Source organism: Clarias gariepinus, chromosome 4, assembly GCF_024256425.1.
Source record: "Clarias gariepinus isolate MV-2021 ecotype Netherlands chromosome 4, CGAR_prim_01v2, whole genome shotgun sequence".
NCBI lineage: Eukaryota > Metazoa > Chordata > Actinopteri > Siluriformes > Clariidae > Clarias > Clarias gariepinus.
Window position 1 is genome coordinate 43,351,916 of NC_071103.1, and position 72,089 is coordinate 43,424,004.

Sequence of the window (72,089 nt, forward strand, 5' to 3'; positions counted from 1 at the left end):
CAGGTCCGGAGGGCAGAGGAAGTCTGGATCACTGGCAGCTCAGGAACGACATGTGTAGCTCGACAGAGAGAGAGAGAAAGAGTAAAAGGGGGGGACAGGAGGAGAGAGGAAAAAGAAAGGGGGGGGGAAAGAAGAAGAGGAGAGATGGCAGTTAGGAATGGTCACAGTCACACAATGTATAATGTGAATGTATATTAACTGTAGAGTGCAAGCAGAGACTCCGGCAGGACTAACTATGACAGCATAACTAAAAGGGAGAGCCAGAAGGAAACACAAACAGGAGGGCTTCCTGACATGTAAAGCAAACAATCACCTCACCGTCAGCAAACCTGAGTGATCAATTCACTTCCTGTTGCTGACGTAGCTTCCTGTTTTCGTATCGCTGCCGCGAAAGTTTGCGTTTGTGTTAGCGTTTAAATTACATACTTTTTTTCATTTATACAATAATAATATTAATAGCAACTAGTTTTTACATCTCACACTATTTGGCTTCGCCTTTTTCTGCGCTTTTTGGAGAACGCGCGAGTTTCTTTTTCTAAAAACAACAAACGGAATTCAGCTCCAAACAACTACAACTCCGACTCAGGTACGTTATCATGTCCAATATTCAGCTTGTTCAGTGTGTAGAGTGCAGGATGTTTAGACATTCTTCCTCCGTCGTTAGCGGTAATTTTATTTGTGATAGGTGTGTGTTAGTGAGCACTCTGACGGAGAAGATATCAGCGTTAGAGGAGCGCATCCAGACTTTAGAGAGGGTTAGAGAGTGTAAGAGCAGTGTTATTCCTGTAGCGGACAGTCTGGGTGCCACAGGCGGAGATAACCAGCCCCCGACTCCGGCATTAGAGCCCTCACAGCGGGGCGAGTGGGTGACGACTCGGCGGCATACTCGTTTAGCGAAAGCTAACGCTAAGGCTAGCCCACTGGAGCACACCTCTTCTGCGCTTCACGTGTCCAACAGGTTTGCTCTCCTCAGTGATGCACCCACTGAGAAACCTGAAAGAGCTCTGGTTATAGGAGACTCTATACTGAGGCACGTGAAATTAGCTAGACCTTTAGGGGCGCCAGCGGCAGTGGTTAGGTGTATCCCGGGAGCCAGAGCACCGGACATAGCAGGTAATCTTAGGGCTCTAGGACAGCACAGGTTCTCCAAGATAGTAGTACATGCTGGAGCTAATGATATACGCCTTCGTCAGTCAGAGGTTAGCAAGAATAACTTTATAGAGGTGTTTAAATTAGCGAAGGCGATGTCCTCTGGAGTAGTATGCTCTGGTCCCATCCCAATGAGACGTGGTGACATAACTTACAGCAGGTTATGGTCGCTGAACCGCTGGATGTCCAGGTGGTGCTCCGAAAACAACGTGGGCTTTATTGATAATTGGAAGACCTTTGAGGGCAAAGCTGGCCTGTTAGGGCGGGACGGTGTCCATCCCACTCGGGAAGGTGCTGCTCTCATTTCTTGTAGTATAGCTCATAGTCTTAGAAAAGGCCTAGTTAATCGGTGACAATCCAGAGCCCAGGCCAGGGAGCAGACAGACAGGCTAAACCAACCGTCTGCTAGCTGCATAGAGTCGTCACTCAGGGTTCACTCTATTGAGACTGTGTCTGTTCCCCGAGCTAAAATCAAATTTAGAAAGACTCAGAAAGTCTGTTTTAGTAATTTAATTAGCATAAAGACCACAAACTTGGATCAGACTGAATGCGCAGCCGACACCTCTGATCTGAAGCTAGGACTGTTAAATATTAGATCTCTCGCATCTAAAGCAGTTATAGTTAATGAAATTATCACAGATCAGGAGTTTGATATACTCTGTTTAACAAAAACCTGGATTAAACAGGACGAGTATGTAGCTCTAAATGAAGCTAGTCCTCCTGGATACAGCTACATACACCAGCCTCGGTTAACTGGTAGAGGAGGAGGCGTCGCAGTTATTCACAATGATAATTTGACTATTGTACAAAAACACGGACACAAATTTAATTCATTTGAAATTCTTTATAGTAACATAAGTGTATTTAACTATATTAAGTCAGCTCAGTCGATCCCGCTAATTGTCATTTACAGACCTCCAGGGCCGTACTCGGAATTTCTTAGTGAATTTGCAGATTTCCTCTCAAACCTAGTCGTTTCTGTAGACAAAGTGTTAATTGCTGGAGATTTTAATATTCATTTTGAAAACCCAGAAGACCCTCTGAGAACTGCATTTATGTCTATACTGGACTTGGTAGGAGTAAATCAGTGTGTAGTAGGACCCACTCATAAAGCAGGTCACACTTTAGATTTAATAATATTATTTGGATTAAGTATAAGAAATTTATTCACAATACCACTATCTGAAGTTATCTCAGACCACTATCTTGTCTCAATTCAAGTGTGTCACAATAATAATGTACACACAGCGCCGCGCTACCGTATGAAACGTACATTCACATCAACTACCAAACAGAGTTTTATCAGTAATCTCCCAGAGTTCCCAACTTCGATTAGATCACCGTCTGACCCCACAGAACTCGATCAGGCGACTGAATATTTAGAGTCGACATTTCGCTATACCCTAGATAATGTAGCTCCAGTCAAAAGAAAAATTATTAGAGATAAAAAACTTGCTCCCTGGTATAACGATCACACGCGCACTTTAAAACAGACTGCTCGGAAATTAGAACGTAAATGGCGTCAAACTAAATTACTAGTATTTCAAATAGCATGGAAGGAGAGCATCCTGAACTATAGAAAAGCTCTTAGTGTAGCTAGATCAACATATCTCTCCACTCTTATAGAAAATAACAAAAATAATCCTAGATTCTTATTTAATGCTGTAGCCAAATTAACCAGAAATAAGACCACTGCAGAAATCTCCACAACAACATCATGCAATAGTGAGGACTTCATGAACTTTTTTAATAATAAAATTGTAAATATTAGGCATAAAATTGAGGTTTTGAAACCGAACAATGTAATTGATGCAGATGTTAATCTAGCCATGTCAGACCAGAACCTAGAATACTTATAATACTTTTATTAATAATTTACTCCCCTTGAAGAGAATGAACTAATTTCACTCATCTCTTCTGCAAATTCATCAACCTGTATATTAGATCCTGTACCGACACATTTTCTTAAACAGATAGTACCAGCAATAATAGAACCCCTGTTGAGAATAATTAATTCTTCACTCAGCATTGGATATGTTCCAAAATCTTTTAAATTAGCAGTTATCAAACCAATAATTAAGAAACCTGACCTCGACCCCTGTCAGCTGTCCAGTTACAGACCAATATCAAACCTCCCCTTTATCTCTAAGATCCTGAAAAAGATAGTAGCGGAGCAGCTATGCTCATATATACATAGAAATGGCATACATGAACTGTATCAGTCAGGATTTAGGCCTCATCACAGTACAGAGACAGCGCTCGTTAAAGTAGTAAATGACATTCTATTGGCCTCTGATCAGGGTTGTGTAACTATGCTTGTATTACTTGACCTCAGTGCAGCTTTTGACACTGTTGATCACGCTATTCTTCTTCACAGATTAGAAAATGTAGTGGGAATTAAGGGTACAGCCCTCTCCTGGCTCAGATCCTATCTGACCCATCGTTATCAGTATGTAGACTTAAATGGTGATTATTCTGCATGTTCTCTAGTGGAGTTTGGCGTTCCGCAGGGTTCAGTTTTAGGTCCACTGCTTTTTTCCCTTTACATGCTTCCTCTGGGCAACATAATCCGTAAGCATGGTATTAGTTTTCATTGTTATGCTGACGATACACAGTTATATGTCTCAGCAAAACCTGATGAGAAAAAACAGCTTACTAAAATTGAGCAATGTGTGCAGGACATAAGAAATTGGATGCTAATTAACTTCCTTCTGCTAAATCCGGATAAGACAGAAGTTCTAGTCATAGGACGGCATACAGCTAGGAGTAAAATTTTAGATCACACCGTAACTTTAGATGGCCTTTCTGTTCCATCAAATGCAACAGTGAAAGACCTTGGTGTGATTATTGATCCCAGCCTTTCATTTGAAGCACATGTAGATAATATTACCAGGATAGCATTCTTTCACCTCAGAAATATTGCCAGAATAAGAAATTTATTGTCGCTAAACGACGCAGAAAAACTAGTTCATGCCAATCCCTCTCGGCTCTTGACGAAGCTTGTCATTGCTTCTCTTGTCTGTCTTGTGAATACTATTCAGAGACTCTCCTCGTCTTGCTCTTGAAAATTAAAAAGGAATATGGATTTGATCAACTGGTCTCTGAATGCAATTGACACGATCTTCTCGACGAGAAGTGTGGGTTCTGGGGAACCTACTTGTCCTGCTGGGACGTTTGCTGCTGGATACACGATGGACGGTTGGGAGAAGTGGCGCATTGTGTGCCTGGCCGCACTGTCTCTGGAGGATGTTGAAGATATCTACCTATTCGGAACTCTGATAACTGGGATTCTGCTGATTGGATTAGGTGGGATACTTGGATATCGAAAAATCTTAAAAGCAGTCAGTCTCAACCCCAAGAGACTGGCTGGCTGGGAAATAGTGGTGACGAGAGCTGTCAGTAATCAGACTGTGGTTCTGGACCGCAAATTGGATAACATCTTGGAGAGACTAGCAGCTATGCAACGTGATTTGGACAGACCTACAGACCAGTGATGGACATTAAATATCTGTGAAATTGGCAGATATTGTTCGAAACCTGGAAAATATGATTTTCTTTTCGGCTGCCACTTTTTTCTTTCCAGCTACTGCATTCAAGGCCGTGGCTGGAGTCATAACAAACTCCCCAAAGACCAAGATAACGAGACGCTCTGGAATCCTACTCCCTCCCCCTTCAAGGACACCTGGCGCAGACTATTACGGGATGTTACAGGCTTACAAACTGATACGCACGCACTCACGCACACACGTAACAGCTACAGATAGACACTCTACCTTCCCCATATCCAACGCCTTCGTGTGCTTATTCCCTTCAGTGTGGGCAGGCGGAATCGGGACCAGCGCTCTCTAGCTGCAGGGACTGGAGCTGTTTGCCTACATTGGACATTTCCTATCCCCTGTACCCTAATCGTTGCAATGTTTATGTCTTGTGTTTACATGTTTTTATGTGCTTGTTGCTGAGGTATTTTTGTACCCCTGATCGCACACTGCCCTTTTCGAAGGACAGTCTGGGAGGGGATTTTTTACCCTCGTATCCTAATGTATCTATTTCTTATCTTCTATGATGGCGCTGTTTAGGCGGCTGCCGTCGCGACTCTGTGGTCGCACAAAATCATTTCACTGCATATTGTACTCTGTATGATTGTGTATGTGAGAAATAAAATTTGAATTTGAATTTGAATTTTATCACCTCTAGGTTGGACTATTGTAATGCCTTACTGTCTGGTTGTTCAGCTAGATGCATAAATAAGCTTCAGCTAGTCCAGAATGCAGCAGCGAGAGTCCTCACCAGAACCAGAAGATATGAGCACATCACCCCTATCTTATCTTCACTCCACTGGCTCCCTGTGAAATTTCGCATTGATTTTAAAATACTACTCTTGACATATAAAGCATTAAATGGTCTCGCGCCGCAGTACCTGAGCGAACTGCTAGTGTCTTACGATCCGCCACGCCTACTTCGATCAAGGGATGCAGGCTGCTTGTCAGTACCGCGTATTATGAAAAATACAGCTGGGGGCAGAGCTTTTTCTTACAAAGCCCCAAAGTTATGGAATAGTCTTCCAAATAGTGTTCGGGACTCAGACACAGTCTCAGTGTTTAAGTCCAGGCTAAAAACCTATTTATTTAGCCAAGCATTTTTATAAATAGATTAGCCTTAGGTAAAGGAGCAGATCTGGGGGACTCATGGACGTAGAGTATTATGGTGAACTGGTATGTTTGGATGCTGTCTTCCTCACTCTCATTGATCACTCAGGTTTGCTGACGGTAAGGTGATTGTTTGCTTTACATGTCAGGAAGCCCTCATGTTTGTGTTTCCTTCTGGCTCTCCCTTTTAGTTATGCTGTCATAGTTAGTCCTGCCGGAGTCTCTGCTTGCACTCTACAGTTAATATACATTCACATTATACATTGTGTGACTGTGACCATACCTAACTGCCATCTCTCCTCTTCTTCTCTTTCCCCCCCTCTTTCTTTTTCCTCTCTCCTCCTGTCCCCCCTTTTACTCTTTCTTTTTCTCTCTGTCGAGCTACACATGTCGTTCCTGAGCTGCCAGTGATCCAGACTCCCTCTGCCCTCCGAACCTGTCTGACCCATCCTGGTGCCCCGCTTCTGGCTGAAGATCTCGTCACATGGATGCCCCGTGTGTCTCTCTGGGATGCGTCTGGTGTCTGGGAATGATTCTCTCTACCTAGAAAATGGTTCTGGCCTTGACTGGTGTTGGCAACTGTTTCTCTGGGGACTTGACAGTTCGATAGTTCATGACTGGAACTTCTTACAAGTCTACCTGGGTCTTCAATAACTACCTGGACCCCATATTAACAATTAACATCAATTAACATCAGCTATTATAGCTGAACTGCCTCCCACCCTACACACTGTATAAATGCAGATCATTTGCTGCTTTCTGTTTCACCCAAATGAGGATGGGTTCCCTGTTGAGTCTGGTTCCTCTCAAGGTTTCTTCCTATTACCATCTCAGGGAGTTTTTCCTTGCCACTGTCGCCCTCGGCTTGCTCACCAGGGACAAACTGACCATTTTGATTCATACAAATTCACATTTCATACAAACCTAAATAATTCTTTTGACTATGTAAAGCTGCTTTGCGGCAATGAAAATTGCTAAAAGCGCTATACAAATAAAATTGAATTGAATTGAATCAATGAGAGTGAGGAAGACAGCATCCAAACATACCAGTTCACCATAATACTCTACATCCATGAGTCCCCCAGATCTGCTCCTTTACCTATGGCAAATCTATTTATAAAAATGCTTGGCTAAATAAATAGGTTTTTAGCCTGGACTTAAACACTGAGACTGTGTCTGAGTCCCGAACACTATTTGGAAGACTATTCCATAACTTTGGGGCTTTGTAAGAAAAAGCTCTGCCCCCAGCTGTATTTTTCATAATACGCAGTACTGACAAGCAGCCTGCATCCTTTGATCGAAGTAGGCGTGGCGGATCAGAAGACACTAGCAGTTCGCTCAGGTACTGCGGCGCGAGACCATTTAATGCTTTATATGTCAAGAGTAGTATTTTAAAATCAATGCGAAATTTCACAGGGAGCCAATGGAGTGAAGATAAGATAGGGGTGATGTGCTCATATCTTCTGGTTCTGGTGAGGACTCTTGCTGCTGCATTCTGGACTAGCTAAAGCTTATTTATGCATCCAGCTGAACAACCAGACAGTAAGGCATTACAATAGTCCAACCTAGAGGTGATAAAAGCATGAACTAGTTTTTCTGCGTCGTTTACCGACAATAAATTTCTTATTCTGGCAATATTTCTGAGGTGAAAGAATGCTATCCTGGTAATATTATCTACATGTGCTTCAAATGAAAGGCTGGAATCAATAATCACACCAAGGTCTTTCACTGTTGCATTTGATGGAACAGAAAGGCCATCTAAAGTTACGGTGTGATCTAAAATTTTACTTCTAGCTGTATGCGGTCCTATGACTAGAACTTCTGTCTTATCCGGATTTAGCAGAAGGAAGTTAATTAGCATCCAATTTCTTATGTCCTGCACACATTGCTCAATTTTAGTAAGCTGTTTTTTCTCATCAGGTTTTGCTGAGACATATAACTGTGTATCGTCAGCATAACAATGAAAACTAATACCATGCTTACGGATTATGTTGCCCAGAGGAAGCATGTAAAGGGAAAAAAGCAGTGGACCTAAAACTGAACCCTGCGGAACGCCAAACTCCACTAGAGAACATGCAGAATAATCACCATTTAAGTCTACATACTGATAACGATGGGTCAGATAGGATCTGAGCCAGGAGAGGGCTGTACCCTTAATTTCCACTACATTTTCTAATCTGTGAAGAAGAATAGCGTGATCAACAGTGTCAAAAGCTGCACTGAGGTCAAGTAATACAAGCATAGTTACACAACCCTGATCAGAGGCCAATAGAATGTCATTTACTACTTTAACGAGCGCTGTCTCTGTACTGTGATGAGGCCTAAATCCTGACTGATACAGTTCATGTATGCCATTTCTATGTATATATGAGCATAGCTGCTCCGCTACTATCTTTTCCAGGATCTTAGAGATAAAGGGGAGGTTTGATATTGGTCTGTAACTGGACAGCTGACAGGGGTCGAGGTCAGGTTTCTTAATTATTGGTTTGATAACTGCTAATTTAAAAGATTTTGGAACATATCCAATGCTGAGTGAAGAATTAATTATTCTCAACAGGGGTTCTATTATTGCTGGTACTCTCTGTTTAAGAAAATGTGTCGGTACAGGATCTAATATACAGGTTGATGAATTTGAAGAAGAGATGAGTGAAATTAGTTCATTCTCTTCAAGGGGAGTAAAGTATTCTAGGTTCTGGTCTGACATGGCTAGATTAACATCTGCATCAATTACATTGTTCGGTTTCAAAACCTCAATTTTATGCCTAATATTTACAATTTTATTATTAAAAAAGTTCATGAAGTCCTCACTATTGCATGATGTTGTTGTGGAGATTTCTGCAGTGGTCTTATTTCTGGTTAGTTTGGCTACAGCATTAAATAAGAATCTAGGATTATTTTTGTTATTTTCTATAAGAGTGGAGAGATATGTTGATCTAGCTACACTAAGAGCTTTTCTATAGTTCAGGATGCTCTCCTTCCATGCTATTTGAAATACTAGCAATTTAGTTTGACGCCATTTACGTTCTAATTTCCGAGCGGTCTGTTTTAAAGTGCGCGTGTGATCGTTATACCAGGGAGCAAGTTTTTTATCTCTAATAATTTTTCTTTTGACTGGAGCTACATTATCTAGGGTATAGCGAAATGTCGACTCTAAATATTCAGTCGCCTGATCGAGTTCTGTGGGGTCAGATGGTGATCTAATCGAAGTTGGGAACTCTGGGAGATTACTGATAAAACTCTGTTTGGTAGTTGATGTGAATGTACGTTTTATACGGTAGCGCGGCGCTGTGTGTACATTATTATTGTGACACACTTGAATTGAGACAAGATAGTGGTCTGAGATAACTTCAGATAGTGGTATTGTGAATAAATTTCTTATACTTAATCCAAATAATATTATTAAATCTAAAGTGTGACCTGCTTTATGAGTGGGTCCTACTACACACTGATTTACTCCTACCGAGTCCAGTATAGACATAAATGCAGTTCTCAGAGGGTCTTCTGGGTTTTCAAAATGAATATTAAAATCTCCAGCAATTAACACTTTGTCTACAGAAACGACTAGGTTTGAGAGGAAATCTGCAAATTCACTAAGAAATTCCGAGTACGGCCCTGGAGGTCTGTAAATGACAATTAGCAGGATCGACTGAGCTGACTTAATATAGTTAAATACACTTATGTTACTATAAAGAATTTCAAATGAATTAAATTTGTGTCCGTGTTTTTGTACAATAGTCAAATTATCATTGTGCATAACTGCGACGCCTCCTCCTCTACCAGTTAACCGAGGCTGGTGTATGTAGCTGTATCCAGGAGGACTAGCTTCATTTAGAGCTACATACTCGTCCTGTTTAATCCAGGTTTCTGTTAAACAGAGTATATCAAACTCCTGATCTGTGATAATTTCATTAACTATAACTGCTTTAGATGCGAGAGATCTAATATTTAACAGTCCTAGCTTCAGATCAGAGGTGCCGGCTGCGCATTCAGTCTGATCCAAGTTTGTGGTCTTTATGCTAATTAAATTACTAAAACAGACTTTCTGAGTCTTTCTAAATTTGATTTTAGCTCGGGGAACAGACACAGTCTCAATAGAGTGAACCCTGAGTGACGACTCCATGCAGCTAGCAGACGGTTGGGTTAGCCTGTCTGTCTGCTCCCTGGCCTGGGCTCTGGATTGTCACCGATTAACTAGGCCTTTTCTAAGACTATGAGCTATACTACAAGAAATGAGAGCAGCACCTTCCCGAGTGGGATGGACACCGTCCCGCCCTAACAGGCCAGCTTTGCCCTCAAAGGTCTTCCAATTATCAATAAAGCCCACGTTGTTTTCGGAGCACCACCTGGACATCCAGCGGTTCAGCGACCATAACCTGCTGTAAGTTATGTCACCACGTCTCATTGGGATGGGACCAGAGCATACTACTCCATCGGACATCGCCTTCGCTAATTTAAACACCTCTATAAAGTTATTCTTACTAACCTCTGACTGACGAAGGCGTATATCGTTAGCTCCAGCATGTACCACTATCTTAGAGAACCTGTGCTGTCCTAGAGCCCTAAGATTACCTGCTATGTCCGGTGCTCTGGCTCCCGGGATACACCTAACCACTGCCGCTGGAGCCCCTAAAGGTCTAGCTAATTTCACGTGCCTCAGTATAGAGTCTCCTATAACCAGAGCTCTTTCAGGTTTCTCAGTGGGTGCATCACTGAGGAGAGCAAACCTGTTGGACACGTGAAGCGCAGAAGAGGTGTGCTCCGGTGGGCTAGCCTTAGCGTTAGCTTTGGCTGAACGAGTATGTCCGCCGAGTTTTCAAGATGGCGCCGGTGAGGTCGGCTGCCGCCACGACTGCTCCGACCACATTTTCTTTGTTTTTGTTCTTTAAGTTAGTTTACAGCGTTTTAAAACCGGCAAAATTACCACCATGGGGTACATTAGGTATGATAGAGACACTCTTGTTTCTATTGGTATACAATGTACTCACAATTCGACGTTTTTAACTCCGGATCCGAGCTGGCCGAGTGAGATCCTGAGGGACAACAAAGGACGCGACGTGGCGGCCCCGAGGGAAACGAGCCGGCGTCAGGAACAGGCTGAGAGCACGTGCACACCGCACACCTCTGCCTAGCATCCTGCTCGCCAACGTCCAGTCACTGGAAAACAAGCTCGATGACCTCAGGGCCAGGTTAAAGTTCCAGAGAGACATTCGGGACTGCAATCTCCTCTGCTTCACCGAGACATGGCTGAACCCAGCGGTGCCGGACCACGCCATCCAGCCGACCGAGTTCTTCTCGGTTCACCGCATGGACAGGACGAGGGACTCGGGGAAGTCAAGGGGAGGCGGCGTGTGTTTAATGGTGAACAGCAGCTGGTGCAACAGCGCGAGCGTTGTTCCTCTCACACACTCCTGCACACCAAACCTGGAACTACTGTCCATCATGTGTCGTCCTTTTTACCTTCCTCGGGAGTTTACATCGGTCATAATCAGCGCCGTTTATATTCCACCACAAGCGGACACGGACACTGCCTTATGCGAGCTGCATGAGGCACTCACACAGCACCAGACACAACACCGGGACGCTGCGCTTATTGTGGCGGGGGACTTTAATAGTGCCAACCTCAAACGTGCAGCGCCAAACTTTTATCAGCACATCACCTGCCCCACCAGGGGCGAAAGGACACTGGATCATTGCTACACCACAGTCAAGGACGGCTACAAGGCACAATCTTGTCCACCGTTTGGTAAATCCGACCATGCCGCCATCTTCCTCATGCCAAAATACAAACAAAGGCTGAAACAGGAAGTTCCGGTTCAGAGGGAGGTCGCGCGCTGGACGGACCAATCGGTGGCCGCGTTACAGGACGCACTCGATGACGCAGACTGGGACATGTTCAGATACAGCTCCGATGGTGACGTCAGCGTGTTTACGGAAGCGGTTGTGGGATTCATCGGGAAATTAGCGGACGATACCGTAGAAAAAAAGACTATCAAAACGTTTCCCAACCAGAAGCCGTGGGTGGATAAAACCATCCGCGACGCTCTGAGATCTCGCACCGCTGCCTACAACACGGGACTCGCGTCGGGGGACATGGAACCGTACAAGGCTGCGTCATACAGCGTCCGGAAGGCGGTGAAAGAGGCGAAGCAGCGCTACGGGAGGAAACTAGAGTCACAGCTCCAACAGAGTGACTCTAGGAGCCTGTGGCAGGGATTAAGGACAATAACGGATTATAAAGCACCAACATCCGGTATGATAAACGCAGACGTGTCTCTGGCAGACGAGCTGAACACTTTCTATGCTCGCTTCGAGGCTGCAGCTAAGGACGCTAGCGATGCTAATGCTAGCGGCGCTAACGGCTGCAGACAGGAAGTCACTGCCAGCACCGGAAGCGCGTTCATCATCTCAGAGCATGACGTGAGGAGAGCCTTCAAGAGAGTGAACACCAGGAAAGCAGCAGGACCAGACGGCATCTCAGGCCGTATTCTCAGAGCCTGCGCAGACCAGCTAGCACCTGTGTTCACTGAGATATTTAACATCTCTTTATCTCAGTCGGTGATCCCCACATGCTTCAAAGAGTCCATTATTGTTCCTGTCCCAAAGAAACCTCATCCTGCTTCCCTCAATGATTATCGCCCTGTAGCCCTCACTTCAGTAGTGATGAAGTGCTTTGAACGCCTGGTCAGAGACTTCATCATCTCTTCACTACCAGACACACTCGACCCACTACAGTTTGCTTATCGTCCAAACCGTTCCACGGACGATGCAATCTCTCATCTCCTCCATACATCTCTCACTCACCTGGACACTCGGAGGGGGAATTATGTGAAAATGCTCTTCATCGACTACAGTTCTGCATTTAATACCATAATTCCCTCCACACTTACCACCAAGCTGGAGCACCTGGGACTCAGCTCATCTATGTGTCAGTGGATCTCCAACTTCCTAACTGGCAGACCACAGGCAGTAAGGATGGGCGGACATGTCTCAGCCTCCCTCACTCTCAGCACTGGAGCCCCCCAGGGTTGTGTTCTGAGCCCCCTGCTGTACTCTCTGTACACCCACGACTGCGTGGCCACTACCAGCTCCACCACCATCATCAAGTTTGCTGACGACACTGTTGTGGTGGGCCTGATCACGAACAACGATGAGACGGCCTACCTGGAGGAGGTTGGAAATCTGGAGAACTGGTGCCAGAGAAACAATCTCCTCCTGAACGTCAGTAAGACAAAGGAGCTGATAGTGGACTTTAGTACAAAGCAGGTGAGGAACTACCAGACCCCCATCATCAACAGGAGCCCAGTGGAGAGAGTGGACAGCTTCAGATACCTCGGTGTTCACATCACGCAGGACCTGGCATGGTCCTGTCACATCAACACCGTGGTAAAAAAAGGCCCGACAGCGTCTCTACCACCTCAGACGCTTGAGAGACTTTAGACTGCCCTCCAAGGTGCTCAGGAACTTCTACTCCTGCACCATCGAGAGCATCCTGACGGGAAATATCACGACCTGGTTCGGGAACAGCACCATGCAGGACAGACGAGCTCTACAGAGGGTGGTGCGATCAGCTGAGCGCATCATACGCATCGAGCTCCCTGACCTGCAATCGATTTACAGCAAGCGGTGCTTGACCAAGGCCAGGAAGATCGTGAAGGACCTCAGCCACCCCAATAACGGACTGTTTACTCTGTTGCGGTCTGGGAAGCGATTCCGCTCCTTGAAGGCCAACACAGAGAGACTGAGGAGGAGCTTCTTCCCGCAGGCGATAAGGTCTCTCAACCACAACCACACCACTATGCAGAACTACACAATATTTTCATAATTGGTCAAATCTATCAATTCTCTTACATCCATGAACACTATGGACAATTACACGCTCACCTTCCTTCATATATACACTACATGTCGTACGTTACATCCTGGACCATTGCACAAAGACACTTTAATAACCTTGCACACCTACCTTCACAACTACACTACATTTTACAGTTTTACGTTTACATCCTGGACCAGTGCACAAAGACACTTTAATAACCTCTGCACTAAGACACTTTGCTCTATGCATATTTGCACACACCGTACAGTATATTTCAATTTGCACAGTATATTTCTATTTTGTACATCATATTTCTATTTTTATTTCTAGTTCTATTTTTTTCCTAGCACATTTCTATTTTAATTTTTAGTTCTATTTTTCCTAGTTTAATTTAATTTTTTAATTTAATTTCTATCGTATTTCTTTTATTCATATTTATTTCTTATTTGTAAAATGTAACTCTCTTTTAGGGTCAATGGCAGTCGTATAATGCATTTCACTACATTTCGTACTGTGTATGTTTGTGTATGTGACAAATAAAATTTGAATTTGAATTTGAGTCGTCACCCACTCGCCCCGCTGTGAGGGCTCTAATGCCGGAGTCGGGGGCTGGTTATCTCCGCCTGCGGCACCCAGACTGTCCGCTACAGGAATAACACTGCTCTCACACTCTCTAACCCTCTCTAAAGTCTGGATGCGCTCCTCTAACGCTGATATCTTCTCCGTCAGAGTGCTCACTAACACACACCTATCACAAATAAAATTACCGCTAACGACGGAGGAAGAATGTCTAAACATCCTGCACTCTACACACTGAACGAGCTGAATATTGGACATGATAACGTACCTGAGTCGGAGTTGTAGTTGTTTGGAGCTGAATTCCGTTTGTTGTTTTTAGAAAAAGAAACTCGCGCGTTCTCCAAAAAGCGCAGAAAAAGGCGAAGCCAAATAGTGCGAGATTTAAAAACTTGTTGCTATTAATATTATTATTGTATAAATGAAACAAAGTATGTAATTTAAACGCTAACACAAACGCAAACTTTCGCGGCAACGATACGAAAACAGGAACCTACCACTTTAAAACAGACCGCTCGGAAATTACAACGTAAATGGTGTCAAACTAAATTGTTAGTATTTCAAATAGCATGGAAGGAGAGCATCCAGAACTACAGAAAAGCTTAGTGTAGCTAAATCAACGTATCCCTCCACTCTTATAGAAAATAAATAAAAATCTAGGATTATTTTTGTTAATACCATAGCCAAATTAACCAGAAATAAGACCACCGCAGAAATCTCCCCAACAACATTGTGTAATAGTAAAGACTTGAACTTTTTTAATAATAAAATTGTAAATATTAGACATAAAATTGAGGCTTTAAAACCAGACAATTTAGTTGATGCAGATGTTAATCTAGCCATGTCAGATCGGAACCTACTATACTTGAAGAGAATGAAGTAATTTTACTTATCTCTCCCACAAATTTATTAACTTGTATATTAGATCCTACACCGACAGATTTTTTTTTACAGATACAGAACAGTACCAGCAATAACAGAACCCCTGTTGAGAATTATTAATTCCTCACTCATCATTGGGTATGTTCCAAAATCTTAAAAATTAGCAGTTTTAATAATTTTAATAATTAAGAAACCTGACCTCAACCCCTTTAAGCTGTCCAATTACAGGCCAATATCAAACCTCCCCTTCATCTCTAAGATTTTGGAAAAGATGGTAGTGGAGCAGCTATGCTCATATCTACATAGCAATAGCATACATGAACTGTATCAGTTAGGATTTAGGCCTCATCACAGCACAGAGACAGCGCTTGTTAAAGTAGTAAATTACCTCCTATTGGCCTTTGATCAGGGTTGTGCTTGTATTACTCGACGTCAGTGCAGCTTTTAACACCATTGATCATGGGATTCTTCTTCACAGATTAAAAAAATGTAGTAGGAATTAAGGGAACAGCCCTCTCCTGGCTCAGATCCTACTTAACCGATCATTATCAGTATGTAGGCTTAAATGGTAATTATTCTGCATGTTCTCTAGTGGAGTTTGGTGTTCCACAGGGTTTAGTTTTAGTCCCACTGCTTTTTTCTCCTTACATGCTTCCTCTGGGCAACATAATCTGTAAGAATGCTATCAGTTTTCATTGTTATGCTAATGACACACAGTTATATGTCTTAGCAAAATCAGATGAGAAAAACCAGCTTACTTAAGTTGAGCAATGTGTGCAGGACATAAAAGATTGGATGCTAATTAACTTCCTTCTGCTTAACCCAGAAGTTTTAGTCATAGGACTGCATACAGCTAGAAGTAAGATTTTAGATCACACTGTAACTTTAGATGGCCTTTCTGTTCCATCAAGTGTAACAGTAAAAGACCTCTGTTTGATTATAGATTCCACCCTTTCATTTGAAGCCCATGTAGAAAATATTACCAGGATAGCATTCTTTTACCTCAGAAATATTGCCAAGTTAAAAAATATATTGTTCTAGTTTATGCTTTTATCACCTCTAGGTTGGACTATTGTAATGCCTTACTGTCTGGTTGTTCAACTAGGTTCAACTTTAGCCAGTCCAGAATGCAGCAGCGAGAGTCCTCACTAGAACCAGAAGATACAAGCACATCACACCTGTATTATCTTCACTCCATTGGCTTCTTGTGAAATTTTGAATTGATTTTAAAATACTACTCTTGACATATAATGCAGTATCTGATTGAACTGCTAGTGTCTTACAATCCACCAGGCCTATATCGATCAAAGGATGCAGGCTACTTGTCAGTACTGCGTATTATGAAAACTACAGCTGGGGGCAGAGCAGTGTTTAAGTCTAGCCAAAACACCTGTTTATTTAATCAAGCATTTTAATAAATAGATTTGTCTTGGGTAAAGGAGCAGATCTGGGAGACTCATGGACATAGAGTATTTGGTGAACTAGTTTGTTAAGATCCTGTCTTCCGCACTCTCATTGATCACTCAGGTTTGTTGACGGTGAGGTGATTGTTTGCTTTACATCTCAGGGAGCCCTCACGTCTGTGTTTCACGTCGTGCTGCACATGTCGTTCCTGAGCTGCCAATGATCCAGACCCCATCTGCCCTCCAGACCTGTTTGACTCATCTCGGTGGCCCGCTTCTGGTTGAAGTTCTCATCACATGGATGCCCCTTGTGTCTCCTTGGGATAAGTCTGGTGTCTGGGGACAGGTTCACTCTACCATGAAGACGGTTCTGGCTACGACTGGTGTTGACAGCTGTTTCTTTGAGGACTTGACTTGGCTGTAGTTGCTCGATAGTTCACGACTGGAATTTCCTAAAGTGTACCCAGGTCTCCAATAACTACCTGGACTTCATATTAACATCAATTAACATCAACTGTTATAGCTAAACTGACTAACATACCTAACACAGTATGAATGCAGATGAATTCCTGCTTTCTGTTTTACCCAAATGAGGATGGGTTCCCTGTTGAGTCTGGTTCCTCTCAAGGTTTCTTCCTATTACCATCTCAGGGAGTTTTTCCTTGCCACTTTCGCCTGCAGTTTGCTCACCAGGGACGATCTGCTCATCTTGATTCATGCACCCTTACATTTCATACAGACTTAAATTATTTTGACTGTGTAAAGCTGCTTTGCGACAATGACAATTGTTAAAAGCGCTATACAAATAAAATTGAATTGAATTGAACTGTCTCTGTGCTGTGATGAGGCCTAAATCCTGACTGATACAGTTTGTTTATGCCATTCCTATTTACAGTGGTGTGAAAAACTATTTGCCCCTTCCTGATTTCTTATTCTTTTGTATGTTTGTCACACAAAATGTTTCTGATCATCAAACACATTTAACTATTAGTCAAAGATAACATAATTGAACACAAAATGCAGTTTTTAAATGATGGTTTTTATTATTTAGGGAGAAAAAAAATCCAAACCTACATGGCCCTGTGTGAAAAAGTGATTGCCCCCCTTGTTAAAAAATAACTTACCTGTGGTTTATCACACCTGAGTTCAATTTCTGTAGTCACCCCCAGGCCTGATTACTGCCACACCTGTTTCAATCAAGAAATCACTTAAATAGGAGCTACCTGACACAGAGAAGTAGACCAAAAGCACCTCAAAAGCTAGACATCTTGCCAAGATCCAAAGAAATTCAGGAACAAATGAGAACAGAAGTAATTGAGATCTATCAGTCAGGTAAAGGTTATAAAGCCATTTCTAAAGCTTTGGGACTCCAGCAAACCCCAGTGAGAGCCATTATCCACAAATGGCAAAAACATGGAACAGTGGTGAACCTTCCCAGAAGTGGCCGGCCGACCAAAATTACCCCAAGAGCGCAGAGACAACTCATCCGAGAGGCCACAAAAGACCCCAGGACAACATCTAAAGAACTGCAGGCCTCACTTGCCTCAATTAAGGTCAGTGTTCACTGAGTTTGACACCATAGATTGACACCATTTATGTTGTAATCAATTCAAGTATGTCACAGTAATGATGTCTGCACAGCGCCGCGCTACCGTATGAAACGTACATTTACATCAAATACCAAACAGAGTTTTATCAGTAATCTCCCAGAGTTCCCAACTTCGATTAGATCACCGTCTGACCCTACAGAACTCGATCAGGTGACTGAATATTTAGAGTCGACATTTCGCTATACCTTAGATAATGTAGCTCCAGTTAAAAGAAAAATTATTAGAGATAAGAAACTTGCTCCCTGGTATAATGATCACATGCACACTTTAAAACAGACTCGGAAATTAGAACGTAAATGGCGTCACACTAAATTGCTAGTATTTCAAATAGCATGGAAGGAGAGCATCCTGAACTATAGAAAAGCTCTTAGTGTAGCTAGATCAACATAACTTTCCACTCTTATAGAAAATAACAAAAATAATCCTAGATTCTTATTTAATGCTGTAGCCAAATTAACCAGAAATAAGACCACTGCAGAAATCTCCACAACAAAATCATGCAATAGTAAAGACTTCATGAACTTTTTTAATAATAAAATTGTAAATATTAGGCATAAAATTGAGGTTTTGAAACCGAACAATGTAATTGATGCAGATGTTAATCTAGCCATGTCAGATCAGAACCTAGCATACTTTACTCCCCTTGAAGAGAATGAACTAATTTCACTCATCTCTTCTGCAAATTCATCAACCTGTATATTAGATCCTGTACCGACACATTTTCTTAAACAGATAGTACCAGCAATAACAGAACCCCTGTTGAGAATAATTAATTCTTCACTCAGCATTGGTTATGTTCCAAAATCTTTTAAATTAGCAGTTATCAAACCAATAATTAAGAAACCTGACCTCGACCCCTGTCAGCTGTCCAGTTACAGGCCAATATCAAACCTCACCTTTATCTCTAAGATTCTGGAAAAGCTAGGAGTAAAATTTTAGATCACACGGTAACTTTAGATGGCCTTTCTGTTCCATCAAATGCAACAGTGAAAGACCTTGGTGTGATTATTGATTCCAGCCTTTCATTTGAAGCTCATGTAGATAATATTACCAGGATAGCATTCTTTCACCTCAGAAATATTGCCAGAATAAGAAATTTATTGTAGCTAAACGATGCAGAAAAACTAGTTCATGCTTTTATCACCTCTAGGTTGGACTATTGTAATGCCTTACTGTCTGGTTGTTCAGCTAGATGCATAAATAAGCTTCAGCTAGTCCAGAATGCAGCAGCGAGAGTCCTCACTAGAACCAGAAGATATGAGCACATCACCCCTATCTTATCTTCACTCCATTGGCTCCCTGTGAAATTTCGCATTGATTTTAAAATACTACTCTTGACATATAAAGCATTAAATGGTCTCGCGCCGCAGTACCTGATCGAACTGCTAGTGTCTTACGATCCCCCGCGCCTACTTCGATCAAAGGATGCAGGCTCTTGTCAGTACCGCATATTATGAAAAATACAGCTGGGGGCAGAGCTTTTTCTTACAAAGCCCCAAAATTATGGAATAGTCTTCCAAATAGTATTCGGGACTCAGACACAGTCTCAGTGTTTAAGTCCAGGCTAAAAACCTATTTATTTAGCCAAGCATTTTTATAAATAGATTTGCCATAGGTAAAGGAGCAGATCTGGGGGACTCATGGACGTAGAGTATTATGGTGAACTGGTATGTTTGGATGCTGTCTTCCTCACTCTCATTGATCACTCAGGTTTGCAGACGGTGAGGTGATTGTTTGCTTTACATCTCAGGAAGCCCTCATGTTTGTGTTTCCTTCTGGCTCTCCCTTTTAGTTATGCTGTCATAGTTAGTCCTGCCGGAGTCTCTGCTTGCACTCCACAGTTAATATACATTCACATTATACATTGTGTGACTGTAACCATACCTAACTGCCATCTCTCCTCTTCTTCTCTCCCCCCCTCTTTCTCTTTCCTCTCTCCTCCTGTCTCCCCCTTTCACTCTTTCTCTCTCTCTGTCGAGCTACACATGTCGTTCCTGAGCTGCCAGTGATCCAGACTCCCTCTGCCCTCCGGACCTGTCTGACCCATCCTGGTGCCCCGCTTCTGGCTGAAGATCTCGTCACATGGATGCCCTGTGTGTCTCTCTGGGATGCGTCTGGTGTCTGGGGATGATTCTCTCTACCTAGAAAATAGTTCTGGCCTTGACTGGTGTTGGCAACTGTTTCTCTGGGGACTTGACAGTTCGATAGTTCAGTACTGGAACTTCTTACAAGTCTACCTGGGTCATCAATAACTACCTGGACTCCATATTAACATCAATTAACATCAGCTATTATAGCTGAACTGCCTTTCACCCTACACACTGTATAAATGCAGATCATTTACTGCTTTCTGTTTCACCCAGATGAGGATGGGTTCCCTGTTGAGTCTGGTTCCTCTCAAGGTTTCTTCCTATTACTATCTCAGGGAGTTTTTCCTTGCCACTGTCGCCCTCGGCTTGCTCACCAGGGACAAACTGACCATTTTGATTCATACAAATTCACATTTCATACAAACTTAAATAATTCTTTTGACTGTGTAAAGCTGCTTTGCGGCAATGAAAATTGCTAAAAGCGCTATGCAAATAAAATTGAATTGAATTTCTATTTTCTTTTTTATTCTCTTTTTTTCAGAGCTTTTATATAAAAATTCCATTGTACCTAGTGGAAAGACAGTTTTTGTTTGTTTGTTGATTTTAATATCTTATTTATTTAAACTTGTGTGGATTCCACAGTAAACATGTATATAAAAGAAGTAAAAATAAACAATATTTTAAATAAACATATAATTGAAGGTGCTATAAATTGCCATTAAAAGTAGATGAAATGCAAGGAAATAAAGTACATATTGAATTAATAACTTTTACAAAGATGTCTGTACATAAAAAAATATTACCCTATTTAATTATTAAGGTCATTATCAATCCAAATCACCCATTTTAGTAAATCGTGATTTAAATAACCATATAGCCATAGGTCATTTAAATTAAATAAATATTGGTTACACTTTGATATAAAAAAACATTAAACTTAATTGCATTAATCAATTAAAATGTGCAGGCTATGATCTGCATTGTTATTGGTCATTGTGGAACAATGGGCTTCTAACATTCTGGTGTGTGTTTCTCAGTCTCAGTGGATCATCTGAATCAAGATTCTCAATTGTTTGAAAACTTGATAGTTCTGCATATTCATGTTTCTCCATAAACAGTTCACTTGTAAGTAGTAGAAACTGAGAAAAGGTGTGTGTGTGTTTTCCAGGCAGGCCTCTTAAACTGATGGACACAGGAAGTCTGTTGTGAGCAGACAGGAAGTAAGTGTAACCATTAGGCTGTAACATTTCACTAAAGGAGCAGTCAGTGTCCAGAAACACACTCTGTGAAAAGACACACACACACACACACACACACAAATTAACAGCATGGAGAGCAAAAAATAAACAGTAAGCAGTCCCATATTTAGAGTAGAGTTAGGACTCAATGCAAAATTACACACATCAGTATTCAGACCTCAGACATAACTACAGACTTGCAATTTACAATTTACTCAATATCCTGCTTGATCCTGTATACAGTATCGTGGAGGGGCCTGGAGCCTATCCCCAAAGGGCACAACTCGGGGTACATTTACAATTTACCTAAGAATTAATCTCAAAATATAATGTTTGTATAAAATTGCAGTGTGTATGAGTTACACTTTATCCTGGCTTAGAACTAGAGCACACTTCTCTTGAGTGGTAGTGAAATGTGTGACAGCCTAATTTAACTACAATAGGTCATGCTGACATTTATTTCAGTTATGTTTAAAGATGGTACTCTCAGTAAGATCAGGGATCTTCTACATGTACTTCAGTTCTAGAGGCCAAGTTATTAAATAAGCTCACTGACTACTTTTCTAGGATAGCATGCACACAATAATACAGTTATCTAATTTATGTGCCATTAACACACTACAAAGAATCACACAAAAATACAGATCAAGAACTTCAATTTATGTTAAAAAAAACCCCATAAGAATTAGGAAAAGGTTGGCTTTCTGATCCGGTATTAATATTGTTATTAAATGGCCTGGTCTGTGTATGGTTTAATCTGTGTTTCTGATAATTTTGCCCACAACAGTTTGTAGAGTTTACACAGAATCATGGGAAATAAAATAAATTGCACTGAGTGATAGTTCTGTGGTTAAAAACACCATGTTGATAAGAAATAATTGTTTATATATATAATATTTGGGATTTCATAATTATTCACCCACAATTATGTAGAATACAAATTAATTCTAATTAGTTTTCCATTAGAAGTCCTATAATTAGTTAAACCCAGTTGATGGGTGTAAATTAGGTATCATGTGACCTTAGTATAAATACACTTAAATAGAGAGTTTGGCAGATAATGTATCTAAACACACTGCATGAAGGATACCACATAAAACAGGGAAATTTACATGATGTATAAAATATGGCAGAACCATGTCCATTTGTAAATTCAGTGAGTGGCTAAAGAGGGAGATTGACCAGACAAAAACCAAGAGACCAAAGGTAATTCTCAAAATTAATGGTTTTAGCATAAATTAGTAAAAATTAGTTATGTGACTTACCAGAGAAAATAAGTGACCATTTGCATTTACGCACAAGTACAGTGATGACATCACACCTCGAATCACCGTATGACCTGGTTTAATAGCTTTTAGCTCCAACACCGCTAACACACACACACACACACACACACACACACGAACAGATGGGTAGATAGACAGATGAAATTAACATTTAAATTGCAAAATGTGATAAAACTGCGAAATATTTTGCTGTTAAACTCTTTCTATATAGTATAAGTAATAATCATACATCAACAATAATGAGATAATGATACAGTACAACATAATGTTTCCTGGACAATTAAAGAATATTGTCGTTTTAGTTTTTATCATCTTTGATTCTGGGCATACTGTCTTATACTGTTTTATTGCTTTGTTCATTGTCAAGTTTCTGATTCCTGTTCTCTCAATACTTAACACATACATGTACACTCACCTGAAGGATTATTAGGAACACCTGTTCAATTTCTCATTAATGCAATTATCTAATCAACCAATCACATGGCAGTTGCTTCAATGCATTTAGGGGTGTGGTCCTGGTCAAGACAATCTCCTGAACTCCAAACTGAATGTCAGAATGGGACAGAAAAGTGATTTAAGCAATTTTGAGCGTGGCATGGTTGTTGGTGCCAGACGGGCCGGTCTGAGTATTTCACAATCTGCTCAGTTACTGGGATTTTCCCGCACAACAATTTCTAGGGTTTACAAAAAATGGTGTGAAAAGGGAAAAACATCCAGTATGCTGCAGTCCTGTGGGCGAAAATGCCTTGTTAATGCTAGAGGTCAGAGGAGAATGGGCCAACTGATTCAAGCTGATAGAAGAGCAACTTTGACTGAAATAAACACTCGTTACGACCTATTTCTATTTTCTTTTCTATATTTTTATATTTGATATATTGATATTTTGCTTTTTTATAGATATCTTGTTCTTATTTGTAAAGTATATTTTACTTTGTACAGTACATTGCACTAGTTAATCTTAATTTTCTAACGTATTTCTCTTATTACAGCATATTTTACTAGTTAATAAATTTTTTTAAAGTATTTCTTTCATTCCTATTATTTCTTATGTATAAGCTTTTACTATTTTTTCTTTTAAGGTCACTGGCAGTCGTATAAGCATTTCACTGCATATCGTACTGTATGTGACAAATAAAATTTGAATTTGATATGAATTTGAGCTATGCAGCAAAGTATTTGTGAAGCTATAACATGCACAACCTTCTCACTAGATCCACATAATATGATCATATAACCCCAATATTATCATCCCTGCATTGGCTACCTGTTCAGTTTAGAATTAATTACAAAATAGTATTACTTACATACAAGGCTTTAAATGATTTAGCTCCCACATACCTAACCAGTCTTCTGATATGCTACAATCCACCACGTTCCTTAAGATCACAAAACTCTGGACTTCAGGTAATTCCCAGAATTTCAAAATCTACAAAAGGGGACAGGGCTTTTTTATACTTAGCACTAAAGCTTTGGAATTGCCTTCCAGACAGTGTTCGGGGCTCAGACACAGTTTCCCAGTTTAAAAGGAGAATCAAGACACATCTCTTTAATCTGGCATACGCGTTACTTATCCCATAACTTTATATTCCAGTACATCTTTCCTGAATGGCAACTACTCTAATTCTCTCCTTCTGGTCTCTATTTTTCTACCTATCCTGAGGCATCTGGAGATTGTGCCAGCTTCAGTAGACAAAGGCCGACCCTGCAAGGTTCCTGAGGCATTCAGAGAAGGACCAGCACCAGCTGGATACTGCTTCATGATGGTTGGAACTACCCATGCTGCTCCTGTGCTCCCAGTGATCCAGACCCGATCTGCCCTTTGCACCTACTGACTCATCCCTGTGCTGAACTGGACTTCATGTTAACTTAAAGAACTTCTGTTATATATATTGAGCTGCTTTGAGACAATGACCATTGTTAAAAGCGCTATATAATTTTTTTAAAAAATTTTTTATTGAATTGAAATGAACCTTGAGGCGGATGGGCTACAACAGCAGAAGACCCCACCGGGTACTACTTATCTCCACTACAAAGAGTAAAAAGAGGCTACAATTTGCACGAGCTCACCAAAATTGGACAGTTGAAGACTGGAAAAATGTTGCCTGGTCTGATGAGTCTCGATTTCTGTTAACACATTCAAATGGTAGAGTTAGAATTTGGCGTAAACAGAATGAGAACATGGATCCACCATGCCTTGTTACCACTGTGCATGCTGGTGGTGGTGGTGTAATGGTGTGGGGGATGTTTTCTTGGCACACTTTGGGCCCCTTAGTGCCAATTGGGCATCGTTTAAATGCCACGGGCTACCTGAGCATTGTTTCTGACCATGTCCATCCCTTAATGACCACCATGTACCCATCCTCTGATGGCTACTTCCAGCAGGATAATGCACCATGTCACAAAGATCAAATCATTTTAAATTGGTTTCTTGAACATGATAATGAGTTCACTGTACTAAAATGGCCCCCACAGTCACCATATCTTAACCCAATAGAGCATCTTTGGGATGTGGTGGAACGGGAGCTTCGTGCCCTGGATGTGCATCCCACAAATCTCCATCAACTGCAAGATGCTATCCTATCAATATGGGCCAACATTTTTGTTGTTGAATCAATGCCACGTAGAATTAAGGCAGTTCTGAAGGCGAAAGGGGGTCAAACACCGGATAAGTATGGTGTTCCTAACAATCCTTTAGGTGATTGTATATGCACAGTGCTAAAGGAAAGCTTTAAGTCCCTTTTAAGTTTTCCACATTTTGTTATGTTTCACACTAAAATTTATTCTAATCCCTTCATTTCTCATCATTCCACAAAATAGTCCACAATGACAGTAAAACACATTTAAAAAAAAATTGCTAGCCCAGTTCCATAAGTATACAGACCCATCACTTAGTACTTGGTCTAGTACTTGTACTTGGTACAGTCTCGGGCCACGTGTCCTGCTTTACCGCAGTTATAGCAGCACTGATAGCAATGCGGATAGGCTGTACTATCTTGAGCAGTATACTAAAGGACAGCCTAGGGACCTTGTGAAAAGCTGCCAGCTCATGCCAGAACATCGCGGTTATGCAGAAGCCATGAGACTGTTACATGATAAGTTTGGAAATAGACAAATAATCGCTACAACGCTGATGCATAAGGCACTCAACTGGCCGGAAATAAAGTCAGAGGACGGAAAGTCGCTGACCACTTTCTCACTGTTCCTGGTAAACGGCCACAATACTATGTCAAGCATCTTAATGGAACGGCCTACCCAAGGTAACGGACACTTACTTTACAATACTGATATAGTAGAGTCTCAGGGTAGGATGTCACCTTAGGCAGATATTACAGAAATGTTTGCAAAGAGTCAAAGTGCTAGAAGCTCCAAGCACCGGTCATTTTGACCACAATGGGTGGGGGAAAAAAAACAAAACTTCACACTCAATCAAATTCCAGGACCCTCCTTTTATGACTTTTCCTAGATCTGTGAGCTTAATCATCCTGCATGCTTACGTTTTTAAACCAGTAAAAGCCGGTATAAAGTTATTTTGCTAAGTGACATTCCTGACAGCTGCGTTGAGATGCTGAAATCCCTTGCATGTTGCCCCTCCATTTTGTGCTTCCATTTCAAGAGGAGAGATATTTGACTGACAGCCTAGAACAAAAGAACTGTAGGTGTGATCACAACCCCCTCCGAACGAATGTGCCATGAATCACTGACCACTTCAGAAGTTCGCTTCAAATGTATGCGGATGTTGTGCAAATATTTTTATTACCATTCAAAGGCTTACATTTTATTTAGTTTATATGTTGAGCAGATGCCATAAGTTTTGTTCCCTGCATAGCATAGCTTTGTTGTGTTCTTTGTGCATTTGCCACAGACAAGCCGCTTACAGGTCTGGCAGATATAAGAGGTTTTGTTCCCTGCACATCTGCCAATTTGACACTGCCTCCTTTTCGCAGGTGGAGAAGGAGTTTCAAGTAAAACTTCTTTTCCTCTGCTGCCTTTGCCGTTTTCTGGTGCGCACATAGCTCCTTTATCAACTCCAGAATAAATCTTCTCCTGCTCATGGTCACATTTATGCACTGTTTATATAGAATATGTGCATTAATTGCCGCCAGGTCTAGGAGGTTGTAAAACACAGCCACAGGCCAGCGCCGGGTGCCTCCCTTTACTAAATACAGCCATGCTATTTGATCCATAACATCAACACCAACTTTAGTGCTGTTGTAATAGGAAATTGTTTCAGGCAGTTTCTTTTCGCCATTATCAGTTAAAACTGCCTGATGCATTGTGCTCAGAACACATACATTTTTCTTTCGTTTTGCCTGGTAAATCATGAGCATAGCCTTTCCAGCCTTCAACAACCTGGTCAAATATCGTTCAGACTGTGCCTGTGTACAAGTGGGCATTTCTCGTCTGATTTTATTTATTGTGCCAACAATGGTGGTTTTATTCGCCAAATTATTAGACCTTCTTGTACTGTTATAAAAATTCTAAATATAAACAAACAAAATACAGCTTTTTTTTCAGAGGTAAACGTGAAAAGTGGAAAAGTGAAGTTGTTCAGCTGTTTAGTGTCACTATGTCATAAACAGTGAAACATAAAAAAATATATATATCCTTAATCCAGATTTTATTAATCAACGACATAACATTTATCTTAGCTGAATGTTCTAATTCTCAAAAACGTTTAACCTAAAGTAAGACTTATCACACTGACATTCAGAAGCTTCAAATAGAATGAACGAATTAATGAATTTTCTCAAAACTACAGTGGTGTGAAAAACTATTTGCCCCCTTCCTGATTTCTTATTCTTTTGCATGTTTGTCACACAAAATATTTCTGATCATCAAACACATTTAACTATTAGTCAAAGATAACACAAGTAAACACAAAATGCAGTTTTTAAATGATGGTTTTTATTATTTGGGGAGAAAAAAAATCCAAACCTACATGGCCCTGTGTGAAAAAGTAATTGCCCCCTAAACCTAATAACTGGTTAGGCCACCCTTAGCAGCAATAACTGCAATCAAGCGTTTGCGATAATTTGCAACGAGTCTTTTACAGCACTCTGGAGGAATTTTGGCCCACTCATCTTTGCAAAATTGTTGTAATTCAGGTTTATTTGAGGGTTTTCTAGCATGAACCACCTTTTTAAGGTCATGCCACAACATCTCAATAGGATTCAGGTCAGGACTTTTACTAGGCCACTCCAAAGGCTTCATTTAGTTTTTCTTCAGCCATTTAGAGGTGGATTTGCTGGTGTGTTTGGGGTCATTGTCCTGCTGCAGCACCCAAGATCGCTTCAGCTTTCGCTTCGGCCGGACATTCTCCTTTTTTGGTAGACAGTAGAATTCATGGTTCCATCTATCACAGCAAGCCTTCCAGGTTCTGAAGCAGCACTCTGGAGGAATTTTGGCCCACTCATCTTTGCAAAATTGTTGTAATTCAGGTTTATTTGAGGGTTTTCTAGCATGAACCACCTTTTTAAGGTCATGCCACAACATCTCAATAGGATTCAGGTCAGGACTTTTACTAGGCCACTCCAAAGGCTTCATTTAGTTTTTCTTCAGCCATTTAGAGGTGGATTTGCTGGTGTGTTTGGGGTCATTGTCCTGCTGCAGCACCCAAGATCGCTTCAGCTTTCGCTTCGGCCGGACATTCTCCTTTTTTGGTAGACAGTAGAATTCATGGTTCCATCTATCACAGCAAGCCTTCCAGGTTCTGAAGCAGCTAAACAACCCCAGACCATCACACTACCACCACCATATTTTACTGTTGGTATGATCTTTTTTTTTTAAATGCTGTGTTACTTTTACGCCAGATGTAACGGGACACGCACCTTCCAAAAAGTTTAATTTTTGTCTTGTCGGTCCACAAGGTATTTTCCCAAAAGTCTTGGCAATCATTGAGATGTTTTTTTAGCAAAATTGAGACGAGCCTTAATGTTCTTTTTGCTTAAAAGTGGTTTGCGCCTTGGAAATCTGCCATGCAGGCCGTTTTTGCCCAGACTTCTTTCTTATGGTGGAGTCGTGAACACTGACCTTAATTGAGGCAAGTGAGGCTCCTATTTAAGTGATTTCTTGATTGAAACAGGTGTGGCAGTAATCAGGCCTGGGGGTGACTACAGAAATTGAACTCAGGTGTGATAAACCACAGTTAAGTTATTTTTTAACAAGAGGGACAATCACTTTTTCACACAGGGCCATGTAGATTTGGAGTTTTTTTTTCTCCCTAAATAATAAAAACCATCATTTAAAAACTGCATTTTGTGTTCAATTATGTTATCTTTGACTAATAGTTAACGGTTTTTGATGAACAGAAACATTTAAGTGTGACAAACATGCAAAAGAATAAGAAATCAGGAAGGGGGCAAATAGTTTTTCACACCACTGTATATAAAATTAAGTAGAGCTTTCTTTTTTGTTATAGTACGAAGCCCCTAGATGGGCAAAGGAGGAGAAAAAAATGGCGGAAAAAAGTCATGACAAAAACTTTGGGTTATACACCGTGTCCCAAATTATTACGCAAATGATATCTTTCTCTGATTTTCATAATTAGTAAATGCAAATGACAGTATAATTATCAAGTCAAAAACCATTAGGGTTTAATTCAAATTTTATTGAACAAACCTCCTAATGATAATATTTATAAAAAAAAAAAAACTAAAAACGCACTGTTCCAAATTATTATGCACAACAGAGTTAAAACATTGTATAGGTTGTAAGGAACTGAAAATAGGCTTTTGTTGAATTTGCAGAATTATGAGGTCATATTTACTGAAACCAAAAGCTATTTAAATAAAAACATCCTAACAGGGCATGTTACATTTTAACATAGGACCCCTTCTTTGATATCACCTTCACAATTCTTGCATTCATTGAACTTGGGAGTTTTTGGACAGTTTCTGCCTAAATTTTTTTGCAGGATGTCAGAATAGCCTCCCAGAGCTGCTGTTTTGATGTGAACTGAATCCTATCCTAGATCTTTTGCTTGAGCATGTTCCAAAGGTTCTCAATGGGGTTGAGGTCAGGGAAGGATGGTAGCCACACCATGAGTTTCTCATCTTTTATGCCCATCGCAGCCAATGACACAGAGGTGTTCTTTGCAGCATAAAATGGTGCATTGTCATGCATAAAGATTTTGCTACAAAGGCCAGGTTCTTCTTTTTGTACCATGGAAGAAAGTCAAAAACTCTATATACTTTGCCGAGGTCAATTTCACACCTTCAGGGACCCTAAAGGGGCCTACCAGCTCTCTTCCCATGATTCCGACCCAAAACAAGACTCCACCACCTCCTTGTTGATGTCGCAGCCTTGTTGGGACATGGTGGCCATCCACTACTCCATCCATCTGGACAGTCCAGGGTTGCACGACACTCATCAGTAAACAAGACTAGTCTTCATGTAGGTCTAGGCCCACTGCAACCGTTTCTGCTTGTGAGCATTGGTTAAGGGTGGCCGAATAGTAGGTTTATGCACAACTGCAAGTCTCTGAGGGATCCTACACCTTGAGGTTCACGGGACTCCAGAGGCACCAGCAGCTTCAAATACCTGTTTGCTGCTTTGTAATTGTCTTTTTTGCAGCTGCTCTTTTAATCCAATGAATTTGTCTGGCAGAAACCTTCCTCATTCTGCCTTTATCTGCACTAACCCGTCTGTGCTCTGAATCAGCCACAAATGTCTTCACAGTATGATGATCAAGCTTAAGTTTTCATGCAGCGAAAAGATCCTTTTCTTTCCCATATTGCTTGAAACCTGTGGCCTGCTTAATAATGTGAAACAACCTTTTTTAGTACTTTTTCTTTAATTGAGCTCATCTGCCAAAGTAATTATCACAGGTGTCTGAGATTCATTTTAGTGATCCAAAGAGCTCTGAGACGCAACACCATCCATGAGTTTAATTTAAAAACCAAACATTTAATGTTTCTGACACTTACATCCAATTTGCATAATAATTTTGAACGCGGTGTAATGCAAAACATGACTTTTTTTTTCTCTTCTGCTGTTTTTTTCTCTTCCTTTGTCCCCTTAGAAACTCTGTAGTAGGTTTTCTCAGTTGAATATGAAAAAAAATCTATCACTGATTATCAACGCGGGAATGAATGGCGCATTGTGCAAGTGCAAGTTGATCTTGAAGCTAAACTATTTGATTTGGGTGAAAGCGCAATCGCTAACCTTACTCGCTCTTGTAGATTTCTTTTACAATATCAGAAGAATTTGCCCATTTCTTTCTTCACAGGCTACTCAGGTGCTTGTCCGGTCCCTTGTTATTTCAAGACTGGACTACTGCAACTCACTCCTGGCAGGCCTGCCTCAGTCCACGATTCATCCTCTGCAACAAATTCAGAATGCAGCAGCACGTCTTGTTTTTAACCTTCCCAAGTTCTACCACACCACACCACACCTACTGGCTTCCTGTAGCTGCCCGCATCTAATTCAAAACGCTGATGCTTGCCTACAAAGCTAGAAATGGCCCAGCATCCACTTACCTCTCTGCTCTAATCACACCACGCACTGCACCACGTTCCCTCCGATCCTCCAGCACTGCTCGCCTCATCCCACAAACCATAAACCACACACATATGCACAATTCACCTTAATAACAATGTATACTGTGTATACGTCTGTTGATAATAACAATGTCAATATAATTTAATGTCCATATAATTGCTGCTATAGGTTTTTACTTTTATTGGTTATTTGACTATTTTTGTTATTTTTATTTTATTTTTATGTTTATATTATTTTATTTGTATTATTTTTATTTAAATTACTTTATTGTTTTATTTTTATTTAAATCTTCTCTACCATCTTTATATGTCTTCCTAAATCTTTATTTTCATCAGGAGTTTGTTCTGTAATGAAAGAGAATTTCCCCACGGGGATCAATAAAGTAATTCTGATTCTGATTCTGATTCCACCATCTCTCAGGGATCGAGGGCGGCATTCATCCAGGCTCTTTTCTGTTCTGGCACCTAGGTGGTGGAATAAACTTCCTCTAGATGTCCTTACAGCAGAGACTTTGACTATCTTTAAACGACGACTCAAGACGCATCTGTTTCTCCAGTACTTGGACTAACACAACCCCTCATCCCTAACCCTAACCCTAACACTAACCACCACCCCCCCTGAAAAACTTTTCCCAGTTGTGCAGTTGTGTTGGACTGATGGCACTTGGTTATTAACCTAGTTAGCCCAGTGTAAGTATGTATCCAATAATGTAAACTTTAAAAAACTTTTTGTAAGTCGCTCTGGATAAGAGCGTCTGCCAAATGCCTAAATGTAAATGTACAAGCTTGGCACACTTTTCTTTTTTTTTTGGCAGAATTGTTCAAGCCCAACCAGGTTAGACAATTAGGGTCGGTACACAGCCATTTTCAGGTCTCTTCAGAGATCCTCATTTGGGTTCAACTTTAGACTTAGACTGGGCCCCTCCAGTTGTGAAACACCTCTGTGTTTTCTTGGCGTTCTGCCAGGAGATGGTTTTCACTCAGGATAGCTCATTATTTTATCTGCATCAATTTGGCCCTTGATACTGACACATCCCTGTGTCTGACTGTATGGATGAGTTTAATAAAGTGATGTTCAGCGCCTGATTCCAAACAACTTAATGTTTGTGTCATCAGACAAGAGGATTTTGTTTCTCATGGTCTGAGAGTCATTTAGGTGCTTTTTGGCAAACACCCAGTTGTCTGTGACATTAAGTGAGGAATCTTTTCTGTCTGTCTGATGTACCACAAAGGCTTGATTTGTGGTGTGCTGCAGTAATGTCTGTCTGTCCTTCTGTAAGGCTCTCCCTCTGGCCAAGACCCTTTATCCCTGATTACTGATTTGGTTGGGTGGCCAGATCTGGAAAGACTGTTGAACATCCCAAATCTTTTCCATTTGAGAATGATGGAGGCTATCATGGTCTTGGGTGCTCTTAATGCTCCAGGAAGGTATGTAAAGTGATGTGTCTAAATACTAATGTAAATGGGTTATCTCAGTCTTTTTTTTTTATTAATGAAAAACTATAAACATGTGTTTTACTTCTCACATTCACTGTGGAATGATGAAGAAAAAAAGAAATGTGAGTAAATTTAGGGTAAGTGTGAAACATAAACTGGAGAAACCTCAAAAGGGTATGAACATTTTGCAATGGCATTTACATACATATACTGTATATAATATATATCATATTTTACTTGTGTATATTATCAAGTCCTCTGATCTGATTGTTTAGTAAATTGTTCACATTACTTTTTTTTTAGTTTGATCCACATACACTCGTGAACATAGAAATATGGAAACAAAACTCACTGTAAGGTGTCCGGCTCTGAGTTCCTGACACTGTGCCATCAGATAAAATCTCAACAAACAGGCTGTGGTGTTTACTGTCTGCTCAAGAAACAAACAAACATGAAGACATTTTAGGGAACTTCCTACAGCAACACTCATGCATTTCAGACACACTTAAAAGGTTGTGTTAACTTAATTTATTGAATCCATTCATGATTGAAGATGACATTTTGTTACACTTCCTGAATGCAATAGCAACATTCATATTTATATTAAAGAGGTCATGCTTGGGTCACTTTTTTTCCTTCTACTGTTTTCATTAACAGTTTTCCAGTTTTTTTATTGTACTATATCTTTCATTTTCCTCTTCTGCTGCCTTTCAGTTTGCTTTTAATTAGTTTCATCCAATTAGTTTTTACTCCAAAAAAATGAATTAGTTTCTTGGTTGAAAGAATGTAAGGAAGAGTACTTTTGACGTATTTATTAGTCTTTTCCTTTCCTCCTGAAAAAACGACTGTAAGCAACTGTAAAGAAATAAGCAATTTACCTCTAGGATTAATAAAGTTCTTTGAATCTTGAATTTTGTATAAAGCATTAAATGGTCTCACGCCGCAGTATCTGAGTGAACTGCTAGTGTCTTACGATCAGCCTGCATCCTTTGATCTACTTCGATCAAAGGATGCAGGCTGCTTGTCAGTGTTTTAGTGAGGAATCATAAATAAATAACGTGTAAAAATAAATTTAAAAATAAATAAATAAATGTGGTAAATTATCAGATTGTAACAACATTTACTCTGTCACATGACCTTCATGCCTTTTACACACACACACCCACACACAATACAAATCTGACATTTCGCATATTGTATTATATAAACTGTACTGTATATATACACTGACTTTTTTTCAATTATATACCTCATTACACACACATATTTGTCTGATCATCAATATTATTTTCCGTCTGATCAGATAATTACACAATTGAATGCAATTTAATAATGTGAAAAACGGTGAAATTGAAAGAAAAGCACTGTATTTGTCTATGTCTGTACATACCCGCATACAGGTGTCTCTGTCGAACTTGATCGTTGTAGGGTAATAGTGGAGAGGAGTCATGGATAGATGGAGACAAAGAGTGAGAGTTAGTGTGAGGGAAAGAGAGAGTATAATGAAGGAGGAGAAAAAACCCTGCAAACAGCAACATGGCACAAACAAAACACAAAAACTATGCAAAATAATATGAGTTGAAACGCAGGAATAAATAAATTAACTTAGTGTATAAATGAAAATAAGTAAATAAATAAATAAATAGCCATTACTTCACTGTGCATTAGAAGCTGTGAATGTGTGTTGGGCTTTTATAGGAGATGTGGCAGGATGAGAGATGTTGGTGATTCATAAAGTTTACGGAAAGTAACACAATATTCTTAAGAAATTCATGTGTAGACCTACACATACGTATGCACACACGCACACACGCACAGTAATACTGACCATGTTTGGTTTTCCTGTTCTGATCATTTACAACAAAACTCTAGTGGAAGTGAGGCAAAGTGTAAATAACTCTGATTCATTCATAAACACACACGCGCACACACACAGATACTTAAACACATGCACACATATACAGATAGAGAATCAGAGGTGCAGATAAAAATATATATATATTCTGAAGTTTGATGTTACCATGTGTAAAGAATAATATAATCAGTGGACTGACTGATTCATCTCTAGTTTATTTTATACAGCACCTTTCATTATCTTGTTGTTTCACGAGAGTAAGAACATGGAGTAGAATTGGGTGAATTGGGAGAATGAAAAGCCTGATGCTTTAATTGTATTCTCAAAAAAGTAAAAAACTCATTACAAAGTGTGACAGAGCCTGGTTGAGTGTATGACTGTGTGTTTATCTGTCAATGTTTACACTGGGCTCCTGGCATGGTAAACTGTTTATCATTATTAAAATGCAGATGTGCTTTTCCACTGGGGAAGAAACCCAGTTTCTGTTAATATTTAATCCACATGATGCTCATATTCTCTCTCTTATCTCTGTAATCATTTTTAAGAATTGTAGTTAATTTCAGGAAAAATTCTGTTATGAACTTTATACACACAAACACATACACAGTGAAAGAGAGAGGGGGGAGAGATTTAATTTTGTTACTGCTAACATAAAAATAAAGGGATACGGAAAAAAGTAAGTAAAGAGGCAGACACCTGGTTTATTTTCATTAAGGATATGAGCCATCAGATTAATTTTCCACAGATTTACTTTGAGTTACAGATACAGGATAAAAGAATAGACTAAGATACTTAAAAGATTAGCCTCCCAGTACGTAGAAGTGGAAAGAGTAGGGACAATGTAATAAAATCATACAAACCAATCTTACCATTGAACACTACTGCATATGTGTGCATCACAAAAGAGCAGTAATCCTGTCTTACACTGTAGTGTCTGTATTATCTGTTCCTGATGGAGATGACCTGTGGAGAAATTGCTCTTTAGCCTAGTTGTTTTTGGTGTACTATACTCTGGCATCTTCCAGATAAAAGGATTCCCATACCGGTTTGTCTAGGGTATGTGTGCTCTGTGATTAATTTTCCATCTGCTTTCTGACCCCGGATGAGTGCAAGACCTTGATCATGGGATGTGCTCCAACAGTGATTCTCCTAGCAGTCATTACTTACCAAGGCTTTGTTTGTCTTTTAGCTAATTTAGACCACACAATGATTAAAGTATACAGCACATATTTACCAACCACTGAGTAAAACTGTATCAGCAGCCTCTATGGCAGGAGGAACACCCTAGAGAAAGTGCAATACATCTTTTCCTGGATGTTTTTTTTTTTTTTACAATGCAGGTTTCCCATTTCAGAAATGTCAGAGCCCATGAACTTAAAGGACATCACAGGTGACTTTGTGATGTTCATTATAGTTCTTTGTGAAGTCTATAGTCAGCATATCTCAGCAGTCCTCTCTACTGTAATAAACATGTCCAGCTCCAGGTTGTTTTGACTGAACCAGATGGCCACGATTTTTCCTCACAGCTGCAATTTTGTCACCATCCTGGATGAGACCAGGAACTGTGGTGTAATCTGGAAACTTCCAGCATTTGACAGAATGGCCACGTATCATGCAATTATTTGTATACAGAGAGAAGAGAAGTACACATCCTTAGGGGCAACAGTGTGTACTGTGCTGGATGTCAATTTTGCGAGTCTCAACTGCTGCTATTCATCAGTTGGGAAGGCAATGATCCATTGACTGGTGGAGGTGCGCATAGTAAATTTGTGAAAGCAGCAATTCAATTCAATTTTATTTGTATAGCGCTTTCAGCAATTGTCATTGCCGCAAAGCAGCTTTACACAATCAAAAGAATTATTTAAGTTTGTATGAAATGTGAATTTGTATGAATCAAAATGGTCAGTTTGTCCCTGGTGAGCAAGCCGAGGGTGACAGTGGCAAGGAAAAACTCCCTGAGATGGTAATAGAAAGAAACCTTGAGAGGAACCAGACTCAACAGGGAACCCATCCTCATTGACTATTTCATAATTTTGGGGCTTTGTAAGAAAAAGCTCTGCCCCCAGCTGTATTAATACGTGGTACTGACAAGCAGCCGGCATCCTTTGATCGAAGTAGGCGTGGCGTTTCTTAAGACACTAGCAGTTCGCTCAGGTACTGCGGCGCAAAACCATTTAATGCTTTATATGCCAAAAGTATTATTTTAAAATCAATGCGAAATTTCACAGGGAGGCAATGCAGTGAAGATAAGATAGGGGTGATATGCTCATATCTTCTGGTTCTAGTGAGGACTCTCGCTGCTGCATTCTGGACTAGCTGAAGCTTATTTACATTTACATTACATTTAGTCATTTGGCAGACGCTCTTATCCAGAGCGACTTACATTTTTATCTCATTATACATCTGAGCAGTTGAGGGTTAAGGGCCTTGCTCAAGGGCCCAACAGTGGCAACTTGGTGGTTGTGGGATTTGAACCTGGGATCTTCCGAACCGTAGTCCAATGGCTTAACCACTGAGCTACCCCTTTCCCCTATTTATGCACCTAGCTGAAAAACCAGACAGTAAGGCATTACAATAGTCCAACCTAGAGGTGATAAAAGCATGAACTAGTTTTTCTGCATCGTTTAGCGACAATATATTTCTTATCTTGGCAATATTTCTGAGGTGAAAGAATGCTATCCTGGTAATATTACCAAGGTCACCAAGGTCTTTCACTGTTGCACTTGATGGAACAAAAATTAGGGTGTGATCTAAAATTTTACTCCTAGCTGTATGCGGTCCTATGACTAGAACTTCTGTCTTATCCGGATTAAGCAGAAGGAAGTTAAATAGCATCCAATTTCTTATGTCCTGCACACATTGCTCAACTTTAGTAAGCTGTTTTTTTCTCATCAGGTTTTGCTGGGACATATAACTGTGTGTCGTCAGCATAACAATGAAAACTAATACCATGCTTACGGATTATGTTGCCCAGAGGAAGCATGTAAAGGAAAAAAAGCAGTGGACCTAAAACTGAACCCTGCGGGACGCCAAACTCCACTAGAGAACATGCAGAATAATCACCATTTAAGTCTACATACTGATAACGATGGGTCAGATAGGATCTGAGCCAGGAGAGGGCTGTACACTTAATTCCTACTACATTTTCTAATCTGTGAAGAAGAATAGCGTAATCAATGGTGTCAAAAGCTGCACTGAGGTCGAGTAATACAAGCATAGTTACACAACCCTGATCAGAGGCCAATAGGAGGTCATTTACTACTTTAATGAGTGGTGTCTCTGTGCTGTGATGAGGCCTAAATCCTGACTGATACAGTTCATGTATGCCATTTCTATGTAGATATGAGCATAGCTGCTCCGCTTCTATCTTTTCCAGAATCTTAAAGATAAAGGGGAGGTTTGATATTGGCCTGTAATCGGACAGCTGACAGGGGTCGAGGTAAGGTTTTTTAATTATTGGTTTGATAACAGCTAATTTAAAAGATTTTGGAACATAACCAATGCTGAGTAAAAAATTAATTATTCTCAACAGGGGTTCTGTTATTGCTGGTACTATCTGTTTAAGAAAATGTGTCGGTACAGGATCTAATATACAGTCGTTACTCAGGCGGAATGTCTATGACTGCCATGCACTCTGTCGCGGCAAACGGCAACAGCCAAAATAAATCAGTTGCAATTCAAAATAATTTGTGAAATGACCGCCAGGTGGCGCAAGGGGGCATTTTGCAAACAGTTGCAATTAATTTTGTTTAGACAGACTCTATGTTTCTCTCTGTCTACTGTTATTGTAATTATTAATGAAAATAGCACAAGCAACAGCTCAAGGGCTTGTAAAAACATTTTTATTTTAACGGTAAAAATGTCAATTTTGGAGTCAGTGGTCCGAGCACAACGTAATGATCTTTGTATGATAAAATGACTTGTGGCATGAATCTACAAGAGGCGCTTCAGTTTTAAATAATCATTTAATGCTGAACCCAAAAGAGAAAAAGAACATGATAATAATAATCTAAAGAATAACATTTATCTTGATTTTAGCTGTTTATGTCAAGTATTGAATAATTATTTAATTATTAATAATTAAAGCTGCTCACATCGCGCACTTTCACTTAAAAAAATGCAGTGTTTAATAAGCAAGTATATGTTGCCTCTCTTTAGGATAGATGAATAAACAGATTTTTCGAAGCTGTTTCTGTCGGCTCATATCGGGAGCATTTTGATCAGAGGGGAGATGAAAAGTTTAAGTGTGTAACAACAACACAGCACAATGAATGTGTGTGAATGACTGAAATGTGGTTGTAAATAAGCCTTTTAGTGAAATATAACAAACACACATTTATACGTGTTAAATAAGCACTGTCTTTGTGGCGCTGTGCGAAACGCATGCCGATGTGAGCCGCTTTATTTCAGATGGTTGTGTATTGAGTGATTAAAAACAATACAAGGCGTGTTATGATAAGGAAATTTTCTATCTCTTCCACTCCAGTGATTGAAAAACGGTAAAAATGCCAATTTTGCAATCCACAGATGCTTAGTGGTCTGAGCACAACGTAATAATTCTTTGTATGATAAAATGACTCGTGGCATGAATTTACACGGAGCATTTTGATCAAAGGGGAGATTAGAAGGGGAAAAGTAAAATGTCTACAAACAACATAGCACAATGCATGTGTGTGAATGGCCGAAATGTGGTTGTGAATAAACCTTCAGTTTCAAATGATCATTCAATAACATGATAATAATAATAAAAAGTAAAATAATATTTTTTATCTTTTTGCTGTTTATGTCCACCATTTGATAATTATTTAATTATCAATAATTAAAGCTGCTCATATCGCGTGCGCTTTCACTTTAAAAAAATGCAGTGTTTAATCAAGTATATGTCGCCTCTCTTTATGAAACGAAGCTGTTCGTGTCGGCTCATATCGGGAGCACTTTGATCAAAGGGGAGATTAGAAGGGGAAAAGTGAAAGTGTACAAACAACATAGCACAATGCATGTGTGTGAATAGCCAAAATGTGGTTGTGAATAAACCTTTTAGTAAATGTAAAATGTCCGCGTGAACTTTTTGATCTAAAGTCAATTGAACGGGCGCAGTGGACCGCGGGCGAGGCTTTCTCTGAATACGCCGTTTTAACGGGGTGGGGATAAGAAACACCGCACCAGCAGAACAAGACTAATGATTATGGGTTAGGGTTAGGGAACTACATCGAAAAGTTGGCCCCGGGTGAATTAGATTACTGAGAAGCTGGCCCCCTCGATGGGCGCTTTGGCTATGGTGGGCCTGCCATCCATTCATTTTCAATGGGACCCAACTTAGCGGTCCCCAGATTAGCGATCCAACTTCTCCGTACTGTGTCCTTACTCTTTCGTCCACGGGGTGGCGCCAGAGAGACCCTTCCCAGTGTTTCTTCTTCGTTGGTGGGGCCATGTTGTCGGGGCCCAGCATGTCCGTTGACCCTTTAAGCCCCCACTGCGCCCGGGGTCCGAGGGGCCCCAGAGGGGTTCCCATGGCCCCTGGGGCCCCCGGGCACCCCCCCCAAGGGGCCCCTGGGGCCCCCGGGCACCCCCCCAAGGTGTCCCAGGGACCCCAGGGGCCCTGCCATGTGGAGTAGCCCCGATCTGGGTTCCGACCTGGGGGATGGGACCCCTGGGGACCCCCGGGTTGGCTGCAGGGCCCCTGGGACCCCTGGGGCTCCCGGACCAAGGCAGCATCCTAGGGGGAAGGCGATGTGATTTCTGGGGCCTGGGGCTCACCCTGAGCCAGGCTGTGGTGGTCCTGGGCCCCTGGGTGGCCCCTGGAGGGAACTGGCCCGGGGAAGGTGCTAGGGGCCTGGGGATGGTTTTCCCTGGGTGCCCCGGGCCCCCTGAGCTTGCTGGCCGGGTCTGGGGCTGATCCCTTGGGTTTGGCTGAAAAGACCCAAATTGAGAACCTGGGCCCTGTAACATTGCTGTACTGACAACTTGGTCCCGAAGTCCCAAAAATGCTCCTAGAGGCTTGGGATTGGGTTTCTGGGGCCTGGGGCTCATGCAGAGGCCGGCTATGGGGGTCTGGGGCTGCTGGGTGGCCCCTGGGGGGAAGTGGCCCGGGAGCGGCCTGGGGTTCGAGCCCCCGGTTGCCCCAGGCCCCTGGGGTCCCCTGGTGAAGTCTGGGGGCCCTCCCATGGTTTGGGTGAAAAAAAACCCTAGGGTCACTGGCAAGCTGGGCCCTGGGGACCAATATGGTGGTGTGACCCGGCTCTCCATCCGTGCCCGGGCACCCACACTTAAGCCCTCCCCCCACTGACTAAACAGCAATACCCTGCAACTTGGAACTTCATACCCCTGGGAGACCCGAGGACTTAGAAAATATTCGCGAAAAATACCTCGGGTCTCCCAGGGGCCTGTGTTAAAAAACTCGGAGGTCTCCCAGGGGCCCGGCTCTTTAAACTTGCGTGTGGAAGGGGTTTAAAGGGGTAAATCAGTGTGTAGTAGGATCCACTCATAAAGCAGGTCACACTTTAGATTTAATAATATTATTTGGATTAAGTATAAGAAATGTATTCACAATACCACTATCTGAAGTTATCTCAAATCACTATCTTGTCTCAATTCAAGTGTGTCACAATAATAATGTACACACAGCGCCGCGCTACCGTATGAAACGTACATTCACATCAACTACCAAACAGAGTTTTATCAGTAATCTCCCAGAGTTCCCAACTTCGATTAGATCACCGTCTGACCCCACAGAACTCGATCAGGCGACTGAATATTTAGAGTCGACATTTCGCTATACCCTAGATAATGTAGCTCCAGTCAAAAGAAAAATTATTAGAGATAAAAAACTTGCTCCCTGGTATAACGATCACACGCGCACTTTAAAACAGACCGCTCGGAAATTAGAACGTAAATGGCGTCAAACTAAATTACTAGTATTTCAAATAGCATGGAAGGAGAGCATCCTGAACTATAGAAAAGCTCTTAGTGTAGCTAGATCAACATATCTTTCCACTCTTATAGAAAATAACAAAAATAATCCTAGATTCTTATTCAATGCTGTAGCCAAATTAACCAGAAATAAGACCACTGCAGAAATCTCCACAACAACATCATGCAATAGTGAGGACTTCATGAACTTTTTTAATAATAAAATTGTAAATATTAGGCATAAAATTGAGGTTTTGAAACCGAACAATGTAATTGATGCAGATGTTAATCTAGCCATGTCAGACCAGAACCTAGAATACTTTACTCCCCTTGAAGAGAATGAACTAATTTCACTCATCTCTTCTTCAAATTCATCAACCTGTATATTAGATCCTGTACCGACACATTTTCTTAAACAGATAGTACCAGCAATAATAGAACCCCTGTTGAGAATAATTAATTCTTCACTCAGCATTGGATATGTTCCAAAATCTTTTAAATTAGCAGTTATCAAACCAATAATTAAGAAACCTGACCTCGACCCCTGTCAGCTGTCCAGTTACAGACCAATATCAAACCTCCCCTTTATCTCTAAGATCCTGGAAAAGATAGAAGCGGAGCAGCTATGCTCATATATACATAGAAATGGCATACATGAACTGTATCAGTCAGGATTTAGGCCTCATCACAGTACAGAGACAGCGCTCGTTAAAGTAGTAAATGACATTCTATTGGCCTCTGATCAGGGTTGTGTAACTATGCTTGTATTACTTGACCTCAGTGCAGCTTTTGACACTGTTGATCACGCTATTCTTCTTCACAGATTAGAAAATGTAGTGGGAATTAAGGGTACAGCCCTCTCCTGGCTCAGATCCTATCTGACCCATCGTTATCAGTATGTAGACTTAAATGGTGATTATTCTGCATGTTCTCTAGTGGAGTTTGGCGTTCCGCAGGGTTCAGTTTTAGGTCCACTGCTTTTTTCCCTTTACATGCTTCCTCTGGGCAACATAATCCGTAAGCATGGTATTAGTTTTCATTGTTATGCTGACGATACACAGTTATATGTCTCAGCAAAACCTGATGAGAAAAAACAGCTTACTAAAATTGAGCAATGTGTGCAGGACATAAGAAATTGGATGCTAATTAACTTCCTTCTGCTAAATCCGGATAAGACAGAAGTTCTAGTCATAGGACCGCATACAGCTAGGAGTAAAATTTTAGATCACACCGTAACTTTAGATGGCCTTTCTGTTCCATCAAATGCAACAGTGAAAGACCTTGGTGTGATTATTGATTCCAGCCTTTCATTTGAAGCACATGTAGATAATATTACCAGGATAGCATTCTGTCACCTCAGAAATATTGCCAGAATAAGAAATTTATTGTCGCTAAACGACGCAGAAAAACTAGTTCATGCTTTTATCACCTCTAGGTTGGACTATTGTAATGCCTTACTGTCTGGTTGTTCAGCTAGATGCATAAATAAGCTTCAGCTAGTCCAGAATGCAGCAGCAAGAGTCCTCACCAGAACCAGAAGATATGAGCACATCACCCCTATCTTATCTTCACTCCATTGGCTCCCTGTGAAATTTCGCATTGATTTTAAAATACTACTCTTGACATATAAAGCATTAAATGGTCTCGCGCCGCAGTACCTGAGCGAACTGCTAGTGTCTTACGATCCGCCATGCCTACTTCGATCAAAGGATGCAGGCTGCTTGTCAGTACCGCGTATTATGAAAAATACAGCTGGGGGCAGAGCTTTTTCTTACAAAGCCCCAAAGTTATGGAATAGTCTTCCAAATAGTGTTCGGGACTCAGACACAGTCTCAGTGTTTAAGTCCAGGCTAAAAACCTATTTATTTAGCCAAGCATTTTTATAAATAGATTTGCCATAGGTAAAGGAGCAGATCTGGGGGACTCATGGACGTAGAGTATTATGGTGAACTGGTATGTTTGGATGCTGTCTTCCTCACTCTCATTGATCACTCAGGTTTGCTGACGGTGAGGTGATTGTTTGCTTTACATGTCAGGAAGCCCTCATGTTTGTGTTTCCTTCTGGCTCTCCCTTTTAGTTATGCTGTCATAGTTAGTCCTGCCGGAGTCTCTGCTTGCACTCTTCAGTTAATATACATTCACATTATACATTGTGTGACTGTGACCATACCTAACTGCCATCTCTCCTCTTCTTCTCTTTCCCCCCCTCTTTCTCTTTCCTCTCTCCTCCTGTCTCCCCCTTTTACTCTTTCTCTCTCTCTCTCTGTCGAGCTACACATGTCGTTCCTGAGCTGCCAGTGATCCAGACTTCCTCTGCCCTCCGGACCTGTCTGACCCATCCTGGTGCCCCGCTTCTGGCTGAAGATCTCGTCACATGGAATAAAGGAATTTTAAGTTAAAAGGAATAAAAGGGGTTAACATTAGGGTTCAGTAGGTGAGGGTTATGGTTAGGGCTAGGGATTGGGGTAGAGGTTAGGGTTGGAGGTTGATATCTGAAAATAAATATTATAATTTATAATGAAATATAAGTGCTGGGGTTAGGTTAGGGTAAAATAATCCGCTGCCCCGGGAAGAACCCGGAACCAGCGTTGTGCACGGGCCAGCCACTCAGGCCTCATTTTCAGCCTCCTCCACTATGACGGTCGACCGGTGTCGCCTGTTTAAATTTTAAGAGCTAAAGACTTTGCTTTTAGCTAAATTGTTGTAAAGACCCTCCATGAGCCGAGATACCCGCTTAAGGGTTAAAATTTAAATCAGGGCCTGGGGGTTGAGATTCGGGGTCATTTCTAGTTAAAGTTAGGCCATTGTACGACGAAGGCTAACGACCGTGTAATAACCTATGTTAGTGTAAATGCCTGTGACTTTAAGGTCAAACATGGGCACCGAGTAAGGTGAGGGTTATGGAAAATAGGTAGGGTTAAAGACAATAAGGGTAACGGTCCCGGGACAGGGTCCAAGGCAAGGAACTTTGGGGTTAGGATAGGTTTGGGGAGAGGTTGGGAAGACTCGGTTCCCTGCAGACCTAAAACCTAAAGTTAAAGGTCAGAGGTCAAATACATTTAAGGTTAATGTTAAGACTTAAAACATTATATTTAAAGCTAATAGGGTTCTAAGAGTTTAGGGTTAAAACTAACGGTTATGCTAAGAGTTAAGGTTTAGGCCTAGGGTTCGAAACTGACGGTTATATTTAGGGTTAAAGGTTTAGGCTTAGAGTTCTTAATAAGCAGCTGAAGACACTGACGGTTATGTTTAGGTTCAGGGAGAGGAAACGCATTAAATCCTACTTAAGGTTAAGGGTATGAGCTAAGATTAAAGTTCCCTTTAACCCAACGATATTCTAAATTGTGAGACACGTCATCAGTAGTAAACCATAGAGTCACAGGGTGTTTCGGCCTTTCATTACTATACACCCTCATCCATGGCGGCCAGCCGTAGGTGGATCAGTCCTCGGCTCGTGTCCCATAGCCAATTGAAAAAATAATTCATGTTTATTTATTTATTGATTAAAATTTTTTTAAATTTAATAAATAAACCTTTTTAAAGTCCTATTTAAAATACTGGTATAATTAAAGACTGTAGAATTAAGGTTTAAATGTATTGCAATTATGCTAATACAACCTGAACCATCATACAATCACTTTAAAATATTTTTTGTTTATTTGAAAATGATTTAGAGAAATGAAATTTAATAAAGTCCTATTTATGATACCAATGTAATTAAAGATTAGGTTTAAATTCACTGCAATGATCCTAATACAGCCTAAACCATCATACAGTAACACTCCTAAATATACCAAACACAGTGAAGACTGGTAGAAGACCATGACTCACCTCTCTGCCAAAGGCCCTTTTGTTAACACCGCAAGGTTTCCGGAACCATTTGGGCAGAGTGCTGCACCGGGAAGTGAGTGGAGACCGTGTTATCCCAGCGGATGACCCCAAAATCAGATCAACAAGCTTCTACTGGAATGGCCCCCTGAGGAAAATTCTATCAGAATGACAGTAAAATCCCCAGCCAAGTAAAGCCTTAATGGAAGGCCAATCCAGGTTCTTAATCGGCATATTTTTCACACTGATGGTAGATTAAATATTTTTTTGGTTTTATTCAGTTCTTTATTGTTTCCATTCAGTGTGTCACAAAGATCACGTTGCAAAAAAACGGCACGATTCTATCTTTTGTGGTTTAGGAGTTATTTGTTAAAATATACTCCAGATTTAGGTTGCCCATGATGCTTAGGGGCACAGTCAGTTACGGAACGCCAATAGGGTAAAAAATCTTATAGTTTAAAACATCTAAAAAATATCTTTAATTTAATGTTTAGGCCACAGTTGCAGCCTAAATATTTTATATCAGAGTGGATCACAGTTGCAATCACCCTCATTTATATATTTAGCAAGTATATACCTATTTAAAAATAATAGAATATGATTTTGTAATTATTTTAATCTAAAGTCTAATAACCTATGATACATTACACATTTAAAAATCAATATTTCAGATCGCTGCTAAAGTAAGAATTATATATTTTTGTATTTTTAAATTAAAGTATCTACTAAACGTCTCTAATTTGTGATTCAGGCCACAGTTGCAGCCCAAATATTTTATATCAGAGTGAATTACAGTTGCAATCACCTCTGTTTCCCTACTCAGCGATGTTTAACCTATTTAATAAATAAATGACATCAAGTATTAAGATTATACAAAGGCCTAATAACCTACGACGCATGTTAAATCACTCATGCCTGAGCTTTAACGCTCTGAGTGGGACAGATTGGACCAGCAGACGCCTATTTAGGGGTCCCGGAAGGCCGACGGGGATCAATTAAGGATGCCCCAGGACAGCATTGGGCGACAGGCTGAGGCACGCAACCAGAGCCTAAGCTAAGAGATCGCCTATCGGCTCGGGGTGGACTGGACCTCCGAGGATGGCACGAGATCGCGGGTCGTGATCGGCCTACCCGTTCCCTCCGAGGGTGGCACGGTCCCCTACACTAGATTCGGGCTAATCCCAAATCGTGCTCCGGAGCACGCCTGCTGAACCTTGACGCCGTATGCGCTTACGCCCGAGGTCTAACGTCCCGTCCTATCTCCCCTGCCGATGCATTCGAGCCCGTTTGTTCGGCCGCCCTAAACAACGGATCACCCGTGTCTCTCAGTCCAATCATCACAGCATGTGCTCGTGAATAAGCAGCAAAACTGTTGTCCCCAGCTAATAGGGTGCCTAGGTGGGTATCTATATTAAAATGGTATTATCTTTTACATAGTGAGGTTAACAATTAGGATAATGTTTTAACCTCTACCCACTAGGACATGGAGATAGCTTCCAACAAGGTGACCAAGGGCGGCACTGGCTGGGTTAGGTTAGGGTAAAATAATCCGCTGCCCCGGGAAGAACCCGGAACCAGCGTTGTGCACGGGCCAGCCACTCAGGCCTCATTTTCAGCCTCCTCCACTATGACGGTCGACCGGTGTCGCCTGTTTAAATTTTAAGAGCTAAAGACTTTGCTTTTAGCTAAATTGTTGTAAAGACCCTCCATGAGCCGAGATACCCGCTTAAGGGTTAAAATTTAAATCAGGGCCTGGGGGTTGAGATTCGGGGTCATTTCTAGTTAAAGTTAGGCCATTGTACGACGAAGGCTAACGACCGTGTAATAACCTATGTTAGTGTAAATGCCTGTGACTTTAAGGTCAAACATGGGCACCGAGTAAGGTAAGGGTTATGGAAAATAGGTAGGGTTAAAGACAATAAGGGTCACAGTCCCGGGACAGGGTCCAAGGCAAGGAACTTTGGGGTTAGGATAGGTTTGGGGAGAGGTTGGGAAGACTCGGTTCCCTGCAGACCTAAAACCTAAAGTTAAAGGTCAGAGGTCAAATACATTTAAGGTTAATGTTAAGACTTAAAACATTATATTTAAAGCTAATAGGGTTCTAAGAGTTTAGGGTTAAAACTAACGGCCTAGGGTTCGAAACTGACGGTTATATTTAGGGTTAAAGGTTTAGGCTTAGAGTTCTTAATAAGCAGTTGAAGACACTGACGGTTATGTTTAGGTTCAGGGAGAGGAAACGCATTAAATCCTACTTAAGGTTAAGGGTATGAGCTAAGATTAAAGTTCCCTTTAACCCAACGATATTCTTAATTGTGAGACACGTCATCAGTAGTAAACCATAGAGTCACAGGGTGTTTCGGCCTTTCATTACTATACACCCTCATCCATGGCGGCCAGCCGTAGGTGGATCAGTCCTCGGCTCGTGTCCCATAGCCAATTGAAAAAATAATTCATGTTTATTTATTTATTGATTAAAATTTTTTTAATTTTAATAAATAAACCTTTTTAAAGTCCTATTTAAAATACTGGTATAATTAAAGACTGTAGAATTAAGGTTTAAATGTATTGCAATTATGCTAATACAACCTGAACCATCATACAATCACTTTAAAATATTTTTTGTTTATTTGAAAATGATTTAGAGAAATGAAATTTAATAAAGTCCTATTTATGATACCAATGTAATTAAAGATTAGGTTTAAATTCACTGCAATGATCCTAATACAGCCTAAACCATCATACAGTAACATTCCTAAATATACCAAACACAGTGAAGACTGGTAGAAGACCAGGGTTAGGTTAGGGGAAATAGCCGCAACGCCAGGCCATGCCCGCTCCCACGCCGGAAATAAAAGGTAAGATTTGGGATTAGGGGTAGGGAGAATTAGGGTTGGGTAAATTAGGGTTAAGATTAGGGTTGGGAAAAGATAGGGTTAGAAAGCTGAAAGTAGGAAAAGGTTATGGTTAGGGGTAGGTTAAGATTAGGGATAGGTAAGGGTGGGGGTTAGAAAGCGCAGAGTGGGCAATCTCCAGCGTCCACGTTGTGCACTGGCCTACCTCACAGTCACCAAGCACCGACACATCCGCCACTGGTTGTCCTGAACATGAGTCTTAAATTACTCTAGATTGTTCATTCAAACCCCATGGATGCATGGAACTTAAATTGTTAATCCATGTCCTTTCTGTCTTTTTTCTATTTTGGTGGGACCACCATCTGTTATGTTGTAATCCCATAAACCTTAGGGATTCAATACCGTGTTTTATAAAGTGTTGGACAACCACAGTGTGTGAATCTTTTTTGTGTTTAATATTATATCTATGTTGTGTCAACCTCACCGCCAAAGTGTTTCTGGTCTCCCCCACATACTGTTTATTGCACTTTGTGCAATAAATTAAATAGACACAATTCCTTGTGTCATGTTTCAAGGCCGGGGAAATCTCATAGATGGTTTTATTTTGTGGATTGTGGATCCATCGTTTTGGCCTGAATTCTCCAGGTGGGACAGGTTTCCTTTTTTCCTTTTCCGAGGGAGGCAACCTGCTTCGGACCAGAATATCCTTGAGATTTTGATTTTTGCGGTAGGCTGAAATGATTTTGTGGTCGTCCAACACCTTATTTTGCGCATGAAATTGATGGAAATTAGATTTCATCAACTTGTTAAGATGGACACTTCCTTTAGAGAAGGTTGTGATTAATGGAATCATTCCTTTATTATCGCTTTTCCTCTTTTCGAGAAATCGACTCTCACAGCTTCTCAGGAAGGAACGGGAATAACCTCGTTTCCGGAGTGCAGAAAAGAGAATGCTTTTTGCCTCCAGGAAATCCTCGGGCTGGGTACATATTCTGTGAAATCTCTGTATCTGAGATTTCACGATACCCCTGAAAGTATGTTTAGGATGAAAGCTTGATTTGTGGAGAAGTGCATGAGTGTCCGTGTCTTTAAAGTAGACTCTAACATCTAATTTGCCCGTCTCCACAAACCCTTTGCCCTTATAGGTTACTGTGTCCAAAAAGTTGACACCCGCTCTGTCCAGTGTGTATTTAATTTTTATAGAACGGTAAAAATTGTTTAGGTGGTCCGCAAATTGTTTAAATTGAACCTCTGTACCGGTCCAAACACCCCAAATGTCATCAAGGAACCTATAATAACTGAAAGGTTTAAATTCCCAAGCAGCCAGGGCCCTTTCCTCCCATCTTGCCATAAATATGTTGGCATAGGAAGGGGCGAATTTTTTGCCCATGGCTGTACCTTTGACCTGAAGGTAATGCTTGGAGTTAAATTCGAAATCATTTTTCGTGAGGTTAATATCCAGCAGTTTTAAAATTGCTTCTTCAGGTCTGTTTTTATCAGGGAATTTAATGAACCACTCTCTGACTGCCTCCATACCAGCTGGTGTTTCGATATTGGTGTATAAACTATCTATATCGATAGTGAACAGGAAGCAGTCAGGAGGGAAAGAAAGATTTTTGATCTTTTCAATGAAATCATAGGTATCCCTAATGTAACTGGGGTGTCTGGTACTTATCGGGTTAAGGAAATATTCGATATACTCTGCTGTGGCCTGTGTTTCACTGCCACAGTCAGAGACAATGGGGCGGCCCGGTGGCATCTCAAAAGGAACACTCCAAGTGTGTGGTTCCTTATGAATTTTAGGGAGAAGGTAGAAATACCTGGGGCGTGGATCGTCAGGACCCATCAGGTAAGTTTCTTGTTTTTTGTTTATAAAACCCTCCTCCCTTAATTTGGTGAGTATGCCCCGTACGATAGGAACCGTTTTAAGGAAGATGGGTTCTGAAAGTTTTTTATAATATTCTTCCTGGTTCAACTGTCGTTCCGCCTCCATTATATATGCATATCGATCCATTATGACCACAGCGCTGCCTTTGTCGGCCGGCTTGATCACAATGGATCTGTTATTTTTTAACTGTTTTAAGGCCTGTCTTTCATCCCAACTCAGGTTTGAAGCTTTACTGTAATTCCAGGGTATATTTTTGATCGCATATTTATCCGCTCTAATTATCTGTCTGATGGTGTTTGGGACTTGAGATAATTTGGGAGTCCAGCTGGATTTCCCTGTAAACGGAAGGATTTCTCCCTCCTTTTTATATCTATAGAAGGCTGCCAAAAGCAGTCTCCTATGATATTGCTGTGCATCAGCGATCAGTTGTTTTTTTGTATTTATATTTATTTTGGGTGTAGGGATGAAAGTCAGGCCCTTGCTCAATAATTGAATTTGCCCTTTTGTAGGTGTGAAGTGTTTGGACAGATTCAAAACTTCACTCTTCCTATCGGATAATCCCGGTTTTGGGTTTATAGGGCAGCTAAGTTTAAGTGCTCGACCCATTGTTCAAATATGGCTCGAGCACAATTTAATGTCCAGTGAATTTGATCATCACCTACTTTAAATTGCGTTTTTGGCAATAATGGCAGGTGAGACATGTTTCTCCGGATATGGCTATTCAGGTTATCCAGGATCACCTGTTCGTCACTCTTTAGTGTCCTGGAGAAATTAATGAGCGGGATTATGATGTCGGCATTGGGGAATTTCTCCCTTGCTGCCTTTAACGCCCGCTGCATTTCTTTAATAGCCGTTAACTTAGCTTTTTGACCACGGTGATTTATCCCGAAGGACAAGATCACTTTCTCCACAGCCACGTGCACCTGTGCTTTTTTAATCAGGTTCTCTGCATGTCGGAATGTAGCACCTGGGTAGCTGTCAATTTGGACATCAGCAAAGGAGTGATGAGGAAATCTACTCACATTGGAGTCCCCCAGAATGCAATATTTTTTCCGTACACTAAGACCCCAATCAACCAGTTTCCTAACTGTGCGCAGGTGTCTAATGGGCTTGTACGCTTTTGGTGACTCAGACGGTGTGCTTGTGAACACATTAGACTGATCTAGAGGGGGGTCTGGTAAAAGACATCCCCCCACCTGGAACCCCAATGAACAAGGGGAATCCATGAGTGGGAGGGTGTCTAACTCACCCCGATCATCCTCAAAATTGATAAGAGGCTCTAGTTCAGTATCGCTAACATCGGATGAACTACTACTGCACTGAATTGCATGTATCTGAACCACTGGCAAGGAGAACTCCTCACGTGTATCTACGTGTGAGAGAACCGCCTCATGTTGTGTATGAGACACATCATCCTGTGTTCGTGACCGTTCTGTGGGAACTGGCATATCTGTGGATGTTTTTTGAGTTCCCGGGTCACTATGAACTTCCAGTAGTTCTGGATGTTCATCCTGATGTGCGACCGCCGGATTTTTCGGGGAAGACACTTGCACTGTGATCCGTTGCCTAGGTCGTGGGATCCTACGTGGCAGTGCAATGGGAAAAGGGGTAAGGGACGGAGGAGGTGTTCTCTCTCTAGTTGCAGTAGGTACAGGAGAAGGGGGTTCTGGGGCCTGTGACAGGGGTGGGAAATCTTCCTCTGTGATAACAGAGGTGACCCTATCCCTTTCTGTGTCCCTGTCCCTTCGTCCTTCAATCTGATCAAAAGACAGCAGGAGTGCCTCTACTTTCTTTATAGGCTCCTGCATATGTCTTTTGGGATATCTCCTTCTGTACCACTTAATTGCAACTTTCAGGGCTGTGTCCCAATCCCCAATCAGTGTTTTCTGCAAGATTTCACTCTCTTTCTCAATGAAATTTATGTAGTGATCTTGCAGGATTAGGCGTGTGGTGTATGCCCAATTTTTGGCATTACCTTCTAGGAGGGTTTTTGTTTCCGGTGTCAGATTAGCCGGTTTTACTACATCACCCAGAAAATATGTGAGCTTAGTAAAAGAAGGAGGTTCCTCCTCCGCATGTATAGAGATCTTCTCAAGATGATGGAAGGATCTCAGTAATTCTAATAATTGTTTAACTAAGCTTCTGAATTTTTTATCTTGGGCTTCTGCAGTTTGTTTTTTATTTCTACCCCTCCTAGTTTGTTTGGGCTGTTTTTTCTGTTTTTTGCCCTGTTTTTGTTTAGACTTTTTGTCATTTGTAGTGCCCCGTCGTTTGCCACTAGTGGATCGTGGTCTTTGCTGAGGGCTCTTACGTCTTGGAGCCTGTCCCCACTGTCTCCAGTAGGGGTCATAATCGCTCCATTCAGGAATATGTCTAGGGTAATTCTGAGTGAATCTGGGGTACAGTTTACTATTTCTGAACTCCCTAGTGTTTTGGGGAACTCTGTATTCCTGGTATCTGACGTTGTGATACCATTCCTCAGGACAGGGATACCTGTCTCTCCATCCCCAATCATCAGGATGGGAGTAGGGTCGCCCCCGTCCTGAATAGAATGGACCACGGTATGACATATTCAAAGTAAAACAAAATAGAATTATTTAAACAAATGGCAAGTCTGTTGCTGCTCAAAATAAAAAAAATAAATTGATTTAAACAAATGGCAAGTCCGTTGCTGCAACGTTTCGGCTTGCTTAAGCCTTCATCAGGCATAGACTTGCCGAAAATAATTAAATTCAAAAAATGGGAAAAGGGAAAAGGGAAGAGAAAAAAAGAAAATGATGAATACAGAAGAAAATAAATTTTAGTGAGTTCAATAAAGAACTGAAACAGGGAGGAAAAGAGCTTGCTAGGAAAAAAGCTATGCTAAGCAAAAGCTAATTAGCCAAACAAACTCAAGAAAATTGAGGAAAAATATATATATATATATACACAAAAGAGAGAAAAGTTTTGTCCTCTTGAATAAAGAGTTCAAACTGGCTATTAAGGGAAGAAAGACTAAAGTCTTTTAACAATCCTTTACCAGTTCTGAACAATTTTTTTCAAAGAAATAGGCTCTAAAACTCAACAAAAGCTCGTGTTGCTGCTATAGCTCTCTGTCTCCAACTGAGAGGCTGCTTGCCTGTGAGTCACACACAGAGGCTAAGCTCCGCCCCCTTGTAAAAAAGGAAAAAGGAAAATAACAAGAAACTTTTTCAGTGTGGAGCTTATTTTTATTTTCCTCAGTGGTTTTTTCCTCTCCCCGATAATCTCTAATATGGTCTCCTTGTATTCAAAAAATATATAAAATATATATAAAAATAATTATTATAATTATCTCTTCCTTTATTTTTCCATTTTTTTCATTTCCCAATCTTTTTGAATTGTATTTAATTAATACAGGTAAGTAAATCCAGGTAAGTAAAATAGATTATTATTTTGAATGTCCAAGTTAATTATTAATATTTGCTATACATTATTTATAATCATATTATGAAATATCATTCTTTTTGACAGGTTCCATGGATAATGCGGATACATCAATAGCTCAACTATCGGAGGTGGCACTGGCTAGGTTAGGTTAGGGGAAATAGCCGCAACGCCAGGCCATGCCCGCTCCCACGCCGGAAATAAAAGGTAAGATTTGGGATTAGGGGTAGGGAGAATTAGGGTTGGGTAAATTAGGGTTAAGATTAGGGTTGGGAAAAGATAGGGTTAGAAAGCTGAAAGTAGGAAAAGGTTATGGTTAGGGGTAGGTTAAGATTAGGGATAGGTAAGGGTGGGGGTTAGAAAGCGCAGAGTGGGCAATCTCCAGCGTCCACGTTGTGCACTGGCCTACCTCACAGTCACCAAGCACCGACACATCCGCCACTGGTTGTCCTGAACATGAGTCTTAAATTACTCTAGATTGTTCATTCAAACCCCATGGATGCATGGAACTTAAATTGTTAATCCATGTCCTTTCTGTCTTTTTTCTATTTTGGTGGGACCACCATCTGTTATGTTGTAATCCCATAAACCTTAGGGATTCAATACCGTGTTTTATAAAGTGTTGGACAACCACAGTGTGTGAATCTTTTTTGTGTTTAATATTATATCTATGTTGTGTCAACCTCACCGCCAAAGTGTTTCTGGTCTCCCCCACATACTGTTTATTGCACTTTGTGCAATAAATTAAATAGACACAATTCCTTGTGTCATGTTTCAAGGCCGGGGAAATCTCATAGATGGTTTTATTTTGTGGATTGTGGATCCATCGTTTTGGCCTGAATTCTCCAGGTGGGACAGGTTTCCTTTTTTCCTTTTCCGAGGGAGGCAACCTGCTTCGGACCAGAATATCCTTGAGATTTTGATTTTTGCGGTAGGCTGAAATGATTTTGTGGTCGTCCAACACCTTATTTTGCGCATGAAATTGATGGAAATTAGATTTCATCAACTTGTTAAGATGGACACTTCCTTTAGAGAAGGTTGTGATTAATGGAATCATTCCTTTATTATCGCTTTTCCTCTTTTCGAGAAATCGACTCTCACAGCTTCTCAGGAAGGAACGGGAATAACCTCGTTTCCGGAGTGCAGAAAAGAGAATGCTTTTTGCCTCCAGGAAATCCTCGGGCTGGGTACATATTCTGTGAAATCTCTGTATCTGAGATTTCACGATACCCCTGAAAGTATGTTTAGGATGAAAGCTTGATTTGTGGAGAAGTGCATGAGTGTCCGTGTCTTTAAAGTAGACTCTAACATCTAATTTGCCCGTCTCCACAAACCCTTTGCCCTTATAGGTTACTGTGTCCAAAAAGTTGACACCCGCTCTGTCCAGTGTGTATTTAATTTTTATAGAACGGTAAAAATTGTTTAGGTGGTCCGCAAATTGTTTAAATTGAACCTCTGTACCGGTCCAAACACCCCAAATGTCATCAAGGAACCTATAATAACTGAAAGGTTTAAATTCCCAAGCAGCCAGGGCCCTTTCCTCCCATCTTGCCATAAATATGTTGGCATAGGAAGGGGCGAATTTTTTGCCCATGGCTGTACCTTTGACCTGAAGGTAATGCTTGGAGTTAAATTCGAAATCATTTTTCGTGAGGTTAATATCCAGCAGTTTTAAAATTGCTTCTTCAGGTCTGTTTTTATCAGGGAATTTAATGAACCACTCTCTGACTGCCTCCATACCAGCTGGTGTTTCGATATTGGTGTATAAACTATCTATATCGATAGTGAACAGGAAGCAGTCAGGAGGGAAAGAAAGATTTTTGATCTTTTCAATGAAATCATAGGTATCCCTAATGTAACTGGGGTGTCTGGTACTTATCGGGTTAAGGAAATATTCGATATACTCTGCTGTGGCCTGTGTTTCACTGCCACAGTCAGAGACAATGGGGCGGCCCGGTGGCATCTCAAAAGGAACACTCCAAGTGTGTGGTTCCTTATGAATTTTAGGGAGAAGGTAGAAATACCTGGGGCGTGGATCGTCAGGACCCATCAGGTAAGTTTCTTGTTTTTTGTTTATAAAACCCTCCTCCCTTAATTTGGTGAGTATGTCCCGTACGATAGGAACCGTTTTAAGGAAGATGGGTTCTGAAAGTTTTTTATAATATTCTTCCTGGTTCAACTGTCGTTCCGCCTCCATTATATATGCATATCGATCCATTATGACCACAGCGCTGCCTTTGTCGGCCGGCTTGATCACAATGGATCTGTTATTTTTTAACTGTTTTAAGGCCTGTCTTTCATCCCAACTCAGGTTTGAAGCTTTACTGTAATTCCAGGGTATATTTTTGATCGCATATTTATCCGCTCTAATTATCTGTCTGATGGTGTTTGGGACTTGAGATAATTTGGGAGTCCAGCTGGATTTCCCTGTAAACGGAAGGATTTCTCCCTCCTTTTTATATCTATAGAAGGCTGCCAAAAGCAGTCTCCTATGATATTGCTGTGCATCAGCGATCAGTTGTTTTTTTGTATTTATATTTATTTTGGGTGTAGGGATGAAAGTCAGGCCCTTGCTCAATAATTGAATTTGCCCTTTTGTAGGTGTGAAGTGTTTGGACAGATTCAAAACTTCACTCTTCCTATCGGATAATCCCGGTTTTGGGTTTATAGGGCAGCTAAGTTTAAGTGCTCGACCCATTGTTCAAATATGGCTCGAGCACAATTTAATGTCCAGTGAATTTGATCATCACCTACTTTAAATTGCGTTTTTGGCAATAATGGCAGGTGAGACATGTTTCTCCGGATATGGCTATTCAGGTTATCCAGGATCACCTGTTCGTCACTCTTTAGTGTCCTGGAGAAATTAATGAGCGGGATTATGATGTCGGCATTGGGGAATTTCTCCCTTGCTGCCTTTAACGCCCGCTGCATTTCTTTAATAGCCGTTAACTTAGCTTTTTGACCACGGTGATTTATCCCGAAGGACAAGATCACTTTCTCCACAGCCACGTGCACCTGTGCTTTTTTAATCAGGTTCTCTGCATGTCGGAATGTAGCACCTGGGTAGCTGTCAATTTGGACATCAGCAAAGGAGTGATGAGGAAATCTACTCACATTGGAGTCCCCCAGAATGCAATATTTTTTCCGTACACTAAGACCCCAATCAACCAGTTTCCTAACTGTGCGCAGGTGTCTAATGGGCTTGTACGCTTTTGGTGACTCAGACGGTGTGCTTGTGAACACATTAGACTGATCTAGAGGGGGGTCTGGTAAAAGACATCCCCCCACCTGGAACCCCAATGAACAAGGGGAATCCATGAGTGGGAGGGTGTCTAACTCACCCCGATCATCCTCAAAATTGATAAGAGGCTCTAGTTCAGTATCGCTAACATCGGATGAACTACTACTGCACTGAATTGCATGTATCTGAACCACTGGCAAGGAGAACTCCTCACGTGTATCTACGTGTGAGAGAACCGCCTCATGTTGTGTATGAGACACATCATCCTGTGTTCGTGACCGTTCTGTGGGAACTGGCATATCTGTGGATGTTTTTTGAGTTCCCGGGTCACTATGAACTTCCAGTAGTTCTGGATGTTCATCCTGATGTGCGACCGCCGGATTTTTCGGGGAAGACACTTGCACTGTGATCCGTTGCCTAGGTCGTGGGATCCTACGTGGCAGTGCAATGGGAAAAGGGGTAAGGGACGGAGGAGGTGTTCTCTCTCTAGTTGCAGTAGGTACAGGAGAAGGGGGTTCTGGGGCCTGTGACAGGGGTGGGAAATCTTCCTCTGTGATAACAGAGGTGACCCTATCCCTTTCTGTGTCCCTGTCCCTTCGTCCTTCAATCTGATCAAAAGACAGCAGGAGTGCCTCTACTTTCTTTATAGGCTCCTGCATATGTCTTTTGGGATATCTCCTTCTGTACCACTTAATTGCAACTTTCAGGGCTGTGTCCCAATCCCCAATCAGTGTTTTCTGCAAGATTTCACTCTCTTTCTCAATGAAATTTATGTAGTGATCTTGCAGGATTAGGCGTGTGGTGTATGCCCAATTTTTGGCATTACCTTCTAGGAGGGTTTTTGTTTCCGGTGTCAGATTAGCCGGTTTTACTACATCACCCAGAAAATATGTGAGCTTAGTAAAAGAAGGAGGTTCCTCCTCCGCATGTATAGAGATCTTCTCAAGATGATGGAAGGATCTCAGTAATTCTAATAATTGTTTAACTAAGCTTCTGAATTTTTTATCTTGGGCTTCTGCAGTTTGTTTTTTATTTCTACCCCTCCTAGTTTGTTTGGGCTGTTTTTTCTGTTTTTTGCCCTGTTTTTGTTTAGACTTTTTGTCATTTGTAGTGCCCCGTCGTTTGCCACTAGTGGATCGTGGTCTTTGCTGAGGGCTCTTACGTCTTGGAGCCTGTCCCCACTGTCTCCAGTAGGGGTCATAATCGCTCCATTCAGGAATATGTCTAGGGTAATTCTGAGTGAATCTGGGGTACAGTTTACTATTTCTGAACTCCCTAGTGTTTTGGGGAACTCTGTATTCCTGGTATCTGACGTTGTGATACCATTCCTCAGGACAGGGATACCTGTCTCTCCATCCCCAATCATCAGGATGGGAGTAGGGTCGCCCCCGTCCTGAATAGAATGGACCACGGTATGACATATTCAAAGTAAAACAAAATAGAATTATTTAAACAAATGGCAAGTCTGTTGCTGCTCAAAATAAAATAAAATAAATTGATTTAAACAAATGGCAAGTCCGTTGCTGCAACGTTTCGGCTTGCTTAAGCCTTCATCAGGCATAGACTTGCCGAAAATAATTAAATTCAAAAAATGGGAAAAGGGAAAAGGGAAGAGAAAAAAAGAAAATGATGAATACAGAAGAAAATAAATTTTAGTGAGTTCAATAAAGAACTGAAACAGGGAGGAAAAGAGCTTGCTAGGAAAAAAGCTATGCTAAGCAAAAGCTAATTAGCCAAACAAACTCAAGAAAATTGAGGAAAAATATATATATATATATACACAAAAGAGAGAAAAGTTTTGTCCTCTTGAATAAAGAGTTCAAACTGGCTATTAAGGGAAGAAAGACTAAAGTCTTTTAACAATCCTTTACCAGTTCTGAACAATTTTTTTCAAAGAAATAGGCTCTAAAACTCAACAAAAGCTCGTGTTGCTGCTATAGCTCTCTGTCTCCAACTGAGAGGCTGCTTGCCTGTGAGTCACACACAGAGGCTAAGCTCCGCCCCCTTGTAAAAAAGGAAAAAGGAAAATAACAAGAAACTTTTTCAGTGTGGAGCTTATTTTTATTTTCCTCAGTGGTTTTTTCCTCTCCCCGATAATCTCTAATATGGTCTCCTTGTATTCAAAAAATATATAAAATATATATAAAAATAATTATTATAATTATCTCTTCCTTTATTTTTCCATTTTTTTCATTTCCCAATCTTTTTGAATTGTATTTAATTAATACAGGTAAGTAAATCCAGGTAAGTAAAATAGATTATTATTTTGAATGTCCAAGTTAATTATTAATATTTGCTATACATTATTTATAATCATATTATGAAATATCATTCTTTTTGACAGGTTCCATGGATAATGCGGATACATCAATAGCTCAACTATCGGAGGTGGCACTGGCTAGGTTAGGTTAGGGGAAATAGCCGCAACGCCAGGCCATGCCCGCTCCCACGCCGGAAATAAAAGGTAAGATTTGGGATTAGGGGTAGGGAGAATTAGGGTTGGGTAAATTAGGGTTAAGATTAGGGTTGGGAAAAGATAGGGTTAGAAAGCTGAAAGTAGGAAAAGGTTATGGTTAGGGGTAGGTTAAGATTAGGGATAGGTAAGGGTGGGGGTTAGAAAGCGCAGAGTGGGCAATTTCCAGCGTCCACGTTGTGCACTGGCCTACCTCACAGTCACCAAGCACCGACACATCCGCCACTGGTTGTCCTGAACATGAGTCTTAAATTACTCTAGATTGTTCATTCAAACCCCATGGATGCATGGAACTTAAATTGTTAATCCATGTCCTTTCTGTCTTTTTTTTATTTTGGTGGGACCACCATCTGTTATGTTGTAATCCCATAAACCTTAGGGATTCAATACCGTGTTTTATAAAGTGTTGGACAACCACAGTGTGTGAATCTTTTTTGTGTTTAATATTATATCTATGTTGTGTCAACCTCACCGCCAAAGTGTTTCTGGTCTCCCCCACATACTGTTTATTGCACTTTGTGCAATAAATTAAATAGACACAATTCCTTGTGTCATGTTTCAAGGCCGGGGAAATCTCATAGATGGTTTTATTTTGTGGATTGTGGATCCATCGTTTTGGCCTGAATTCTCCAGGTGGGACAGGTTTCCTTTTTTCCTTTTCCGAGGGAGGCAACCTGCTTCGGACCAGAATATCCTTGAGATTTTGATTTTTGCGGTAGGCTGAAATGATTTTGTGGTCGTCCAACACCTTATTTTGCGCATGAAATTGATGGAAATTAGATTTCATCAACTTGTTAAGATGGACACTTCCTTTAGAGAAGGTTGTGATTAATGGAATCATTCCTTTATTATCGCTTTTCCTCTTTTCGAGAAATCGACTCTCACAGCTTCTCAGGAAGGAACGGGAATAACCTCGTTTCCGGAGTGCAGAAAAGAGAATGCTTTTTGCCTCCAGGAAATCCTCGGGCTGGGTACATATTCTGTGAAATCTCTGTATCTGAGATTTCACGATACCCCTGAAAGTATGTTTAGGATGAAAGCTTGATTTGTGGAGAAGTGCATGAGTGTCCGTGTCTTTAAAGTAGACTCTAACATCTAATTTGCCCGTCTCCACAAACCCTTTGCCCTTATAGGTTACTGTGTCCAAAAAGTTGACACCCGCTCTGTCCAGTGTGTATTTAATTTTTATAGAACGGTAAAAATTGTTTAGGTGGTCCGCAAATTGTTTAAATTGAACCTCTGTACCGGTCCAAACACCCCAAATGTCATCAAGGAACCTATAATAACTGAAAGGTTTAAATTCCCAAGCAGCCAGGGCCCTTTCCTCCCATCTTGCCATAAATATGTTGGCATAGGAAGGGGCGAATTTTTTGCCCATGGCTGTACCTTTGACCTGAAGGTAATGCTTGGAGTTAAATTCGAAATCATTTTTCGTGAGGTTAATATCCAGCAGTTTTAAAATTGCTTCTTCAGGTCTGTTTTTATCAGGGAATTTAATGAACCACTCTCTGACTGCCTCCATACCAGCTGGTGTTTCGATATTGGTGTATAAACTATCTATATCGATAGTGAACAGGAAGCAGTCAGGAGGGAAAGAAAGATTTTTGATCTTTTCAATGAAATCATAGGTATCCCTAATGTAACTGGGGTGTCTGGTACTTATCGGGTTAAGGAAATATTCGATATACTCTGCTGTGGCCTGTGTTTCACTGCCACAGTCAGAGACAATGGGGCGGCCCGGTGGCATCTCAAAAGGAACACTCCAAGTGTGTGGTTCCTTATGAATTTTAGGGAGAAGGTAGAAATACCTGGGGCGTGGATCGTCAGGACCCATCAGGTAAGTTTCTTGTTTTTTGTTTATAAAACCCTCCTCCCTTAATTTGGTGAGTATGCCCCGTACGATAGGAACCGTTTTAAGGAAGATGGGTTCTGAAAGTTTTTTATAATATTCTTCCTGGTTCAACTGTCGTTCCGCCTCCATTATATATGCATATCGATCCATTATGACCACAGCGCTGCCTTTGTCGGCCGGCTTGATCACAATGGATCTGTTATTTTTTAACTGTTTTAAGGCCTGTCTTTCATCCCAACTCAGGTTTGAAGCTTTACTGTAATTCCAGGGTATATTTTTGATCGCATATTTATCCGCTCTAATTATCTGTCTGATGGTGTTTGGGACTTGAGATAATTTGGGAGTCCAGCTGGATTTCCCTGTAAACGGAAGGATTTCTCCCTCCTTTTTATATCTATAGAAGGCTGCCAAAAGCAGTCTCCTATGATATTGCTGTGCATCAGCGATCAGTTGTTTTTTTGTATTTATATTTATTTTGGGTGTAGGGATGAAAGTCAGGCCCTTGCTCAATAATTGAATTTGCCCTTTTGTAGGTGTGAAGTGTTTGGACAGATTCAAAACTTCACTCTTCCTATCGGATAATCCCGGTTTTGGGTTTATAGGGCAGCTAAGTTTAAGTGCTCGACCCATTGTTCAAATATGGCTCGAGCACAATTTAATGTCCAGTGAATTTGATCATCACCTACTTTAAATTGCGTTTTTGGCAATAATGGCAGGTGAGACATGTTTCTCCGGATATGGCTATTCAGGTTATCCAGGATCACCTGTTCGTCACTCTTTAGTGTCCTGGAGAAATTAATGAGCGGGATTATGATGTCGGCATTGGGGAATTTCTCCCTTGCTGCCTTTAACGCCCACTGCATTTCTTTAATAGCCGTTAACTTAGCTTTTTGACCACGGTGATTTATCCCGAAGGACAAGATCACTTTCTCCACAGCCACGTGCACCTGTGCTTTTTTAATCAGGTTCTCTGCATGTCGGAATGTAGCACCTGGGTAGCTGTCAATTTGGACATCAGCAAAGGAGTGATGAGGAAATCTACTCACATTGGAGTCCCCCAGAATGCAATATTTTTTCCGTACACTAAGACCCCAATCAACCAGTTTCCTAACTGTGCGCAGGTGTCTAATGGGCTTGTACGCTTTTGGTGACTCAGACGGTGTGCTTGTGAACACATTAGACTGATCTAGAGGGGGGTCTGGTAAAAGACATCCCCCCACCTGGAACCCCAATGAACAAGGGGAATCCATGAGTGGGAGGGTGTCTAACTCACCCCGATCATCCTCAAAATTGATAAGAGGCTCTAGTTCAGTATCGCTAACATCGGATGAACTACTACTGCACTGAATTGCATGTATCTGAACCACTGGCAAGGAGAACTCCTCACGTGTATCTACGTGTGAGAGAACCGCCTCATGTTGTGTATGAGACACATCATCCTGTGTTCGTGACCGTTCTGTGGGAACTGGCATATCTGTGGATGTTTTTTGAGTTCCCGGGTCACTATGAACTTCCAGTAGTTCTGGATGTTCATCCTGATGTGCGACCGCCGGATTTTTCGGGGAAGACACTTGCACTGTGATCCGTTGCCTAGGTCGTGGGATCCTACGTGGCAGTGCAATGGGAAAAGGGGTAAGGGACGGAGGAGGTGTTCTCTCTCTAGTTGCAGTAGGTACAGGAGAAGGGGGTTCTGGGGCCTGTGACAGGGGTGGGAAATCTTCCTCTGTGATAACAGAGGTGACCCTATCCCTTTCTGTGTCCCTGTCCCTTCGTCCTTCAATCTGATCAAAAGACAGCAGGAGTGCCTCTACTTTCTTTATAGGCTCCTGCATATGTCTTTTGGGATATCTCCTTCTGTACCACTTAATTGCAACTTTCAGGGCTGTGTCCCAATCCCCAATCAGTGTTTTCTGCAAGATTTCACTCTCTTTCTCAATGAAATTTATGTAGTGATCTTGCAGGATTAGGCGTGTGGTGTATGCCCAATTTTTGGCATTACCTTCTAGGAGGGTTTTTGTTTCCGGTGTCAGATTAGCCGGTTTTACTACATCACCCAGAAAATATGTGAGCTTAGTAAAAGAAGGAGGTTCCTCCTCCGCATGTATAGAGATCTTCTCAAGATGATGGAAGGATCTCAGTAATTCTAATAATTGTTTAACTAAGCTTCTGAATTTTTTATCTTGGGCTTCTGCAGTTTGTTTTTTATTTCTACCCCTCCTAGTTTGTTTGGGCTGTTTTTTCTGTTTTTTGCCCTGTTTTTGTTTAGACTTTTTGTCATTTGTAGTGCCCCGTCGTTTGCCACTAGTGGATCGTGGTCTTTGCTGAGGGCTCTTACGTCTTGGAGCCTGTCCCCACTGTCTCCAGTAGGGGTCATAATCGCTCCATTCAGGAATATGTCTAGGGTAATTCTGAGTGAATCTGGGGTACAGTTTACTATTTCTGAACTCCCTAGTGTTTTGGGGAACTCTGTATTCCTGGTATCTGACGTTGTGATACCATTCCTCAGGACAGGGATACCTGTCTCTCCATCCCCAATCATCAGGATGGGAGTAGGGTCGCCCCCGTCCTGAATAGAATGGACCACGGTATGACATATTCAAAGTAAAACAAAATAGAATTATTTAAACAAATGGCAAGTCTGTTGCTGCTCAAAATAAAATAAAATAAATTGATTTAAACAAATGGCAAGTCCGTTGCTGCAACGTTTCGGCTTGCTTAAGCCTTCATCAGGCATAGACTTGCCGAAAATAATTAAATTCAAAAAATGGGAAAAGGGAAAAGGGAAGAGAAAAAAAGAAAATGATGAATACAGAAGAAAATAAATTTTAGTGAGTTCAATAAAGAACTGAAACAGGGAGGAAAAGAGCTTGCTAGGAAAAAAGCTATGCTAAGCAAAAGCTAATTAGCCAAACAAACTCAAGAAAATTGAGGAAAAATATATATATATATATACACAAAAGAGAGAAAAGTTTTGTCCTCTTGAATAAAGAGTTCAAACTGGCTATTAAGGGAAGAAAGACTAAAGTCTTTTAACAATCCTTTACCAGTTCTGAACAATTTTTTTCAAAGAAATAGGCTCTAAAACTCAACAAAAGCTCGTGTTGCTGCTATAGCTCTCTGTCTCCAACTGAGAGGCTGCTTGCCTGTGAGTCACACACAGAGGCTAAGCTCCGCCCCCTTGTAAAAAAGGAAAAAGGAAAATAACAAGAAACTTTTTCAGTGTGGAGCTTATTTTTATTTTCCTCAGTGGTTTTTTCCTCTCCCCGATAATCTCTAATATGGTCTCCTTGTATTCAAAAAATATATAAAATATATATAAAAATAATTATTATAATTATCTCTTCCTTTATTTTTCCATTTTTTTCATTTCCCAATCTTTTTGAATTGTATTTAATTAATACAGGTAAGTAAATCCAGGTAAGTAAAATAGATTATTATTTTGAATGTCCAAGTTAATTATTAATATTTGCTATACATTATTTATAATCATATTATGAAATATCATTCTTTTTGACAGGTTCCATGGATAATGCGGATACATCAATAGCTCAACTATCGGAGGTGGCACTGGCTAGGTTAGGTTAGGGGAAATAGCCGCAACGCCAGGCCATGCCCGCTCCCACGCCGGAAATAAAAGGTAAGATTTGGGATTAGGGGTAGGGAGAATTAGGGTTGGGTAAATTAGGGTTAAGATTAGGGTTGGGAAAAGATAGGGTTAGAAAGCTGAAAGTAGGAAAAGGTTATGGTTAGGGGTAGGTTAAGATTAGGGATAGGTAAGGGTGGGGGTTAGAAAGCGCAGAGTGGGCAATTTCCAGCGTCCACGTTGTGCACTGGCCTACCTCACAGTCACCAAGCACCGACACATCCGCCACTGGTTGTCCTGAACATGAGTCTTAAATTACTCTAGATTGTTCATTCAAACCCCATGGATGCATGGAACTTAAATTGTTAATCCATGTCCTTTCTGTCTTTTTTCTATTTTGGTGGGACCACCATCTGTTATGTTGTAATCCCATAAACCTTAGGGATTCAATACCGTGTTTTATAAAGTGTTGGACAACCACAGTGTGTGAATCTTTTTTGTGTTTAATATTATATCTATGTTGTGTCAACCTCACCGCCAAAGTGTTTCTGGTCTCCCCCACATACTGTTTATTGCACTTTGTGCAATAAATTAAATAGACACAATTCCTTGTGTCATGTTTCAAGGCCGGGGAAATCTCATAGATGGTTTTATTTTGTGGATTGTGGATCCATCGTTTTGGCCTGAATTCTCCAGGTGGGACAGGTTTCCTTTTTTCCTTTTCCGAGGGAGGCAACCTGCTTCGGACCAGAATATCCTTGAGATTTTGATTTTTGCGGTAGGCTGAAATGATTTTGTGGTCGTCCAACACCTTATTTTGCGCATGAAATTGATGGAAATTAGATTTCATCAACTTGTTAAGATGGACACTTCCTTTAGAGAAGGTTGTGATTAATGGAATCATTCCTTTATTATCGCTTTTCCTCTTTTCGAGAAATCGACTCTCACAGCTTCTCAGGAAGGAACGGGAATAACCTCGTTTCCGGAGTGCAGAAAAGAGAATGCTTTTTGCCTCCAGGAAATCCTCGGGCTGGGTACATATTCTGTGAAATCTCTGTATCTGAGATTTCACGATACCCCTGAAAGTATGTTTAGGATGAAAGCTTGATTTGTGGAGAAGTGCATGAGTGTCCGTGTCTTTAAAGTAGACTCTAACATCTAATTTGCCCGTCTCCACAAACCCTTTGCCCTTATAGGTTACTGTGTCCAAAAAGTTGACACCCGCTCTGTCCAGTGTGTATTTAATTTTTATAGAACGGTAAAAATTGTTTAGGTGGTCCGCAAATTGTTTAAATTGAACCTCTGTACCGGTCCAAACACCCCAAATGTCATCAAGGAACCTATAATAACTGAAAGGTTTAAATTCCCAAGCAGCCAGGGCCCTTTCCTCCCATCTTGCCATAAATATGTTGGCATAGGAAGGGGCGAATTTTTTGCCCATGGCTGTACCTTTGACCTGAAGGTAATGCTTGGAGTTAAATTCGAAATCATTTTTCGTGAGGTTAATATCCAGCAGTTTTAAAATTGCTTCTTCAGGTCTGTTTTTATCAGGGAATTTAATGAACCACTCTCTGACTGCCTCCATACCAGCTGGTGTTTCGATATTGGTGTATAAACTATCTATATCGATAGTGAACAGGAAGCAGTCAGGAGGGAAAGAAAGATTTTTGATCTTTTCAATGAAATCATAGGTATCCCTAATGTAACTGGGGTGTCTGGTACTTATCGGGTTAAGGAAATATTCGATATACTCTGCTGTGGCCTGTGTTTCACTGCCACAGTCAGAGACAATGGGGCGGCCCGGTGGCATCTCAAAAGGAACACTCCAAGTGTGTGGTTCCTTATGAATTTTAGGGAGAAGGTAGAAATACCTGGGGCGTGGATCGTCAGGACCCATCAGGTAAGTTTCTTGTTTTTTGTTTATAAAACCCTCCTCCCTTAATTTGGTGAGTATGCCCCGTACGATAGGAACCGTTTTAAGGAAGATGGGTTCTGAAAGTTTTTTATAATATTCTTCCTGGTTCAACTGTCGTTCCGCCTCCATTATATATGCATATCGATCCATTATGACCACAGCGCTGCCTTTGTCGGCCGGCTTGATCACAATGGATCTGTTATTTTTTAACTGTTTTAAGGCCTGTCTTTCATCCCAACTCAGGTTTGAAGCTTTACTGTAATTCCAGGGTATATTTTTGATCGCATATTTATCCGCTCTAATTATCTGTCTGATGGTGTTTGGGACTTGAGATAATTTGGGAGTCCAGCTGGATTTCCCTGTAAACGGAAGGATTTCTCCCTCCTTTTTATATCTATAGAAGGCTGCCAAAAGCAGTCTCCTATGATATTGCTGTGCATCAGCGATCAGTTGTTTTTTTGTATTTATATTTATTTTGGGTGTAGGGATGAAAGTCAGGCCCTTGCTCAATAATTGAATTTGCCCTTTTGTAGGTGTGAAGTGTTTGGACAGATTCAAAACTTCACTCTTCCTATCGGATAATCCCGGTTTTGGGTTTATAGGGCAGCTAAGTTTAAGTGCTCGACCCATTGTTCAAATATGGCTCGAGCACAATTTAATGTCCAGTGAATTTGATCATCACCTACTTTAAATTGCGTTTTTGGCAATAATGGCAGGTGAGACATGTTTCTCCGGATATGGCTATTCAGGTTATCCAGGATCACCTGTTCGTCACTCTTTAGTGTCCTGGAGAAATTAATGAGCGGGATTATGATGTCGGCATTGGGGAATTTCTCCCTTGCTGCCTTTAACGCCCGCTGCATTTCTTTAATAGCCGTTAACTTAGCTTTTTGACCACGGTGATTTATCCCGAAGGACAAGATCACTTTCTCCACAGCCACGTGCACCTGTGCTTTTTTAATCAGGTTCTCTGCATGTCGGAATGTAGCACCTGGGTAGCTGTCAATTTGGACATCAGCAAAGGAGTGATGAGGAAATCTACTCACATTGGAGTCCCCCAGAATGCAATATTTTTTCCGTACACTAAGACCCCAATCAACCAGTTTCCTAACTGTGCGCAGGTGTCTAATGGGCTTGTACGCTTTTGGTGACTCAGACGGTGTGCTTGTGAACACATTAGACTGATCTAGAGGGGGGTCTGGTAAAAGACATCCCCCCACCTGGAACCCCAATGAACAAGGGGAATCCATGAGTGGGAGGGTGTCTAACTCACCCCGATCATCCTCAAAATTGATAAGAGGCTCTAGTTCAGTATCGCTAACATCGGATGAACTACTACTGCACTGAATTGCATGTATCTGAACCACTGGCAAGGAGAACTCCTCACGTGTATCTACGTGTGAGAGAACCGCCTCATGTTGTGTATGAGACACATCATCCTGTGTTCGTGACCGTTCTGTGGGAACTGGCATATCTGTGGATGTTTTTTGAGTTCCCGGGTCACTATGAACTTCCAGTAGTTCTGGATGTTCATCCTGATGTGCGACCGCCGGATTTTTCGGGGAAGACACTTGCACTGTGATCCGTTGCCTAGGTCGTGGGATCCTACGTGGCAGTGCAATGGGAAAAGGGGTAAGGGACGGAGGAGGTGTTCTCTCTCTAGTTGCAGTAGGTACAGGAGAAGGGGGTTCTGGGGCCTGTGACAGGGGTGGGAAATCTTCCTCTGTGATAACAGAGGTGACCCTATCCCTTTCTGTGTCCCTGTCCCTTCGTCCTTCAATCTGATCAAAAGACAGCAGGAGTGCCTCTACTTTCTTTATAGGCTCCTGCATATGTCTTTTGGGATATCTCCTTCTGTACCACTTAATTGCAACTTTCAGGGCTGTGTCCCAATCCCCAATCAGTGTTTTCTGCAAGATTTCACTCTCTTTCTCAATGAAATTTATGTAGTGATCTTGCAGGATTAGGCGTGTGGTGTATGCCCAATTTTTGGCATTACCTTCTAGGAGGGTTTTTGTTTCCGGTGTCAGATTAGCCGGTTTTACTACATCACCCAGAAAATATGTGAGCTTAGTAAAAGAAGGAGGTTCCTCCTCCGCATGTATAGAGATCTTCTCAAGATGATGGAAGGATCTCAGTAATTCTAATAATTGTTTAACTAAGCTTCTGAATTTTTTATCTTGGGCTTCTGCAGTTTGTTTTTTATTTCTACCCCTCCTAGTTTGTTTGGGCTGTTTTTTCTGTTTTTTGCCCTGTTTTTGTTTAGACTTTTTGTCATTTGTAGTGCCCCGTCGTTTGCCACTAGTGGATCGTGGTCTTTGCTGAGGGCTCTTACGTCTTGGAGCCTGTCCCCACTGTCTCCAGTAGGGGTCATAATCGCTCCATTCAGGAATATGTCTAGGGTAATTCTGAGTGAATCTGGGGTACAGTTTACTATTTCTGAACTCCCTAGTGTTTTGGGGAACTCTGTATTCCTGGTATCTGACGTTGTGATACCATTCCTCAGGACAGGGATACCTGTCTCTCCATCCCCAATCATCAGGATGGGAGTAGGGTCGCCCCCGTCCTGAATAGAATGGACCACGGTATGACATATTCAAAGTAAAACAAAATAGAATTATTTAAACAAATGGCAAGTCTGTTGCTGCTCAAAATAAAAAAAATAAATTGATTTAAACAAATGGCAAGTCCGTTGCTGCAACGTTTCGGCTTGCTTAAGCCTTCATCAGGCATAGACTTGCCGAAAATAATTAAATTCAAAAAATGGGAAAAGGGAAAAGGGAAGAGAAAAAAAGAAAATGATGAATACAGAAGAAAATAAATTTTAGTGAGTTCAATAAAGAACTGAAACAGGGAGGAAAAGAGCTTGCTAGGAAAAAAGCTATGCTAAGCAAAAGCTAATTAGCCAAACAAACTCAAGAAAATTGAGGAAAAATATATATATATATATACACAAAAGAGAGAAAAGTTTTGTCCTCTTGAATAAAGAGTTCAAACTGGCTATTAAGGGAAGAAAGACTAAAGTCTTTTAACAATCCTTTACCAGTTCTGAACAATTTTTTTCAAAGAAATAGGCTCTAAAACTCAACAAAAGCTCGTGTTGCTGCTATAGCTCTCTGTCTCCAACTGAGAGGCTGCTTGCCTGTGAGTCACACACAGAGGCTAAGCTCCGCCCCCTTGTAAAAAAGGAAAAAGGAAAATAACAAGAAACTTTTTCAGTGTGGAGCTTATTTTTATTTTCCTCAGTGGTTTTTTCCTCTCCCCGATAATCTCTAATATGGTCTCCTTGTATTCAAAAAATATATAAAATATATATAAAAATAATTATTATAATTATCTCTTCCTTTATTTTTCCATTTTTTTCATTTCCCAATCTTTTTGAATTGTATTTAATTAATACAGGTAAGTAAATCCAGGTAAGTAAAATAGATTATTATTTTGAATGTCCAAGTTAATTATTAATATTTGCTATACATTATTTATAATCATATTATGAAATATCATTCTTTTTGACAGGTTCCATGGATAATGCGGATACATCAATAGCTCAACTATCGGAGGTGGCACTGGCTAGGTTAGGTTAGGGGAAATAGCCGCAACGCCAGGCCATGCCCGCTCCCACGCCGGAAATAAAAGGTAAGATTTGGGATTAGGGGTAGGGAGAATTAGGGTTGGGTAAATTAGGGTTAAGATTAGGGTTGGGAAAAGATAGGGTTAGAAAGCTGAAAGTAGGAAAAGGTTATGGTTAGGGGTAGGTTAAGATTAGGGATAGGTAAGGGTGGGGGTTAGAAAGCGCAGAGTGGGCAATTTCCAGCGTCCACGTTGTGCACTGGCCTACCTCACAGTCACCAAGCACCGACACATCCGCCACTGGTTGTCCTGAACATGAGTCTTAAATTACTCTAGATTGTTCATTCAAACCCCATGGATGCATGGAACTTAAATTGTTAATCCATGTCCTTTCTGTCTTTTTTCTATTTTGGTGGGACCACCATCTGTTATGTTGTAATCCCATAAACCTTAGGGATTCAATACCGTGTTTTATAAAGTGTTGGACAACCACAGTGTGTGAATCTTTTTTGTGTTTAATATTATATCTATGTTGTGTCAACCTCACCGCCAAAGTGTTTCTGGTCTCCCCCACATACTGTTTATTGCACTTTGTGCAATAAATTAAATAGACACAATTCCTTGTGTCATGTTTCAAGGCCGGGGAAATCTCATAGATGGTTTTATTTTGTGGATTGTGGATCCATCGTTTTGGCCTGAATTCTCCAGGTGGGACAGGTTTCCTTTTTTCCTTTTCCGAGGGAGGCAACCTGCTTCGGACCAGAATATCCTTGAGATTTTGATTTTTGCGGTAGGCTGAAATGATTTTGTGGTCGTCCAACACCTTATTTTGCGCATGAAATTGATGGAAATTAGATTTCATCAACTTGTTAAGATGGACACTTCCTTTAGAGAAGGTTGTGATTAATGGAATCATTCCTTTATTATCGCTTTTCCTCTTTTCGAGAAATCGACTCTCACAGCTTCTCAGGAAGGAACGGGAATAACCTCGTTTCCGGAGTGCAGAAAAGAGAATGCTTTTTGCCTCCAGGAAATCCTCGGGCTGGGTACATATTCTGTGAAATCTCTGTATCTGAGATTTCCCGATACCCCTGAAAGTATGTTTAGGATGAAAGCTTGATTTGTGGAGAAGTGCATGAGTGTCCGTGTCTTTAAAGTAGACTCTAACATCTAATTTGCCCGTCTCCACAAACCCTTTGCCCTTATAGGTTACTGTGTCCAAAAAGTTGACACCCGCTCTGTCCAGTGTGTATTTAATTTTTATAGAACGGTAAAAATTGTTTAGGTGGTCCGCAAATTGTTTAAATTGAACCTCTGTACCGGTCCAAACACCCCAAATGTCATCAAGGAACCTATAATAACTGAAAGGTTTAAATTCCCAAGCAGCCAGGGCCCTTTCCTCCCATCTTGCCATAAATATGTTGGCATAGGAAGGGGCGAATTTTTTGCCCATGGCTGTACCTTTGACCTGAAGGTAATGCTTGGAGTTAAATTCGAAATCATTTTTCGTGAGGTTAATATCCAGCAGTTTTAAAATTGCTTCTTCAGGTCTGTTTTTATCAGGGAATTTAATGAACCACTCTCTGACTGCCTCCATACCAGCTGGTGTTTCGATATTGGTGTATAAACTATCTATATCGATAGTGAACAGGAAGCAGTCAGGAGGGAAAGAAAGATTTTTGATCTTTTCAATGAAATCATAGGTATCCCTAATGTAACTGGGGTGTCTGGTACTTATCGGGTTAAGGAAATATTCGATATACTCTGCTGTGGCCTGTGTTTCACTGCCACAGTCAGAGACAATGGGGCGGCCCGGTGGCATCTCAAAAGGAACACTCCAAGTGTGTGGTTCCTTATGAATTTTAGGGAGAAGGTAGAAATACCTGGGGCGTGGATCGTCAGGACCCATCAGGTAAGTTTCTTGTTTTTTGTTTATAAAACCCTCCTCCCTTAATTTGGTGAGTATGCCCCGTACGATAGGAACCGTTTTAAGGAAGATGGGTTCTGAAAGTTTTTTATAATATTCTTCCTGGTTCAACTGTCGTTCCGCCTCCATTATATATGCATATCGATCCATTATGACCACA

At 41.0% G+C, this 72,089-nt stretch overlaps 1 protein-coding gene across 1 annotated transcript; it reads right to left on the minus strand.

Annotated features, from left to right (window-relative positions):
* Positions 1-21,155: 21,155 nt before the first annotated feature.
* fgf21 (fibroblast growth factor 21) lies at positions 21,156-34,169 on the minus strand. Its single transcript, XM_053495528.1, has 4 exons — positions 34,022-34,169; positions 32,984-33,061; positions 22,676-22,779; positions 21,156-21,455 (listed from the first exon to the last, which is right to left on the minus strand). Exons 1-4 carry the CDS (start codon positions 34,167-34,169, stop codon positions 21,156-21,158), a joined length of 630 nt encoding a protein of 209 aa, XP_053351503.1.
* Between the last annotated feature and the right edge of the window lie 37,920 nt (positions 34,170-72,089).

What these genes read in the sequence shown, in the direction of transcription:
- fgf21 (XM_053495528.1), bottom strand. Translation starts at nt 34,169, where the DNA reads ATGTTGCTGTTTGCAGGGTTTTTTCTCCTCCTTCATTATACTCTCTCT. An exon ending in ACAGAGACACCTGTATGCGG is followed by an intron (nt 33,062 to 34,021) that starts GTATGTACAGAC and finishes TTTCTTGAGCAG; the next exon opens with ACAGTAAACACCACAGCCTG. An exon ending in TCAGAGCCGGACACCTTACA is followed by an intron (nt 22,780 to 32,983) that starts GTGAGTTTTGTT and finishes TGTGTGTGTTAG; the next exon opens with CGGTGTTGGAGCTAAAAGCT.